General features: G+C 44.8%; 2 protein-coding genes across 6 annotated transcripts in view; both read right to left on the bottom strand.

The window, feature by feature from the left end:
* Window positions 1-20150: 20150 nt before the first annotated feature.
* LOC126049553 (monocarboxylate transporter 2-like) lies at window positions 20151-47629 on the bottom strand. Its single transcript, XM_049826081.1, has 4 exons — window positions 47398-47629; window positions 30859-31002; window positions 25149-26024; window positions 20151-22358 (listed from the first exon to the last, which is right to left on the bottom strand). Exons 1-4 carry the CDS (start codon window positions 47612-47614, stop codon window positions 22066-22068), a joined length of 1530 nt encoding a protein of 509 aa, XP_049682038.1. The 5' UTR covers window positions 47615-47629; the 3' UTR covers window positions 20151-22065.
* A 22769-nt stretch (window positions 47630-70398) lies between these two features.
* KBTBD8 (kelch repeat and BTB domain containing 8) overlaps window positions 70399-72089 on the bottom strand; it is a 10672-nt gene continuing 8981 nt past the window's right edge. For all 5 annotated transcript variants that reach the window (XM_049826076.1, XM_049826075.1, XM_049826077.1 and 2 more), the window contains exon 4: window positions 70399-72089. This exon is cut by the window's right edge and continues 1992 nt beyond it. The gene's annotated coding sequence lies outside the window, so the exon portion shown is untranslated.

Raw genomic sequence — 72089 nt, 5'->3', positions numbered from 1 at the left:
ATATACAGGTGTCTAGTTTAGCCCTACAAGGAGGAATAACTAAAGTTCAGCCCCTCATTTATTTGTGTGTGCCTGGGAGAAAATTGCTTCTCTGTCACAGTAGCAGCTGTTGAATTGGAGGGAAAGAGGATTAATAGAAAGTGGTACCCAAGAAATTTGAAGAGGATGGACAAAACCATGCAGCATTCAAGGGGAAATGATTCAGAATCGATCCACAGTCTCAAGCTTTGGGGCTGCAGGGAAGAGCAGTTGGAAGAAGCTGGTAAATAGTTAATACATTTTCCCTCTGAGGGGCTGACAATATCACTGACAGGATAACAGCAGCGTGACGGGAGCTTTGCCATACGTGAGCGCGGTGGCTCATCGCAGCACGGCACGCTGCTTGCCATGTGCCAGACGGGACATCTGCTCTGGTTGGAGAGGAGGCAGAAACTTCTTGCTCCCATCCTTTGTGCTTGGGTTTCCTTTAGGTAAGATCTGCCTTCCCCCAGTTCCTCCAGGGCCTGAGGAAACTACAGGGAAAACAGAGCGAGGCACATCTGGAGCGATGCAGCAGCTGGGAAATGTCTAATGCTGCAGGGGACAGTGGTATCGTGCGGATGGCTGTGACCTTTTCAGTATTCCAGATTTTGATTGATTGGCCATTTCCCCTCTTAGGCTGTAAACAGGGGAGCAGTGAAATAGGTGGCCAAAATAAACATGGAGTTACGTAGGCTAATGCAAATTTATATTGAATTTATGAGAGATAAAATTTTGCTATCTCGTTCCACCCATAAAAATTATAAAGAGAAAAGAAAGTGACATAAAAATCAATCCATTTCCATGACAAAGCTCATTATGAGAAGAGAAAATATAGTGCCATATTAACTTGTTCTCATTACTGTTCTAAGATTTATCATGTCAGGTGCAATGTGCAATGGAGGAAAGGAAAACCTTCCTTGCCCTTACCTGAAAAAAATCAAACAGACAAAATAAGCCAAATTGTCCTCATCATGTTCAGTGAGCATATATTTTCAAGCCTCACAAGGGGCACGATTAACTCGAAAGGCATGACTTTGAGGAGCCCTTCCAGGCTGGATGCTCTGGGGCAGGGCAGGTAGCCCTGCCCCGGCTGTCGCTATCAAACCAGCTCTTCCCTCGGCGTCGGTGAAAACTGGCACTCTGGGAGGAAGATGCTACTTGAGGGCTTCACAAGATGAAGGGAACCACTTTGAGTCTCTAACATCATACCTCTTCTAAAGGGTGGCAGGAAGTGCGTCACAGCTATTAAAATGCATGAAGTTTTTTAATACTTAGGAAGAAATAACATTAATGCAGATAATGTGTTTCCTTTTTTGTGCTACTGCATTTATTCCGAGATGCTTGCCGAATGTAGCGGTTATCTGTTTTCTAGCAATTTACTGTAAATGTAGAAGTAGGGAAACTATAGATGGCCATGGATATCTCAAGGGTGCAAATTATTTGGCTTGCAAATATACTAGAAAAGTTTTAATTGGAGGAGCTGCTTGGCAAAGCACAGAGCTTTGTAGCTTCAGCTAAAATCTTGGCCCTGCTCCCATCAACATAGTCGGAGTCGGGTCAGATCTTGATTGAAACAGCCGTGAAATGATATGTAAACAAGGTTCTTCACACTGCAAAAACCAGCCCAGATTCCCACACAGGACTAACAGGGTAGCCCAAGTGCCCCTTCAACCAGCTGACTCCAAATACAGCACGGACCAAGATCCTCTGGATTGCTTATCAGTGGTGGATGAGTTAGGACTGGTCCTTCCAATGTGTTTCCAGTAGCCTGTCAGGAGATGGCCGTCTTCCTTCTGGAGGAGCAGGACCATGGGGATGAGCAGCTGAGCTGGAAAGGCTGATGCACACTGTGTCTCTGAACTTCAGCTGAACTTGTCCACCTACTGGTGTGGCATGAGGCATCTGTGCAAATAGCGTGGAAAGCTCGGGTGGATAAGCCCCCCTTGTCTCAATAGCCCAGCAAAGAAGTCATCTGCTCCAGCCAACAGGCAGAGCAAGGGGCTGCTGTAGATGTAATGTGGAGTGTCTTGTAACACCACCTAGCTGGGGGGGAGCAGGATTTGGAGTAGGAAACAGCTGATGGAAAAATAAGAGCAGACCCGAGCTGCTCAGAGCCAGGAAAGGGAATGAATTGCCATGCTCAGGCCAGCCCCAAGGTCAGTTATCTTGTCTGACTGCTGTATTTTACCTGCAGTTCTCATTCTCAACTCGGCTTAAGCAGAGCAACAAGTCCTAGGAGAGAAGTCCAAACCTGTCTTTGCAGGTGGACTCATTGCTGCATTTGTAATGCAAGTCCACAGCCCTGGCTCTGAGGGGCCATTCGAGACTCGAGTCTCAGCCTCGCATGCATTGCTCCTCGTGTACTGCTGAACAGATGCAGTTCATTTTGGAGCTGACATCTGGTGCTGTCAGAGTACATAACTGGTGCTGATTTGCAATGCAAGCTGAATACTCTGACCTTTTCCATGCATTCATAAGAGATGATAGTCTGTATGCGCTATATAGATAAACTAGTCGGTGTGTGGTATGCGCGTTTGCAAGGATGACAAGGAAAAAGTAAATACACAAAATGAAGCCTGCCAAATTTGGCCAACATAAAACCTCACCGGTCGGCTGAAGAAATGATGACAGATAAATGGAGGGTAAAATGTCCTGATAAATGCCGGCATTTCCTCAAATCAGGATTACAAATGCTGTTTCTCAGTTCAATCAGCCTCCTCCTTACCCATGCAATTAATGTTCCCAAGCCTCTCACCTGACCTGCAGAGGATAGCACAGAAATACTGTGATGCCTTAACAGGATGGTTGCCTTCATCCTTCCAAAATCTGGGAGGGCAATATGAGGTATCACTGAGGCTGGGACAAAGAGAACCATGTCAGGAATATCCGTGCTTCACAGCATAAAATGAATTGTGACCTATCCATGAAACCTAACCTAGCCCTGACTCGAGTGGGAACTTTTATATCGGGCAATGCAACACCCTGTAGAAAGGGTAGCTCCAGTCTGGAAGTAAGGTCTCAGGACAGGCTAGGCTTGCTTTCCCGTACGTGGCTCTGGGATTTATACTGTTGTATGGCTGGAATTGCTTGAGGTCTTTGCTCTACCCATTTTGTCTCTGCTTTGTGGTCTAGTCTTTGAATATCTCGGTCTCTCATGCATTCACCCCCGCATGTCAGATTGGGACCTGGGGAATGCAGAGAGAGGCTCTTTAGGGAGAGCCTTTGCTTTACTTGGCCGTTAGCATCCAACTGTCATGCACCCCAAAGCCTGTTGGCATGGGGAGATGTAGGGTCACACAGCGGAGACCCTTAGCTAATCGAGAAGGGCACTTCGTGTGCTTGTGAAGTGTGAAATGAAGAAGGGATAGTCAGAGCGAGGGGGAGAGAGGCCAGGACCCTCCTCTGTGGACCCTCACGAAGTCACACCCCGCTGGGAAGGAGACGTGCATCCCCAGCTGTGCTTTGAACTTGCCCTGCGTTTTGAATTGCATCGAGTGGTGGAAACCTGAGTGATTGCGGGGCTTGGCTGTAATGGCAGAGTAGCTTCGATAGTGTCAGTGCAGATAAAAGTGAGATACAAATGTTTATCTGCCAAGAAGCTTGGCCACTAAGTGACATATTTAAGGGAGAATTGAACAGAGCTATCCAAAGCCAAAAGTTAGAGCATCCTTCCTCCATATAAAACCAGGGTCCCATACCTGTCTAAAGACCAACGCATGCCCGATGGAGGGCAAGACTTCACGCTGCCAAGAGAGAGTTGCCTGGGTCTTTGAGCCTGGAAGAGCCACAGTACGCTGACCCCTGGCTTAGTAAATTATAGGATTTCCCTTGGCTCCACCAAAGGTTTGCCCCATTACAGAGATTAAGAATCTAGCTCAAAATCTTCCAGACACCTCTAGGATAGAGGGAAACAATTTTCTTGATTTTCTGAAGGCATCATGGGGACAGTCACAAAGGGGCATCCTGGGTTCCCAAATTCGTGGTAGAGGAGGGACTGCAGCTCTCCCTGGGGCCGGTCTCCCGTGTAAGCTCAAGGGGTGAAACACCTCCCTGGGCTTCACAGGTTACAGAAAAGGTTTCACAGCCTCTACCTCTCCCGCCGTGTCCTCTGCAGAGCTGGCTTTCGGCAATGAGCAGCCTAACGGATTATTGCAACGGCCTTGAGATCTGTGTGTAAAAGTCAGAAGTAAAAAAATTTCTCCTTACAAAATTTGCTCAGAAAAGTTGAATTTTAAATGAGTAGTTCCTTCAGCAGTGGGACTAATAAAAGCTGATTCCTTACAGGTCTGTACTCTGTAGTTTGATTTTTCTGGTAGTCAGGAAGGGGCAGACTCCAGATGAATATTTTCCTGGGTTTGGGGTACTGATAACATCTTTCCCCATGTGGACTCTTGCATGGCTGAGTAAGGATGAGGTCTGATTGCAGTCTTTCCACCACCGGGGACAGCAGCCATGTTTTCATGACAGCCAGAGGATCTCATTTGCTTTTGAAACTGCTGTTCCCTTTCAAATTTGGTGCTGAAAGCCCCACGGATTCAGAAATTACTCGGGGAGAACAGACACAGACACATAGAGGTACATGGAGTATGATTGTGTGAACCTCACTTGCTTGGGAAAATAGGCTAAAAAAAAATAAAATGCAGAACCCTTGTTATTATCACAGCTGAACAGTCCTTTCTGACATATTCTATTAAGTCGCTTCTGTTTCACTCAGGTTTTGCATTACTGGCTCTCCTTTCCACGAATGACCTTTTCCATGCCAGGCTTTGTAAAACTATTGCCATTCTTCATTTAGAAATTTGCTAAAGTGTGTTTGCAGAAATGGTGGGGTTTTTTCTGATGAATCATTCCTTTTTGGGGAAAGGAACAAAGAATTATGCTGCTGACCTTTCTTTATATTTAACAGAATCTTTTTGCAAGTTGAAAATCTTACCACTGACTCTAAGTAGGAACAGTTTTTCCTATCCTGTGTCAGTGTGTTTATTCGACCATTTCTTAAGTACATCAGTAATGGTATTTATAGCACAACGTGTTTTGTGAGGAAACCTCACTTTCTCCTTCCACATAAAACATAATTGAGAAAACGAGAGAATATTATTAAAACATGTACGGAGAGAAGGATAGGTTAATAGAGTGAAGCACTTAGTGTCCTATATTTTGATGAGCGAGAACAAAACCTATCATTAAGCCATATTTCAGTTGGTTTGCAGCTTTTGGGGTGTATTCAGGCTTCCTATCTCGTGCACAGCGCAACCATGTCCCCACAGAGCACGAGGGAGCAGGGCTCTGATGGCCAGCGGTGATGAATTAATTGAATGTCTTGCCGCTGTATTGCATTGCGCCCTGACAGGTCCCCACACCAGCACGGCCCTACGAGAGAACAGGAGGTAAACGAGATTTAGCTTGACCTCCCCAGCTGTATGAAAGGTTTGTTTGATGGCTGCATGTACACAAAATACTCATTCCGTGCAGTCTTATTGCCTGCTCTGGTATGTTACTTATTACTTAGGTCATGAGGACTTTGTTGGTGTAGAATTTTATTTGCTGCATGAAAAAGTTACTAAACATTCACCTTTACCACTAAACTAGTTATTCCAGCTGCTCTGTCGCTTATCCGAGATGTGTTACCCTTGCAATGTAGTACCTAAGCCTTGGTAATATATAACATCACCTGGTGCCCTGAGCAGTGACGCTCATTAGTGATTTGTGATCCCATGGTATGTGCTGAAGGTAGATGAATGAAATCGCGCAACTCCAAAGAGCTCATCCAGCAGCTCCTGTTCAACCCAAGCACATCCCCTTTGTGCGCCTGTCGGGGTCTACGAGAGCAAAGCTATGGGCTGGTGACTTCGTTCGTTCTGAGATGTCATGTTATAGAGCTAGCAAGGAGCTCATGCCCAGTTACAATTTGCTTTCTCCTTTAAAACCTGTCTCCTGGAAGTCTCCCCAGTTACATCTTGTGTCACGATCGTGTCAGCCATCTCAGGGATTCACTGCTCCTGCTAGCTGTGTGCGGGGTTTGGAAAGATCACTGGTTGTCCCCATAAATCACCACTTTCCATTCTGTCTGGCTGTATCCATAATGGGTTTTCATTCTCTCAGCATCTGGCTCGTGTCTCACAGCACTGAGCAGACCTCTGAGCTGGGGGACCCTGTGGTATCGGGTTCAGCTATTCAACCTAATATTCTGCTGTTAAATGTGTTTAGGAGAGGAATACCTTGTGCTGCAGCCCCTTCCCATGCCACGATTCCCACCGATTGCCAGGGCTGACTTGCAAAGCTGCCATTGTTGGTGCTACAATTAACCGAGGACTTTTTCTCAGCCAAGGAGCGGAGAAGTGGCACCGAGAAGTCCCATTAACTTCAGCAGCATATAGGTGCACAGAAGGACCGGTTCGGCCTGGGCTGCCAAGCCTCCCAGCTGATTCGAAACAAATCTCTTTTGTTCTCCCTCTTTGTTTGATGCAGTAAATAAAAATGAGTCCCCCCAAGGACCAGAGCATTTAGGCTTAGTGTATTTTTGTTTGTTCAGAGCGTATCAGTCTGTTGTTCTTCCTGGCTAATCAGATAGAGCGGAAGCTAAAACAATCTCAATTTGTTGTTCCATTTTATTCTATACATAATCACTGCTTCTCGTCTGCCTCTAAATAGCTGCATAAATACACATTAAATGCAGTGACATCTCTTTTGGGACTCACTCCAGTGTTTCCTTGTTATTTTCTCTCTTTGAAAGAGATTAGGTTCTCAGATATGCCATGTTTCTTCTAAAAACCTCTGTACTGTGCACATGCAGGAATGGATATTATAACGCCGGCCCCATTCTTGTCCCCTGCAGACATAAGGGGTTTGATGACACTAAATGACTGCATGAGAATAATATGTGCCTACGTACCACGTGTGAAAACAGAAAAAAGTTCTCAGTCTGGGTATCCATGAAGGTTATCTGACACTTCTTGCCCTGTTCCCTCTTCTCTCAGCTTTCTCTCCTCCCACTCTGTCTCTGACTCTCAAGCTCCCGTCCCAGCTTACTTTGGATCACTTTGGGTTGGTGGTTTGTGGTTCCTGCAGAATGGCTGTCTTCTCTTTTGGTCTGGTTTCTACCACCCAGGAGACATGTGCTGTCACTTTTGGCTTTTCAAAGAGCCTCCCTGCTCATCACAAGTCTAATGTGTGGATATTAGCACTTCAGGCTTTCAAGATTGAGGTAGATACAGGTGTCAATCTGAATTTCTGGCTTGCTGATAACTGTTCTTCTGGTACAAAAAGAGACATTTGAAGCCATATACACTAACTGCCAGCTCTAGAAAACCATGAGCAATAAAATCTCTGCAGAATTCATAAATTAATTTTGGCCATCTTCCTGTGCTTTCTGAATTTGTTTCTCAGAGATGGGCAGGAGGAGGAAAGTTCCAAGTGACTTTCAAATTCACCCATTCAGGTAGTTGCACAGCATCGTTCCCAGAGCAGCAGTGACCTCAGGCAGGCACGTTCCTTAGGGGCTCCCACATCTGGCCAGCCTAGAGCAGGAAGAGACTGAGCCCACATCTGTCCTCAGCATAAAACACAATCACATTGTTCATTTTAGCTTCCATTTTCAGTTTGTTCATTTTAGCTGGAAAATCAGGAGAGCAGCTTTGTCAGTTTAAGCCAACCCATAGGTAGGCTTTTGCAGGGTGGCATAATGAGAACTGCTATATATTTTTCCAGAAGAGACTGTAGTTAACTAAAAATATTTATTGCAGGTTAACTATTTCACTCTAATAGTGAGGCATGCACCCAAAACATGTATATCATCGGAGATGCACATACGAACATAAATACGTGCACACACAGGCATGCACGTTAACGCTGGTGCTCTTCATTTAGGAAGACAATGCCAGCTATTTGGTAAAGCACTGGGACAAATCCTGAGGGTGAACACAGTTTTGCCCGAGACAAACTCACAACTGAGGTCCTATAACACAAATGAAGTTGAAGCCCAGTTCGTGGTATTTTGTATCCTTTTGCATTCCACGTTTCCTACATCTACGTGACAATTTGTCACGGCTGGTTATGTCGGCACATCATGTTCAATATATTTCCGAGGTGCAAAATGAGAGATGATGAGAGAAGTTCTGAAAGATCTGAAACAGAGAAACTCTGAGCTTAATTGCAGCATTAAGCCTGAGCGTGGCACTAAGCAGGAGCTGGAAGAGCTCAGCTCCAGGGGAAGCATCTGCCGAGTCGCTCTGTATGAAGGGCCGCTGCCCGCTGCTTTGCCACTTTGGTTATCGAGCAGTGTGATATCGCTGCCCCCAGTATCCCCAGTGCGTAACTGAAGTGGTGTGGGCACGGGACAGGATGGAAGATGGGAGCCCACCAGCCCTGCCCTGAGTATATAGGGTAGTGCTGGGCTTGTCATGCTGCCCGCTGCCTCCAATCTCAGAAAGGGGAGTGGGAATACCCTTGTAGAAAAGCAAAATATCCTTTTCCTTTGTCTGTTTTCATCCCCCCCCTCCCAGATTTGCATTTATCTAAGAAAGGAAAATGTCAGGCATTAGCGCTAACACAGTCATCTGGCAGCAGATAGGAGTCGGGGGGGGCGGGGGGAGAACAAAGCTCTAAAAGTTTATAACATAGTATAAAAAAGCAGCTAAACCAAAGCAAACAGCCTGAGGAAAGAGAGGGAGTTCTGCATTTCTGCTGCAGAGAAATGCACAAATTTTCTCTGCAAGAAAATGTATCTATTGTGCTGTCGCCTAATTAATGACACTCAAGTTGAAAGTGAGGAGGAAAAGCACAGGGAAATCTGAAAACGCGCTGGAAAGAACATGTACATTCAAAAGAAAGAAAAAAAAAAAAAAAAGTCGGATGTGAAAAGCCAAAGGTCGGGCAAGGACTGAGCAAGCCAAAGGCAACTAAAGAGTTTTTAGTGCAGTGCCCAAGAGCAGGGCAAGGCTGATCTCTAGCGGCTGCGGGCAAAGCAGCTGCTGGCGGCTGCTGCTTAAATGTTCCCACACCTCTGCTTTTTGGGAGGGGAGGGGTAGCTTTCAGAGGTGTCGCTCGCAGCACCTCGACCCAGAACAGGGTGAAAATTTGTCCAGATTTTTTTTTTCCCCACCTTTTAGTAATACACCAGAATGTTTTTTCTCTTGCAAAGAAGCTGTTTCTGTAGCAGCACTACCATGTGTCTCTTGGAGCAGACCTCTTTCTCCAGTATTAGGCGTCGTGACAAGAATTGTCTGGATAAAAAAGGAAAACATTGATTTTTAGATCTTTCTAGAATTTTTTAGATTCTGGTTCAAAACAATTGTTTCTTTTTTATTCTCTGTTGAATACTTGGTTTCTTTTTACTTTCTCTGTGGTGTCCAATCTTGTTCCTGCTATGACTGATGGAAGGAGAAAAGGTGGAAAAAGGAGAGGTAAAAGCCAGACGTGTAGTATTTTTCGTTTGTGTGAAATAGTTTCCTTCCTAGTTCTAACAAAAAAATAGAAAAAGCAGTGGCCTTTCGTGCATAATATTTGCAGTGCTATTAACAAGAGAAACAAAAAGACATTATTTCTTTGGAAGAAAAAAGGATGGTTCCTCTCCAATAGGAAAATGCAACTCCTTACTAAGCAACGTGCACGCTAATGCCGTCAGCCAGACAGCAAAGCAGTTCTTGCTCACATGTGCACCAGTCAATTAGCGCCTGGTTCATGTTTTCTGGTTTCTCAGTCAGAGTCTCTGAAAGGGCAATTGGGAAAATCAGACGCCTTTTAGTCACTACTCACAGGAACCAGGAGGAAAGAAGGAATCCAAAACACATTTCAGAACAGCCAGAAATGATGAGCACTGTGTACTTTGGAGGACTATATAATATTGGATTTGTCAGGCAAGTCATGTCCCTCTGGGTTGTGCTGCACCACCTAAACCCACTAATTTGTTCTTAAGCTGCAAGACGAATAGTGACAATACTACTGCTTTTTCAGTCACTGTATGTATTTGTGTTCTACATGATGCTGACAAGACACTGAAACAGAAACCACGCAGTCAGAGCATCACTTACGTGATTATATATGCTCACACATCCTTAATGTAAGGGCTTTCTTTTATTAGCTGATAAAACACACAGCACTGCTGTATATTTCTGTATGTTCCATTAGCAGTTGTTGCTTAATAACATTTGCTGATGAACATTGCACAAGTCTAGGGAGAAAAGCCTACAAACTTCAGGAAATTATTTCATCCATCGCTGTTCTTTGAAGCAGGCCATTTTTTTTCCAGCTAAAATATTACCTTTCCTTAATTAAAGAAGATATGATTAAGAATACTTCCAATTGATCTAGCACAGTTCATTCAAGGGTGCTTTGCCTATCACATCCTTCCCACCCCGAGCTGTTTTCATTCTGCCCGTACAGCAGCTAACACCCTGTGATCTATTCCCTGGCTGGGTGTCTCACAACAACAGCTAATAATACCATCACCAAAACCACAATCACTTCAGGGAAAGACAGAAACACCTAATCAGCCCATAACCACAATGTAGTGGGAAAGAGCCAAGCTGAGGCATGTGGGAGTTTATAGAAAGGGCAGGTTTGGTTTTTTTCTTTAAGTGTCCAACACTGGTCTAATTGTCCTCCCACTAAAGCCACTAGTAAGATCCCCTTTTTTAGGTGAGCGCAATCCCTCTGATGTTCCTCACATTTGAAGATCTTGGGAATTAGCGTGTCTTAGGGCATCTCTCACTTGGTAATGGAGCTTGGCCAGGGATAGTGTCTTGCTCCGTGCTCCTCACTGACCTCTGTGCTGCCGTAGTCGATGTCCATATTTTGGCTGGAGATAGACCTATACTCCTCAGATTGTGCTTTAAGCCCAGGGAATATTTTTTTTTTTTTCCCCCTACCTCTTGCTGAAATCTTTCCCTTTTGGCAAAAGCAGGGCTGTTCCCTGCAGCAATGCCTCAGCAGTGACAAGTGCTTATGGGAAGAAGGAGACCTTCCTCCTCAAGAGAGGGGTGACAAGTCCCATCCATCCCTAAGCCAGGGCAGGTCTCAGCCTTTCCATCTGATGCCTGTGTCCCGAAATTTCCTTAATGTCTATAATGAAAGGATTTACTACAGGGCTTTGGGGGGGTTAATGTCAATTTGGTGTTAAAGGGAGGAAGGTGTGCAGGTCTCGCAAAACGTAGTAGTTCATGCCACGAGTTGGTCAGGGCTGGAGGCTATTCCAGGAGGGCACGGCAAATAGTCACGCTCATGCCAGCATAAACTGGGAGCACAAACCTGTGCAGAGGAAGCTCCCCAATTTTGGCACCTTTCCTGCAGTTCCTTGGAAAGCGGTTAGGGTTTTGTTGGGGCAGACGCTTTCCCAGGCTCCTGCCATAGGGGCACTCTGAAAAATCAGGTATTCAGGGCTCACACCCCAGCATTTCAAAGCAACCCCGAATGCTTTCTGCTAGCTTCAGAGCCATTTTTCTACATTTTGCTGCTGGCTCTCCTTCTCACGGCTCCGGCAGCCAGCACTGAAAGCATTTGTTGCCCTGTGATGAGGAGCTGCATGACAGCCAACGGGCAATAAAAGTCCTGCAGCAACCCGCTGCCGTCTGTACGGATCCTTAGGCTGATTCATGCCTCTCTCTCCAGCAGCACGGGCCTGACACATCCTGCTCTTTCTGGCGTTAAGGAGAAGCCAGTCAACAGCTTTGCGCTTGGAGGAAGCAGCCTGTAGAAAATGCCTCTCGCTGAGCCTTGCCGAGGAATCCTCCTCGTTTGGCCATGCTGGCAACGAGTGGTCCCGGCTACAGAGGCCACGAGTCCATTCGGTGGGCTGTCCTGCACAGGCGGGTGTAAGGGAATGAAAAAATTGCCCTACTTCGACGCTGTTTGAGGCTCTTCCATAGGAGGAGTGATGTTTCCCATGCAGGGTTTCCTTCCCCGCTCCCTGGCAGCGCAGGCAGGACAGGCTCTGCTCCAGCTTGAAAGGGGCACCAAAGGGAGTGGTGGCTCTTTCTCCTCTGACCCCCATCCATGTAAGGCTACTGTACTCCCTCATTTGGAGGTCACAGTGATGGAAGACACACTTAAAAACCTTCATACTTATTTATATACATATTTATATAGCTGCTACAAGAGCATTGAAGTATTCTTTTTTATGGGCTTCTGCTTTTCTAGGTTTTCCAGCTCATATTAAAGTCATAATGTCCTGACCTGCATTTTAAAGTAGGGTCTCTGGGAAGTGCAGATCATGATCTGTAGGTAAGTGTACGATTTCCTATCAGCCTGACAGTCCCAAGTGGTGCTTTGCTTCTCCAGGAGTGTAGAGACACTGGGAGGGTAGGAACCATCAGCCCAGCTGAGTGTGGGGCTCATGGATGTGCAGAAAAGCCACAGCTGCTGAAATGATAATGGCTAATAGAGAAGGACCCAGTGATACCTGAGTAACCCCAGGATGCTTTTAAGCCACTAGGAAGCCCTAGAAACAGCCTGCACAAGTATACATACGACCGTCACATGCATGTGGTATCTGTTCTCTGCATGCAATGTGTGCACAGATAAGCATGTGTGCAGAGCAGAGTGCCTGGACACATCTGCACATCTGGATGTTCTTCACATTGGCCAGAATTTTCCTTCCGACCAGATGCTGGGGGCCTGGGCTCGTGGCTTAAAATAGCATTGGAGTAACAGCCATGAGCTGGTGCAGTTCGTGTCCCTGGTGCTACCTCCAGCTGTCCAGCAGCTTTGTCCCCTTCTGCAAAGCCCCTTTGAACTTAGACTCACATTTCTGTTCACATTATGCAAAATAGGAGCACCTCCAGGAGCAGAGGCCTGCTGCTCTCATCAGTGCTTGCAAACTGTGCGTGTCAAGGGGAAAGCCCTGCTCAGCTTGTGTGCTCGCTGTCATTTCTCACAGGTAATGGTTCCTGCTAAATCAGCCCCAAAACATTTCTCCAAACAGTGCTTAACTGCTTACCTGCTTAGAAGTAAACCACATTTAGCTGCCTTTAACACTTTTCCATCTCTATTTTTATGCATTAAGATCAATTTCATGAAGTTTCCTAGGTAAGATGATTGCCATCAGCAGGAAGAATGTAGTAAATTAATTATAGATGTATGTTAAATTACTTTCATTACCACCCTCAGTTCTGGGAGAGAGTCATGTGAGCAGGATGACTGATGAAACAGTGTTTTTACATATTCCCCCGGTAATGGATATTTTTACTTGGCTGCCAGTGTTGTTTCTTAGCTCAGAGAAACTGGAATTACACATTTCAGAAAATGGAGGTTCAGTCTAAAATTAACCTCCAGACATTGCCAGACAACAGTAGCTAAGACAGACTTGCTGGAATACAAGCTGTCTCTTTGGGGTCTTCTACTGGCAGCCCTCAGTGATTTACAAAGGTAAACTTTGGGAGGATTTGTCCTCTTAACATCAAGCACATCCAAATACAAGGGGAGGGAGTCACTTGCATTTGGGGTGTTGTTTCTACGCACTGTCAGAGACGTAACAGACACGACAAAAGTCAACATGAATGGAAAGTTATTTTCCATATTCACCTTATAATAACCTTGGTGCAGGGTATTTTCTAGGGATTAATGACCAGGCCAGTTTAATGGCTCTCTGCTGAACTTCAGGCTATCAACTTTTCACAGCCTATCATTAATCCCTGGAAAATATCTAGGTTCATGATAGATACGAGTGAAAAATAATACACAGTGTGAAGGTAAGTATATTGCTAGTGTTTCATCATGTACTGGCCCTAATTGCTAACTTCAGATGCACTTCAGAATACAAGTAAATTAGCTACAGCTTAGTTACACTGTAATTACAAAACTGCTTCACTGCACATCTATTTATGTAGTGTATAATTACTATCTTCTCTGGCTGAAAGCTGAAATCATGATATTATTGTCCCTCATACTGGAATGTACTACACAGTAATGTATTTTGAAGGATATCTGTAACAGGCAAGTCAGAGGACAAATTAATTCAATGTATTTCTAGGCACTGCACTCACAATCTTTTTTGTTTAAAAAAAAAAAAAAAAAAAAAAAACCAAAAGAGCAATGATTTGCTAACAAAAAGGAAAAGAAAAAAAGATAAACCCAAACAATCAGGCTATTTTACAAAGCATTGAGCTTAGTGAGAAGGACACCGGCCTTCTGGATATTTGGGACTTTCTAAGCCAGTCCATTGATGGAGGTCTCCAAATGGAGGTTTATCTTTAGAGGGGTGATGGTTCCTCCTTGTAGACCTCTGTCTAAATATCATAATACAGATGACATGTTTGCACTCCATGCAGGAGAAGCCCCACATAGCTGTAGCTCATCCTTTGAGCAGCAGAGAAGTTTTACTTCTCGTCTTAATTAATCAGCACAGTTATCTTTATTAACTTCTTGGATGAGATATGAGGACCCGTTAACCTTTCCCATATGAACCCACTAGCTCTGTTGTCTGACAGACTTCCTGGAGAACACAACATCTCATGAAGGAGCACGTGTGCTCAAAAAACATCTTTCCACATAAATACTCACAATGTTAGGGTTAAGTTGACTTTTGGGAGTAGTGCTAAGAGATCTCAAAAAAAAGGAAGTCCAAAGAAATAAGAAATATGAATCATCCTACCTCATGTCCCAGGTCATGAGCTGTGAACAGACTTTACTACCTGGGTTGTCCTGCCTGGAAGAGTGGAAAGGAGAGCCCAGCTATGGAGAGCAAGTTGCGCTGCCTCCTCAGCCCCTGGCTGCGGTCTGGGGTCGGAGTCAGAGCTGGAAGGAGCTCCCTTCTGGTTTCACATTGCGACTGGCACCTGGCTAGGATCTACCCAGCACCATCAAAGATGCTTTGAGGATCCTTCCTGCCACCAGATTTGAGTGACTCACAGTCTTTTTAACACATCAATCCTGACATCACCAGGGAATGCAGCCCTCGTGTGCAAAGCTTTAGCTTGTGGATTTTTCCTCCGGTGTGTTGGAGTGAAGCTGGGACGTGGGTTCATGCATGTGCATGCAAGGTAGGGACTACCTCGGAAGTCTGCAGCACATCAGAGAGATTTCCTTCCCCACGCTGCCTCTGCAGGAGTAGGCCTGCTGTGGTTTCCATTAGACTTGTAGAAGTGCCAACACACACACACACACCCCCCGCCATAGTCTGCTGGGAGAATAATTAGACAATAATTGGCAAGTTTGCACAACAAGCACTTATTATACATCGTATTAATGGGTGATAGGTAGAGTCTGTGTTTTTTCCACTTAATAATGCATGGATCCTCCTAGATATCCTAAGGATCTCTCTCTGGAGTTGTGTTTTGTGATCAGATGGCATAACTAATGGCCAGGGCTGATTACATACTGATTAAAAACTACTTAAGAATCTCATCTGTCCAGGAAGGGAATGCCAAGCCCTGCAGTACGAGGGAAGTGCTTGTCCTTATTTCATTTCGGTTACACCAGTTCATCTGTTGCTAGCAGCAGGCACTGAACGACTCTGCTTTGCACATCAAAGGGAATCCAGGACACATGAGGAATCTGATGTGGCTGAGTTTAGCCAGAATTAGACCTTGAAGCTGACATCTTTGGTGAATGGGTATCTTCGCCTCCTCAGAAGCTGATTTGACCAGGAGAGCATAGAAGCCCATTCTTGTGTGGTGCCTATCTGAAACTACAGTGTTCCCACAGAAGGTGGGAATTTCCTCATGTGACACATTTTGGTGGGACACCTTTGTACTGAGCAGACAGAAGTCTAAAAAACTCTGGAGAGCCTATGGGAAGCCTGTTTCTCTATGTTTTTCTTCCCATGGATTTAGTCTGGTGTGAAAAATGACAAATTCATGGGCTGGGGAGTTGGTAGTGAAAAATGGACCATTCAGAGATGATCACGGTGGGATGACAGGCAGTACCAGCTGAGGTGTTTGCACCATTAGGACTATGGGTTAGTTTGAAGTAGATCCAGACTTTGGCTCCTACAGGCAAAGTGCAGGATTCTGTCCTGTGTGTGTACTGAGGGACACCCCCATCCTTTCCAGCATAAGATACTTCTTAGCTGCCTTCGTAGTAATAGACATATTTCCTTCTTATCCCTCCTAAAATCTGCTAGGCATGTATGCCTTCATAGGCAAGACATAAAGCAGAGCTGCATTCACCAAAAAGCTTTAAACTATATGCTGGCCTGCTGGGACTGCCCCTAGCCTTTCCCACAGCATTGGCTGGGAAAAACTAATTCAGCTAAATGCAAGCTTCTGGTGTGATTTTAATAAGCCTTTGCAGAGAAGCAGTTTCTGCAGTGCTGAACATGCAGTCTCTGAAGAGAGGGTCCTTCGCTGTGTTCAGTTTACAAAAGATAGCCGACCGGGACAGCCTTGGACACTTGGCCAAATATCTGTCACTGAATTACCTGTGAATTCAGAGAAATCAAAATGTAAATGCATCTTTCGAACACTGGGAGGGACTGTTATATTTGGAGGGTACAAACCTCAGTGTCTGTGCTAGACTCCCCCCGAATTGCCCTGTCCCTGCTGCAAGAGGCATGGTGTTGCTCCTCTTTCCCTGCCTGGCTCGTGCTGTAACAGGTTTCTTGGGCTGTCCAGCAAAATTGCATCTTGAATTTCTGACTAAAAGATGATCTACAACTCTTAAATGACTTTGTAGTGTTTCAAGAATGTTGGCATAGGGGAAAATCTGCTTTTAAAAAGTATAGAAACAGCACGCTATGGCAGCGTTTGGTGTAAAGTTACTGTGTCTGAATAAGGTAGTTTAAAAAGAGAAAAGAAAGGGAAGTCATTAAAGGAAGTATTTTCAGTCCAAATTCATCAATAATACTAAAGTTGAAGAGATGTAGACTATGTTTTGGAAAGTAGTAACATATAAACAAACAAATAAATACTAAAAAAAATAATAATACTATCTTTAAATAGCATCCAAATTAATGCCTTTTTGGAGGAAGAGGACATACATACAATTTTTCCCTTGCCTAAATATCCTCTCTAACTCTTTGATTGATGGGCTAAGGGCTTGGGTATCTCAAGCCATGTAGGACTGAGTTTGCCTAAGCCTGCGCTGTTGAACATGTGGAGATTCACCCTCTGCAGACACACTGAAGTTGCAGGCACAAATGTCATAGCAGGGTCACACCTTGAGAGGTTGTATGTTTTTTAAAAGGGAATTATGTGATGCCGTTACCTGTGATAGCAGGGTCTTGACCGTGGTGACATAGACAATCCCGTTTACCTATATATGGTCATTTTTTTGGTGTCAGAATGTAAATGAGCCTCTCTCCAAATACAAACAGAAGCATAGCAATACTTTAGCGAGTGCCAAAGCAGACGGCAAATCAACTCTTCGCTTCTGAGCTGCACTGCCTTTATGAGAAGCTTTGCTGACAGTTATGAATGTCACTCATCATAGCACCCTCACACGGTTCTGATAAGCCTAAATAGTACTATTTTATAGTCAATGTCACTGTCGCCACAGAGGGCACGAAAGTCGTCTTTTAAATTCATTCCTCAGTGTAATCTGAATGCCCCTGCATTGTCTACTAGGTGTTTTCTGAACGCAGCCAAATAAATTTGGCGTCAGCTGCCACAGGAACTGTCCTTCTGAATAATGTCTTGTGTTGTCTAAAATGATTGCATATTTCAAACGTATAGGTTGGCACTTCATTTTTCTGTTTGCTTGCTTGCTTGCTTGTTTTTAACACAGTTACTACCAAGTTACCTCTACTCATTCGTGGTTCTAGACTTCTCTGGTCTCCTCATGTCTTTTGCTATTTCTGGACATGGTTCATTCTTTTTATTAAAAGGAGGACAATTATATTTTGCTCTATTGCTGTACATATTGCCAGTGAACATCCTTCCCCTTTGCAGCCATGAGGTCCTCTGTGTGCCAAATGTGGAGGACTGCCCAGAGCAGCGTAAATACACACCAGTGGTGGTTACAAGACTGAAAACCGTAGCCTCCTGCGCTCCCTTAATGAGACAGCCTGGTTTTACACTCTTGTTCCTTAAGTGCTGGGTAGGGGCGTCCTCTTGGCTGCCACCCCACTGAAAGTTTTCATTTACAGTGTAAAATAAAAAGCGCTAAAGCTCTTCCTTGTGATGAGCTCAAACCTACAGCCAACCTTGCAGAGCTGTGTCCCCCAGCCTTGCTCATCAGCCCTGGTCTCAGGCAGTCCGTGTTGCTTCTTTCCCAGGCCAAGACAACACTATGTGTGGCAAAGCAGCATGTGGCACAATGCGTGATGGCAGAAAATGTTCCCTTCCAGTAGCAGGACACTGCACCACATGGCACAGTCACTGCATTATCATTCTGTTAAAAAAAGGAGGTAGGAAGGTGTACAAATTCTGCCACTTCAGTGTAAGTAAGTGTTGAAATATTTGAATTTCTCCTCCATGCCTTTAAATTTGGAAACCTAAATATAGGGAGGGAAAAAGTGAGGGGAACTATAAATAAGAAATGAGTATGTGGGACAGATCTAAATCCAATCCACAGTACTTGTTGCACCTCCCCATCAAACATCACTCTCGCCTCACCAGCAGAACGCGGCTGCAGGGAGTACTGTGTTGCTGCCTGGTCTGTTGGGTTCTTTTCTGGTTGTTGGGAATGATGGTTCAGCATCAAAATCAGGCTCTTGTAGAAATTCATGCAACCCTGGAAACAATGGGCAATTGCTTCTAATAAGGTCACAAGCTAATGAAATATAAAAGACGTCTAATAACTGCACTCCAGTGAAAGTGTTAGCAATCATCCTTGCACGTCTGATATCTCAAATATGCCCCTTGTGCCTAGTACATATGTTTACGGTACAACACTCAGACCTCTTGACTTTCCTACACAGGTGCTTTCCAGACTTAAGCATGCATGTAAATACGAATATTGCGTTCAATTTGCCACGCAAATCACTAAATTAGATGCACAGGCAGCTTCTACTCCTTCACAAGAGGTTTTTCTAATAGATATTTCATATTGCACCAGTCATTTTTAATAACTGAAAATGTTCTTAGGAAAGTTAGTTTGAGAGTTTTCCAAACCTGGATTACAGCTTGAGCCTGCAAGGCGTTGAATTCATGGGATTTGATTCAGTGAAGCATTTCTAGGGCTGCTCATGTGCTTAAAAGTACACAGTTACTTGGCATTGCTTTGCTGCATTGATTAGTGAGATGTTGTGATCAGCAGTTTGAACCTACAGTGGGGCAAGAGGCAGGGTAACAGGGAAAAGGCAGGCCACCCACCACTGAAAACCAGCCGTAATCGCCAAAATTGTATTAAAATAGTCTGGCTTCCTACGTGATAGAAATAGTGCTGTAATCTTAAAGATGGTATATGTTTCTATGACAGGAGGTTGAGTAGGTTAAATGAAGTAGCTGCTTAATGTTAGAAGACTTTAGAAGCCATAAAGAACTACTTATCCAATGTAGCACTTTTTGCCCTCAGGGACAGGTTAACAAAGGTGTCCCTTTTCCAGAGGATTTTCACAGATAGCTGAACAGAAAGCCTTTTTATTGAAAATGTTATCTGTGTTAACAAAGTTTTATGATCGAAAAAGCTTGTTTTGGGTTTCTGCTAGATAAAGAGCCTTAGCATCATCTCCTGCAGTAAGGACAGCTGGGAGTCTGGGTCATTGTTCCTCAAATTAATTGATATGACCTGGTGGGAAGGTATGAAAATCACCTTGTCAGATCCTCGCCAGATCATTCTCTGCTGCTTTCAGACCCATGGGCCCACACAGCTGGAGATGTGAGTCAGTCTGGCCCAGATCACTGAAAATGTCAAAGAAACTCTGCGGCAAGGAGTTTGTGGTGGTGGTCCTGGAATAAAAGGCTACGACCAAGAGTTGTATTACCATGTGCATGTAGCCAGGACTGGAAACCCTCTGAGGATAAATTCCTTACTGAATACAAAAGCAGCATTACCCTACAGATCACAACGGGCAAATGTAAACTCATTTCATTTTTTAAAAAGAGTTTCATTAAGTATAGGAAAGCTTCCAGAAGGCATATTGGAAAATGTTCAGAACCATCTATCAAGGCCTTTTTTACTGAAATACCATAGATATATTTAACAGCAACAAAGGGTGTTAAAAACACAGCAACAAAAGCCTAAGCATATTGAACAGATTTGTTTTTTCAGAGAAAATACAAGATACTACATAAAGATAAAATTTAAGTCCTACTGAATTCAATGACCAAAGACCTTTATTTATTAGTGGAACAAAAGATTTCACAGAAAAGGTTTTGCACAAGAAGAGTGGTCTAAGTTTAAGAGTATACTGTATTTATGAAAGTATTTTTACAAGCCATTCTTCATAGTGTTTACACAAGTGATAATTGAATACAGTTCTTCAGTGACAAAGTCATGAAAAAATACTATCAGATCATGTAAGGGTACCATTGAAGCAAAAAAAAAAAAAGGAGACCTAGCCTTTGGACTGGTGTTAGCTTCAGCTTTGAGCGATCTGCATGAAAAGTCCTTGGTTTTATCTAGTCACTTGGAGCTAAAGCCACAAAAGGCTGATGATTCAACTACATGGTGCCATGCTCAGCATCCATGGCTCTTGGGCAACAGCTGCTTATTATAAAATACAACAGTGCTTGCTGTTAAAGTCCAGATCTTCCTAGCTCAAAATTATCACCACTGGGTGAGAGCCTCCTGTGTAGCCTCAGCTCCAGCTCTGCATCACTGACCTGGGGAAACTTCATTTCATGCAACAGGATGCCATGAAGCCACCAGATATTGCAGTGCTAGCAACAGGGAGGTGCCCAACCGGGCCCAAACAAGGAGGAGGCAGCTATATTGGGATTCCCTCCAAGATGGATGCAACTTAACCAGGTTAAAAAAATAAGGCACAAGGCCGCAGCTCTACGACAGAGTTTAAAATCATTAATCCTGAGTAGTAGGAAGCACAAAGTAAGCAGGCTGCACTGCAGAGACAGCGGTGGTTTAATGCATGAATATCTGTGGTATTTCCTATTTTCTAGCAGGGGGATACCTGCTCTCAGCAGGGCTTTCAGGTACCTAACTCAGGGCAGTGAATCCCATTTCGGCTCTGGCATGCCTAAGCTTTATTCACTGATGCAATGATGCCCATAGCTCCTCTGTGCTTCAGCTCTTCATTTGTACAATTAATTAATAGTAACAATACTTACTGCTTCACCAGGGTGTTGTAAAGAAAAAGCATGCTAAAAATGGTAAAGCACTCAGATATTGGATAATAAGGACTTTGTAACCTCCTAGGGAAAATTTTAAAGAATTGGCACTGTTCGAATGTAGATCAAAGTTTAAGCCTTTTAAGACTAAATTTCCGCCCCGCACAGACAAAGGCTCTGGAAGAAGGACTCCTGTAGCATGTCGGCCTTGTGCTGGCCCCGTGTGTAATGTCACCTTTCTCAAGGCACTTTGCTAAAGGCAGAGGTCCCTGAGAAAGTGTTCGGTAGAGCCATGATGAACTGCCCCAAGTCAGTTCCTTCCTCGCATGCTCCGGCCACGAGGACGGGCTGCCTTGCTGCCACTTCATGCACGGGCACGTACTGCCCTTGTTCTCTTCAAGCAGCTCTCTCGTGTTGTGTTTAAGATGAGTGTAGGGTCTATTTTACATTTCCATGAGACAGAGGTGCAGCTGCCAGTGGAAGGCAGCACCAAATCCCTGGGATAAGTCTGACGCTGCAGTCAAGGAGAGGCAAAGAGTTTTGACTGCACGGTGAGAAGATCCATCCACTGCAGTACTCAATGCAAAGCCCGTTTGGGCTGCTGGAAGGGCTCTGCATTGACTCTGACGGCCATTGGCCTTTCCACTGAGTAGAGCTGTAGTACAGGGAATAAAAGTAGGGTGTCAGTTACACCCTTACTCAGCCCCTCTGGGAAATGTCTAAAGAAAAATGTTGCAGGACCTTTGGTATGCAAATGGATACTGCACTGTGTCCAAGCACTTTATAAAATACTAGACTTGTTATGGTTCTAGTCTTCTCCTACAACAAAGAAGAGGATGCACATGGCAGCGCATAGAGCAAAATTTAAAAACCTAGTGTGATTTCACAGCTGGTGTCCACTTAAGCAACCCAGAAGTAATTTCCCATTCAGCCCATGAGAACAGGTTTAAAGTTCATTTGTGCCATTCACTTCCTTCTTTAGTCCTTCTTGTTCCTCTCTCAGAGGTTCCAGCTCAGGCCCATCCTGTGCGGTTTCTTTGCTCCAGTTATTTCTGCCTTCATTTTCTGTCCTTACAGATTTAAGATCCTCTTCTTTTGCCTTTCTTTCCTTCTCCTCCTTGGCAAGCATACGATAATTATAATAATTCATGATGAACAGGAAGGTTCCTGCCAGGACCATCACAGCTCCACATTTAATGAACATATATTTATAGTCCCCAAAGGTATCAATAAGAGTCCCTGTAAAATATACATTAAAAAAAAAAAAAAGGGCGAAACTTAGAGATGAAGACAAGAATATTGTGTTTTCACATCCTAAATATAAAGGGACTTGGCTTTAGGATAAAATACTACATTCTCTGGACTACTGATCTCTTCCACAAATACTCTGATCCTGCAAATACTACACACATGTTCCACTACATAGCCTGTGGGTAGTTAACGTTGATATAGGTAACTCTACCAATAATTTGTACAGTTAAATAGAAGGAGGCAGAGAACCTACATTGCAAAGACAGGACTTTTCAGGCACACCTTTTTCCATATAGAAACTAAGTCCTCTGATCACAGAGTCTGCTGACAGTCTTCCAGTGATCACCTACAAGGATGTCCATTTGACTTGGTAGTCCTCAAAAGCAGCAGCTTTCAGGAGGACATTTGTGAGATGGCACCGGCCACTGGGTCTCATCTCAGACTCTTGACAAAGACCTTCCAATTTATTCTACCACGGGTCGTTCACCAGGATTAGAGGAGACTCAGCTTTTGGTCACAGCTGCCCTTTCTGCATATATATTCATGATCTAAAGATGAAAGGGCACTGCGTGGAACTGGAAAACATTAGTTCCAGGGAAAGCAAAGATGATGCTGTCAATGTCAGATAATTTCAATGCCAAGACAAATGTGACAGGTTCCTCTCAAAGGTTAATGCCTCTGCTACGGAGTTACAGAGTAATTGAAGGGAGATGGCTTAATTGAAATGTCAGTGTTCTCCATTATGTCAAAATGTAACACAAATCTTATTGGGATTATGATCCTGGCATTAATTCCCATTTACTGGCGCAACACAGACCATTCTTAACATCCCAAATCCTAATTAAAGTAAGACGCACTCCTAACCTGGCCTTCACAGTACAGATAGGCCTCCTTGAAACTGGCCCATCATCCATTAGCTCTCTGACTTTTTGGCATATGTCCTCCTCCTTAAAAAGAGGGATCTTTAATTACTTCCTGACTGACTCCTAATGTTGAAAAGCTGATGATTAATTACCCCACTGCATTACACTAACAGGGGATTTTATGGCCACCAGATAAGATTTCTTGATCACAAAAATAAAAATTTTTAACTGGTTTTGGTCAACGGTTCTTCCTGAATCTAGGTGTCTTGGTACACCATTTTCAATGCACTGTGATTTTCATGTTACTGGTGAAACATCAACTAAATGCTAATTGCAACAGTTTTTCCTTTTCTGCTAATCAGGATGACCTAGAGGTCTCCTAAATAGGTTTCAATGAGAGTTTTAATGAGTAGAGTATTGGAAAATTCAACAGTAGGATAGTCTTGCCTCTTTTCCTTTGAGAATAAGATAAAGTCATAAAACACACTGGGAACAATTTACTTAGTTCATTAAAGCAGAACCCTGCAGTAGGTTATTAAAATGCCAAAGAACCAATAAATTTGCTGCTTATTAAAATGGTGGGGAAAGCCCTACAAAACTAATATTATTGATCATTTTATAGAACTGTTTTAGCCTCATTAGCAGTCTCTGGTCATTAACTTAATCCTCCACACAGAAAATTATGTAATTCAGAAAACGGTCATTTTAAAATTGTATTTTCTTTTGTTTGTCATTAATTAAATAATGACTCTCTAAGACAGCAAGAGGATACAGCTGCTTCTGTCACACTGTCTGAGCTACGTGATAATATGAAGAATTAAAAGGCTCTGCAAGATGTGTCATACAATTAGCCAGATATCAGTTTTGAATCCAGGAAATGGGTTTGAACTGCCTTCTTCCTGTGCATTCTTTACTTACTATGATAATGTCATCTCAAAAGAATTAGCAGAGTTTAACTTTTATACATCCAAATACAGATAGCACACACAACCTAATTAAACATTTTAGCATACCTAAAGGTTACCAGTTTCCAAACCAGTTATTCAAGCTTGCATACTGGTGAAATGCAAATTGCAGGACAGGGCACATACATAGGATGGTACCTATACACTGAGAGGATGTCACCTGTAAAGTCATTTAATTCATAGCCAACTCAGGTTTGGTAAGGACTGTACTTGAGCCAAATGCCAGACTCAAATACGGTATCTTCCAGACATGGTGTGTTCCTTGTAGAAAAAGAAGTGAGCATGTGCTATAGAGGGAAAGAAGCGAAGGCTGTTAAAATCACAGGAGATCAGTGCGCCCACTTATCTTCAGATGACTGTAAGCCCTGCTGGAGGTTCAATATTGTCAGCATGGACCTTTGAGGGTCTTTGCCTTTTGATATTTCATACCATGCCATCCAAAATAAACCTATTTTTATTTTTGGCACAGCCTTAAATCTGTCAGATGCACTAAGATGATTGAAATCCGTAAGTGGAAATACTCAGAGCCTTAGAGACAAATAGCAAGGCTTAGGTTTGAGTCAACAATAGGATTTCATAGAACTGTTGTGTTTTATTGTGCTTAAATTGTGGTGGCCTCCACCCTTTTGCAACAGGAGGAGTCTCCAGGAAGAATTGTCTGAAGCGCAAGGTTCTTGGTGTTGCAGGAAGTTTTGTTCTGCAAGTTCAGTTCGAGTGTTTGAAGGGATCAGGGACTAAAAGATCACTCTCCAAAATGTTGACTTCAACTGGAGGACTACAGAGAAAGGAGTAAAGAGGAAATACTGGAGGAGATACCTAGGACCTGCCTTCCCTGGCCAATTACTAGTGGAAAAACGGTGGGTGGGACGCACTTCTTACAAACTGTGCTTGCAAGAGACTAAATATAAGTGACAACTTATATTGGAAGTTGAGGAAGAAAATACACTCACCTCCAATAGGTGGTCCCAGCAATATCGTGCAGCACTCCGCAATGGTGACGAGGCCAACAGCACTTGTGAACCGAGCAGCTCCCACGAGGTCCATGAGCGTTTCAAAGAGCATGGCACAAACCATGCCGAAGGCCAAGCCGAAAAAGATGGAGTAGACGACGAGCCCCGTGTAGCCAGAAGCCAGTGGGCACAGAAGGTGGCAGGTGCCGTTGAAAGCAATGGAGAAGCTGAAAAAGTATTGAATCCGCGGCCTCACCCACTTGCTATTTGCGATGATGCCAGTGGTAGGTCGGGCAATCATATCCACGATAGCAAGGATCGAAAGGAGGAAAGCAGATGAATATTCATCAATGCCGATGTGCTTTGCATAGGGTGCCAGAAAAACAATGGGGGCAAAAAACCCCAGGAACATCAGCACGTTTCCGATCAGGTAAATCAAGAACCCTCTGTGCTTAAAGAGAGAAAAATCGAGGTACTGATTGATTTTTTCACAACAGTCCTTTCCTCCTTCCTCTTCCATTTTGTTCTCCATGGGCACATTTGTGGGACTGCTCATTTCCATGGCCTCTTCAGTGACCTCTTTTTTGAGAGCATCCTTCCCTTCCTCAGTCACCTGGGGTTTGACTGAAGCTGGGGCTGCCCTGATGGGTCTAAAGAGAGCTCCTGCTACACAGCAGTTTAATAAAATTGCCCCAAGAATTAAAAAGCTGCCCCTCCAGCCAAAATTGTCAAAAAGGAACTGGTTGAGAGGAGCCAGGGTGCACAGCATCACGGGGCTCCCTGCCATAGCAAGGCCATTCGCGATGGGTCTTCTCTTCAAAAAGTATTTCCCTATGATTATCACTGATGGCTGGAGGTTGAGAGCAAGGCCAAAGCCTGGAACAGAGAAAAGTAGTTGAGATACACAAAGGAAAATTTGAGACCCATTTATCCGCAGCTCATTGTTTAAGGCAAATTCACGGACAGTTGGTCCACTGGTGGATCTTCAACATGATAGCCTGGATGTAAACTTTGCTCAAGATATCCCTGAGCTTCTGGCTGCCACATTTGGGTAACCAGACCCCCACAAAGACACTTTCTGTCAGAGAACGCCCCTTCCTCTTGCACTGCAGATCTCTCGGGTGGCAAACCTAGCACAAAGAATTTGCTTCAGAATAAATTGAAACTATACCCTCAGTGAATGTTGGCTGGTTTTGCCCAGACACAACAGCCTTGTTGGAGGAGAGGATGGATCTATTAAAAAAAAAAAAAAAAAAAAAAAAAAGAGAACTCTCAGTTTGAAGAAGGTTGTTCTGGCTTGGATAGTGCTCTAACCACCAAAGCGCATCCTTCTCAAGTGCAGCTGGGTCTGGCATCCCCTTCCATGGGCAGCGGGCACCCAACACTGCTGCCGCGCAACAGACCTGCACAGAAAATAACCTCACCCTTCTCAGCCGCTAGTAATTTGGTGGGGTGAACAATTCAGGTCTGATGCAAAAGAATAAGAGGTCTGCAAGTACACAGCAAAACAGCTACTGAGGATGCTAATTAAACAGGACCCTAGGGTGTTTCTTTTAATTAAAATTTGTTTTTATTGCATTTAGATATATAAATGGTATTATAAATCTGCATTGCTAATTCAGTTAGCCAGCTTCTCTTGCACAGTTGAAATCTGAAGGCAAAGATAGCAAATGCTGTGATGGTCTCAACTTTCTGTGGTTCTGTTTGAGAGCACTAGCATATAATACTCTCTTCTTTCCAAACATTTCTATGATGTGCCGTATTTCCTTAAAAATTTAAATTTTCAGAACTCCATCAAAATAACATTTAAAAATCATGCCACATATTTTCCACCCTATCATCCAGGAAAGCATAAGCCACATTAGAACAAAGCAGAAATGTAATCCTTGAAGTGATTATATCAGAGAACATGAATCCTGAAAATAGGGTCATGCAGATTTTTTCTTGTTCATTAGTCTATATAATTAGTTTGTTTAACTGTGCAGTACATAATTAGGCATATTGCTTTACAGAAGAGAATTTAGAAAGGTCAAGGTCCTCAAAATTAATTAAGGAACACTATCATTAGTCGCTGATAGAGTAGAATCCAATTGATGCAGCAGAATTCAACTGATGTTGGATAGCTTCAGTTTGAAGGGGTTTACAAAATTATGATTTTTGCCAAGTCTGAGATATTTTTTTTTTAATTACTTGGAAGTTTAGAACATTAAAAATAAATTGAAATGGCAACATATTAAAATTAATCTTGATATGAAACATTCTCAGCATGAACTTTTCTAGATAGTCCACATATTTGGTAGGGCATGTCTTTGGGAAGTACAGCCTGCTCATAATGCATAAGGGGCCAAATTCATCCCCAAGAGAGGGCTGACCTGAGAACTACAGAGGCAAAACACAGCCTTGGTTAGAGAATACCCTTGACAGTGCTCAGATATACAATTCATCTTCTTTTACCTGAGAAAATGCAACGCAGTGGATTAGAGTTTGCTTTAACTCTGTATTTCCCAGGCTGGTAGGTAAGGGCAGAAATTGAACCATTTCCACAAAATCATTTTTGATAGGGACCTACCACATGTCATGCGGAGAAGGAAAATCAGACTGGATGCCAGCTACCCACTTAAACAATAATCAACTCAAATTTTTTTATTATGTGAACATTAATTTGCCAGTCAGACAAATCTAATTCAATATTACCTCATGCTCTTCCCATTAATTAAATTTGGAGAGTTTCAAATTGACTGACTGGAATTTCAATTTACCTTAAGCTTTTGGCTGACTTTAGTTGGAAATATTTATATCCATTTTTTTCCAGTTTTCAGAAAATACAGCAGCTTTTCCATGGCTGAAATTGTTACTCAAATAACCACATTTTCTCCCCAGGGATAGGACAGAGAGGCCTATCGGTGGTGTTGCATGAACAGAAGCAAGCCCGTGCCAGAAGGAGCATCCCTCCCTAGATTAAATACATCATCTCCCTCATATTAGAAGGAAATAAGTGGCGCTACAGGAATGAGCTGTGTAGCTATTGATCTTGCTCTTACTTTATTAGCAAGGGAAGGCCCCACCAGGTATTTCAATGCTCAGATTTTTATAGCTGAGGCAAAGACTCTAGTCTCATTAGTCAACATGCTTCACCCTCGATCCCATTTTATTTCGTGGCAGTCTAATTGGTACAGATTGAACTAAACCGACCAGTCATTATTGCCTTGTACGTAGCTTCGAAATTTGCTGCTTCTACCTCAGACCTGAAGAAGAGGTTGCATGCCTAACCCCCTATTTAATGCATCCAGGCTGGCATCTGTCCAGGTCGACAGCACTATGGGGAAACAAGTGAGGAAGAGAACACGGGGTTTACAGCGTATGCAGAGCGCCTCGTGCAGCCCACAGCTCGGTGCCATCAAGGACAGAGCTGCTTCAGAGCTGCCTCTGACAGCGGAGCCCCGTCCCTGCTCTGCATGCAAATGGAAAAAGACATAATCAAGAAAGCAATTGAGATTGCCATATCTAATTCCTTCACCGTAAACAGATACTTCCCGCTCTGCTCCTCTGAAAAGATTTCTATTAATATGCCAAAGGCACAGGACGGTAGCAGAGACCTCCTACTACCATCTTGTTTTTATCTCCGTTCCTGCAAATTGCATGAATGTAGTCTTTTACATCAGTCTGTTTCCTTCTCAGGCTAGTAGGAAGGAGGCTAGAAAGAGTGTGATGTTTACAGGTTGCTTTACAGTCACTGCAAATCACCTTTAAAGAAGTCTCTCACCTTGTACAGCAATGCTGTCTCACCTGCACGATGAGCAGGCAGCTTCATAATTGCCCTTGAACACTTCCATGTTAGGCCTGAGCAGTGAAAGCACTTCAAGCGTAATTAGAGGCATCAAGCATGTTAGCGGGATTACAAGCCTCTTCCCTTCTCTGTCAAATTAATATTCCTTCCCCAGCACACACACCATGCCTGGAAATGATGAGTTATTAGCTAAGACCTCATCCATACAGCTGCCCTCATTCAGCAAGCAGGAGGAAAAGATGTCCACAACAAAAAATGTGCTTTGCTGTGAGGAGACATCACAGAATTAAAGGCGAGGAGATAGGGGGGCCGTTTGCCCCTGTACCCTGTTGCTGGCACGGGGGTTACCTGTGTGCATTGAGCACAGCTCGTACTATCAGCTCTCTGGGGAGGGCAGCGGACCAGGTTTGCCGTTATTATTCAGGGACCAAAAAAGAGCAGGGTCTTCATAAATCCATTGGGGGTTAGGCACAAAATTCCCTCCTGGCACGTTTTTAGACAAGTACCTTTGAAAATAGGAGTTGGTGCCTTCCTACAGCACTCTTCCTTGCCTCAGCCCTTCTGCTCACCAAAACGCATCTATTTTTAGCAAAGGATTTATGGTTTCTATGTGCTAATCCAGTGTTAGCCAATTTGCTAGAGGACGTTTGTTTAGCAGGGAATGATGCAAGCTCATGCATCAATAAATACTGAATTTATCCATGGGAGAACTTGCTTATCTTTATTTCTCATTGCTTTGTTTCTGGAATCTCTTTCAAGGAATCTGCAAGAGTCATTCATTCAGCAGTAACAGTTTCATCTAACTACAGTGACTCTCCTTAGAAAGAGTAAGGTTTAAGAGAGGAAATCCTACATGGAGATTTATTCACTACTGTACAGATTTAATAAAGCAGTATTGGTGTAGGAGAACAGGGTGACAAACTTGCTGTCCCAATTTACTTTGCTAGTGGCTGGTTTTATTGATTTTAAATGTTGAGTTCGCACTCCTCATATTCAGAAAGCAGCAACACTTAATGCGGCTGCAGAGAGATAGGGAACATTCATTAAAACATACACCTTGCAACCTCAAAAGCCAATTTTGAGCTCATTGTGTCATGTTTTCAGGCAGGTGTCCTAGCTGCACTGGAAGAAACATTGGCTGTACCGTAGCCAAAATAATCAATGAAAAATGCTTACAATTAAGTATCTGTACTCACACAGGTGGAGAGCTCACTCCAATCCGTCTACCCTTAAAAGCAACAACCCAGCAACTGCAGGCTTTAAAGATGCTGGGCTGAGCCTATGCCTTCTCCTGTTTGAGTTTCCAGTATGGAAATTCATATTTCAATACAGACAATTCAAATTGTAACTTCAATAAGGAAATATAGTTTTATATTTTTCTCACTAGGTAGAACATTGCATATTTTCAATCAACCCCAGCAGTTATTATTTTCAGGTAAAGGACCTCCCAACCTCACCAGCAGTCACAGGGCAAGTAAACTAAAGCAAACCCCTGAAATCTCATTTCATACAGAGAGAAGATAATGCACAGTAATATAGGAACACAGGTGCTTTCTTCCTAGTCACACTTGTATCTGGAAGGGCTTGCCTTGCCCAGGGGAGAGCGCAGTCAACCTGCATTCGCTTCAGCAGGAGCTGAGGGCACTGATGGCCATCCTCACCGTCGCCTCTGGCCGAGAGCGCTCATCTGCAAAGGGCACATCCCCTGCTAAGATCCCGCACCCGATGCTCAGCCAGGAGCGCAGCGCTTAAGCGAAGGATACGCTCTTTGCTAAAGTTCATCTGGAGCAGTTAATAAGCGAGGAGGGGCCTTGTCTCACCGGCTTTTTATCTCACCAGGTTCCCGCTGCGTTTGGCTGAGGTGCCCAAGTGTGGACACCCCAAGTGAACCTCAAGCGCGGGTGGAAAGGAGATGCTTCTTACCTGTAATGAAGCCCACGCAGATGTAGAGCTGCAGGATGCTGGTGCAGAAAGCGGCTGAGACCATCCCAATGCCACACAGCAGGCCTCCGAATATAACCACCGGTCGGCTGCCGTAGCGGTTTACTAAAATACTGCTAATGGGACCTGGGGAAAGAGCGCAAAATGGTCCTTGAGGTAGGTATCGCCTGACAGAGGGCATGTTCGACCCAAAACAGGTAAAACTCTGCACTATCGGTGCCCCTGACGGCTTCTAGGGTGACTTCAGGAAGAAAATGGGAAAAGAGAGAAAGATGATCCGCGTTGCGTGGAGACGGCAGCATGTCCCATGCCACGCGGTGGCTGCGTACTCCGTGACAGCTCCTGTCCCCAGGACTTTAAAGTGTCATCAGAGAAGGCAAACGGCAATAACAAATCAGGTGAACACATGATCCAAGCATAGGAGCTTCTTGATTTATTATGATGCTAAACCATACATGCAAAGCACTGGTTCATATTATGAGGCTGATACCATGAATACTGTTGCATTTTTAATGCCTCTATTTAATGCAGTTCCAATGCTGCTGACCAGGACTGAAGCTTCAGCAGAACATTTGTTAATTAAATCTTGATAGCGGTCTATGTAGGTAGAAACAGTTTGGGATGATGGATTAGCTGGAGCACAAATGAACCAGTTTGGTCTTGCATTTATGTAAAGAGGTGGTTCAGGAAAGTGCAAAATTATGAAAGAGGGCAATGGCTTAACAAAGACTCTGCACGCTGAAAGGAAGCACTTAAATCCGAGGAAGTGGAACATGCTTTGGGCGGAGGAGGAAAGAAAGGAGGTCTTGTGTACAGTAGTCTCAACCAGCTGCAGGACCAGTAAAAATCAGAATCACAGAATAATATATGTCAGAGGGACTTTGAAAGTCTCAGGACCAACCTCCCGCTCAAAGCAGAGCCAACTCTGAAGTTAGCTCAGGCTGAGAAGTCAGAACGAGAGAAAGCAAACTGGGCAGGAAAGAGTGGTCCAGAAGTCAAGCCGTGAGGTGTAAGAAAAAGATTCCGTATTACTCAAAAACCCTGAACCAAAATGCAGCAGAAATGATGCTGGAAATGAGAAAGGAGGATACAGGCAGCATTTAGTAGCTTATTTTACCTGACTCTTTCTGGTGCTCCTCAGCACACAGCAATGGTGTTTCGGAGCCCAGCATGCCGGTTTGCCTTCACTCCTGCTGTGACAAGCAGCCCACACTGTCCACATACAGATTACTGGAAACGGGTGTTATAAGCTTACAGACATCTATGAAGTGTTTGACTGTGGGATCTGCCTCACCGCAGAGCCATTTGGTAGGATATTTACCTTTGCTTAAATAGTCTCAGCCAGAAACAGTGCCACAGCTCTTTGCAGACCCTGCAAACCACAGCACACTTGAGCAGAAAAGCTGGACCCCAACCCCCAATATCCCCTCAGCACGGGCTGACAGCATCTGAACAATTTTTCAGCTCTTATAATGTGCAAGAATAAAAACCAGTAGGTATGACTCATTTAATCTAGGGAATGAAGCCCATTGTTGCATCTGTAACATGTAAAATACTTTCCACTAGCTGTCTAAGGTCAAAACACTCATAAATGAAATACACACAAGCACAGACTTAACAGCATCCCTGTAACTGTGTGATCTGTGAGATGGTCCCATCAAATCTACCATTCAGTTAAAATATCCTAAGTGTATAATTACATGGAGAGTTTTTTTCTCCTAATCCTGTAATTGGATTCACATGCATGCATCCTTTTGCTGCACAGAACACTACAGAATTCAATGAGAAGTTCTGGGGAAAGAGATACATATGACAGATCAGCACAGGAGGAAAGGGACCCCTTTCTCACGGAATTTCCCCTGGTCAGTGCTTGGACTTGCATCATGCTTGAGCTGGTCTTCGTGAGTCCTGTAATTCAAAAGATCAAGCCAGTGTTCCTCAGAACGGCACCAACATATTCATCTGCAGCCTAAGGGCACGTAACTCTTCCATTTTTCAATTTTCCACATGTCCGCATTTCTCCAGAATCAATCTAATTACTCAACTAAGAAAATGTGGTTTCAATTACCCTTTCCTACTGGAAGAGGGCTTTCACATTAGCCCTAAAAGTATAGGATGTCGTATCATGGAGCACAGCATTTAAAGCCCACAAGATTCCTGCTAAGGCCCCTCTCCTGCTCTGACTCAGGGCAGCTCCCAGGGAGAGAAGCCCCTGCTATGAGAAGTAAGACAAAAAGCTCACATATGTCCCACTCTTGCAGCATCCACCCTGGGAGAAGGGAAATAGGGATCCACGTCCCTCTCACTCCAGTCCATAAGCTGTTGTATTGGCTTCACCCATCAGTAAGGATGGGTTTGGACCATGACAGCAGATGATGGACTGGAAGGGGCTGAGGGTGGGACACATTCTGCTCCGTTTCCCAGCCATGGGGACAACCTGGGATAGAGGCTGGAATAGATGAAAGCAAAAGTTCATATCCCAACCACTGGCTTTACAAATGACCCTGGGGCACCCTCTGTGAATGTGCATCATCATCCTCATGAACGTGCATCGTCCTCAACCACATCACAACTTCCCAGCGATCACTTATTAAGCCATGGGACCGCAACTGCTCCCTGTTCTTGTCTTGTGCAATGCTTTACAGCAGGTCTGCATGACCTTCAGCAAACAGCCTTCATCTGCTGTAACCAGCATTATCAGTTTTAAAGGGGGATAATCAGTCCCGCTTATTTGCCAGTCCTGGTGGGAGAGCTGTGATCGCAAAGGCATTATCTGCCTAGGCTGGGCCAAGCTCATAGGGAACTGTGACAAACTCTCAGAAGCAACATAAGCCTTTCTCCTTCACAGACCGAAACCTTAAGTCCAGGCCCTGTAAGCCTACTTTGCTAAAGAAGCCGATGTACAGGATCACAGCACACAGCTGGGAGTGACAGCATTTGATCTCCCTGACCAGCCTCACCCACATAGGACTGAGGGTCGGAGACCTGTAAGGTGCTAAATGCAGCTGGTGAGAAGAGAAAGCAGGAGCAGAACATCTAGACTAAACCTTTCCAGCCACTGGAGAATCCACAGAGAAGGCCATGACGAGCACTCAACCTGCAGAGAAAGCATCAGCTAGACCTACATTTTACGAGACACCAGAGAATCCAACGCAAGACCTCAAACAGTTGGGAAACTAAACTCCCCTGAGCTGCTGCTCATAGACCGAAGGTTTTGTAATAGTCCTGAGCAGACCTTTCAAAAGCACTGAAGCAAATGCAAAATCACATCCCCAAAATTACTTCCACTTAAGTCATTTGGATCTACAGAAACGTCCATAGGCTTTAATGGAGCAGCCTTTCAAAAGCTGTCCCATCTCTCGGCAGAAACTGGTGCACGCAATATGTCACTTAGCTGTGCACACTTCAGCACGCAAACCCTGCCAATTTGGGCAGGCGCACGAAGCACAGACACGTACACCTTCACCCTGCCCAGATGTCTTCGGTGATCAGCATCACACCCAACGAATCTAAGTGCATCTCTCCTGCCCTGCCCTGCCACATGCCACCTGTAGCGTATTTCTCACAGAGGGCTGATGATTAGCCATCAAACATTGGATAACTTTAACAACGGTGTTGTGGGGATCTTCAGAAAACATCAAATAGCTCAAGTCAGGGCAGAGGAATTAAGAAGAGGGAACAACAAAGCCAGAACCGCAGTTGTGGGAAATAGGAAACACGATTACTGCATTGCTTGCAGCTATTGCAAAAATTAAAAGTGTGACAGCCCCTGGAAACACGGTGGAATTGAAAAGCAGGACCTGTCATTTACCAGTTATTCAGGTAGCATGAAAAGAATAAAGATGCTGTATATTACCACACAGAAACCATTTACAGTAACGGTGTGTGCAGCTTAGATCCCAAGGCACCTTTACTTGCTAATACCTGCCTGGTCAAATGTACAGGAACCACAGGCTCCCTGTCCTGGCATCCAAACGAAATCATTCTTCCTTCCTGCGAGCCAAAGACGGGAGAAGCTAACAGGAGTTAGGGTGATTTTTGCCTCTTCATTTACAGAGTCAGGTAAAGACAGAGCAAGAGAAACAGCTGGCAAAGCTCACAGAAAGCCACCTGGCTTGACAGGTAAAGAAGAAGCAGCCAGATGAATGCTATCTATGTCCCTGAAAAGTCACTGCAAGGAGCAAAACCCATCTCAGGTGCTGAGCGTGTCCCCAGTGCTCAGGGACCGGAGCAGCCAGGCTAGTGTCACCCACCCAGCGCTGTCCCCACAACCCCACCACCATGGCAGCACTGCAACTTCTAACGAGGAAATGAGAAGTAAAATTTAATCACCCCTTCGCACCCCAATACATAACAAGGACAAGGCTGCCGACACGGGGCTGGGAGCAGGCAGTGCTTCGCTGCGGGGAGGGATGGCATTTCCACCCACCCAGCCTTAGGAAACAAGGCAGCCGCTTCCACAACCCAGCAAGTGGCTTCCTCCCTCCTAATGAACTTCCAGCCACGGCCATCATTTATCATCCACCGCAAGGGGATGACACGAGACAGCAGAGGACACGGGGGATGCTGAGCTTCATCCTGCCGCTGGCTTCGCGCAGAGCCATGCCCGGGGCTCTGCACCTCCCCTGGCTCGCAGGGCACTGCTGGGGGACACGCTCTCCAGCGGAGCTACCATCGTCCCCCGGGTAAAAGCAAGGAAAGCCTGCTCAGAAACGCCTTGCTTTACACCCCAAGCCCTTGCAGAGCAGGGCCCACGCAAAGGGGGTTCTGCCTGCAATAAAACTGCAGTCTGGAGAGTAACGGTTTGCACCAAATATCCCCAAAGGATGCTGCTGGGGTCATGGCACTCCTGAAGACTGATGTAATGTAAAGCACTACCCTCAGCCTATATAAATCATGCTGGTTTAGTGCCTGTCCTGTATAAAGCCTCTCTTTTCTCATACCTGTGGCAGATTTCCATTCGTTGTTAGCTGGTACATGAAAGGCCATGTCAGAGAAGCTGATCTTGGTGGCAAGCAAAACACAGGAACTCGCCGGTGGGAAATACAACAAACCCTAACTCATTTGTTAGCTTGTCCAATTACTTTTCACCTTGAGTTTTGTGTTTGCAGAAGTGAAAAGGACCCTGAAGAGGAGATTGTAAAACCATAAAGAAAATGCAAAATACCCTGGACTCTCCTCTCTTCTCCTCCACAAAGCCAGGCCATCTTGTCATTTATTCTTTTAGAGCTGCTGAACTATGATCCAGAGAGGATCATAATGCAGCGTTGGCATTTAACAAGAAATATCAATCCAGACTGGCTTAAACTCTTGCAAGTATGACAGTGCTCAAAAAATAGACACCTGAATTGCCTTTCTGTTTTCCTTAATAAGCCTAATGAATTTTTTATGAGCTGCAAAACTTCCCGTGTTGGTGTAAAACACCAATGTTTTTTAACAAGGACTAAAATATTCTTCTCTCCCATACCTCTGACCATATATAGAGAGAGATCTCCCTTATTTGTAAAGTTTGGTTTGTCTTTTTTTTTTAATTTAACCTAGTACTAACAGAAACACTTTTCCCCTTTTTCGGTAGAACCTGGCTTAGATGAATTTCTGCTGAAATATTTCTGTGCAGGGCTCTCAGAGAAGCAACTAAGAGCAGAGACTCTGAAAGGCTGACCCCGTAACCCAGAGGCCTCCATGCAACGTGAGTTTTTTTCCAGGTTTCACAAGACTGACCTTCTGACAGTGTAAAGTGGCACAGAGCCATTGCAAACATGTCTGCTGGTAAGACCATTTGATGGCCATGCAGATGATAAAACAGCAACACTTTAAAACAGTCCACTGCACGGACCCCAGTGCTGGCAGTTTTGGGACCACCAGTGTCCCCATCGCTGGGGCTGCAACGTGCAGCTCAGCTTTTCCCACTTTTCCGCAGTGACAAGCGGCTCTAAAGAGCTGTTACTGTACAGGGACATTGGTCAGCACCAAAAGAACTGCCCAGATAGTTAATATTTTCCAAAGTGCTGTGAAAACACAGATAATACTGAGGAACTCAGCGCGACACGACTGGCGTTGACTATGTGGAGTCACTGGGGACGAAAGGAGGAGCGGAGCATACTCAGCTGGGAGGAAAGGGGGGGAAATCATTTATACTAATAAAACAAAGTCTATTATTACACTAGTAGTAAAACAACGACAGGAGCAGGCCTGCAATTTCCTCGGTAATAATCTCATTCCCTCGGTGGAATAACAACACTGCCTTTGGCCTCGTAATTTATCCACCAGGGTACCAGCCCATTGTAACACAGCAACCTCCTCATTACCCCGCAAATGAAAGCAAGTGCCCCCGCATTATTAACACGCTGCCAGAATCCACCAGCCTCCCGAGGCGGAGGGGATCAGCATCAGCAATCAGCACCCGGTAACGATGCACAGCCCGAAAGGGAGGTGGCCTGAGAAAACACCGGGCACAGTCGCAAAGGCAGGGGGAAAGGGATGGGGGCGGTTAAAACCTGCAGCCTTTCAGTCTTTGGCCTTGCTAGAAGAGAAGTCCAAGGTCCAGGACCTGGATGGCTCGTGCTCTTAAGCGTTTGTCACCTTGGGCTTGGAGAACTGCCGCTCACCAGCTGACCCACGGTAACTGAGCCCTGCACGTGCCTCTTCCAGATCTCCGGAGAAGATTTGGTGGTACCTGGTAATAATACAGCGTATTAGTAGTCTCATCTGCTTGGTTCAGATGGTTTAGCTTGCACCTGCGATGGCTGAGGAGCCCACGCACAACTGGCGCTCCCTCAGGCAGCGCTGCTGGAGACGGGACGGCCGCGCACGCCGGTGCTGGGGGACAAGCAGCAGCGAGCAAACACCCCAGGTAACAGCCATGGTATCAAACCCCCCTCTGCCAGACCCCAAAGGGCGGCTTCCAAAGACCTGTCCACCCCTAAACTGCCCTGATGCCTTCTGTTAGTATTACTTTGCGCGCAACCAATCATTTTTACATAAGGAGGCTGAAGCATATGCAATAGCAGCTCCGACAGCTAACCAGCCACCAGAAGCTGCCTTTCTTTCGTCCCCGTAGGTGAGGAAAATGGTCTGTACATTGCAGGAAGCAACGGCTGCAGTTTCAGCACAACCCCTGTAAGATGTATAAGCGAAGTGTGGGAGAGACTGCCTGGACGCGCGTTACTCCATCATCAAACTGGTCAGTCCAAGCTCTGTGGTGCTGGGTCTCCGGGGCAGGATTGGCACCGTATCGAGCTGAGAAGGCAGTGGGTATAATGATCTGCTGCAGAAACCAAGCTGGGGCAGCCCTCCCTCCCCTGCACCCACCCGGCACGTCCTTGGGAAGCCAGGGACACTGACCTCCCATCAGAAATACATGCATTTGCCACCACAGCATCCTGCTGTTAAAAAAAAAAAGGAGAAAAACAAAGCAGACGAGGCCCAAGCTTCAGAAAGACAAAGCGTCCTCTTCCTTATCCAGCAATCTTATCTGATCAGTGCTTCGGCATTTCAATTTCCAGATTATAGAGCTGACATGCGCTGCTCCTGCGGCTCACGGAGGAGCCACAGGCCAACAGCTCCAAAACTGGGGCTGGAGCCAAGGTCCTTCGTGTCACTTCATATTTAGGCAATTAAATAACTGCTCCTGCAAGGGGATGGCGTCGCAGGTGCCGAGCACACAGCTGCCTGCACTCAGTGGTTTCCCCAGGCTGCTGGTTTGGATCTCACCCACACGGCAGATCACAGCCGCTGACCTTCAGAAGGTCATGACTTCATGTTTTTTGAATTTCTTTCCCATGATTTTTTTAGCTAACCTTTTGCTTTGGCAGGACCGCAGACTTCTATCCCTTCCGTCATTTGAAGCCCAGCTGCAGAACATGAGTCCCCTACATGGCTGAAACACCTAGTGCCTGAGATCAGCAGCCCTTCGTTACCAGTCTTAACACACCGCTCTACAAGCAAATCAGTCCCTACCTGGCCATGCTTTCCAAAGGGCTTTGCCCACCTCCTGGAAGCCCGACATAATTTGACCAAGAGACCTGTTAGGCTGCAGAGCCGTCCAGGGACAGAAAAGGCTGCAATGCTGTGGGACAGGTTGGCATCAATGCTTTCGTGCTCCTTCCTACGGCAGCACGCAAAACGTATGCTGTACTGACCGAGGAAAGAAGCTTTCACGTGTTTGAACCTCACCTGTGGAAGTGGATCGTAACTTACTCCGGGACTTAACACCTGCCTGCGAAGCATTAACAACTCCCCAACCAAAACTCTTCGCTTTCTTCTTCCTAGTTCTTACTAATCTCAGGTTTTATTAAGTCTATCACATCTCTATTACTGCTGCCTGGTGACCTTGCTAGCTCCAATGAAGGGCAAAATGATAAAGCTTTGTGGCCAAGTCCACGAACACAGAAATATTTCACCTGAACCTATAGTGCTATTATCGCTCTTAAGTAGAACAAGGCTATTTAAAAAAATAAAAAATATAAGCACATACATGGTGACCTTGCACGGCTTGTGTGCTCTCTGAGAGGCAGGAGAAGTATATGAATCTGCAGCGCCATCCATTACAGAAATCAAATCATTCCTCATCCGGCTTTCTTAACAAAATCCACCATCATAATGGCGCTGCTACCCCAGGGATTGCCCCAGTGTGGCAAGACGTCTCGTTTCAATGACACGGGGAGGCTGATTGACTCTTGGTGGGACTCCAAGAGGTGGTGACAATAAGCAAAAGGAGAAAGTCCAGCACGAGGCAGCTGAGTCGCGGGTATGCAGGGAGCACCTGCCTGGGCTTGGGCAACGATGGCAGGATGCTGAATATCCACTGTGGATAAACAGAGATATTCTTTTGGTTTCAGCCTACGCAAAATATCCAGGTGGAAAAGCACACGCCTAGGGAAATCCTAGCAAAAGCTCTACCTGAGAAATTTTTTTTTGTTGAACCAATGCTGTAAGCATGTAAGTAGAGACCTGACGCATGATACATTACTGCAAATATCACCCGTCCTCCTCTCCCTCCCTTCGCTCGTAACCCTCGCTCAGCGCTAAGGGCTGATGAGGAGGTGCTCGTGTCATTTCAGACACCCTCGGGTAGCTGAGGCATCCCACGGGGTGGTCAGATACAACACAGGACCCACAGGACACAGGTGCTGGATTTCCTGGAAAAACCAGCAAGCAGCCGGCTGCGCACGGCAGATCCGCACTGCATCCATACGGGCTGAGCACCTCCGAATGCAAACCATGCCCAGGTACTGAGCCTTTTATTTCTCCACTAAGTCCACATTCTAGAAAGCGATGGGAAACCCGCAGAGCAACCACCCAGGCGTAACACACAAGGATAACCTCTGCTTTTTAGGAGCGAAGCCACTTGTGTGGGAACTCACAGGTTTGGGGCTCTGGGTTTCTTAAAGAACAAGAAAAAGCCCCAGCACATGCTGCGGCAGCTCATTTCTTAGCAGTGGGGGATGAAAACAGCAGCCACAGCATGCGAGCACAGTATCTGCTAAAGGACTCATGCCTTGGAGAGATTATTTCTTAAACCAGATGACAGCCCCGTAGGATGCTCCCAGACAGGCAACCTGCTCTCATGCAAACAGCTTTCTTCCCTGCAGCGAGGGGGATGCCCAGCCATTTCCACGCACAGAAAATCCACTCCAAAATGCTGGGCAATGCACAACACACAATTTTGCCAGGCAGCCCCGACACCGAGCTTTTAGCAGGAAACACGGTAAAGCCTCCACCAGTCAAGGCACATCTGGCCCAGCACTTGTGTTCCATCATGCAACGTCTGAGCCAAAACTGGCTTGCAGAGAGCTTGCATGTCCTGAATCCAGGCCTGGGTCTTGCTGCTTGTCCTTAAAAAAACCCCCACACCTCCCTTCCCATGCCTCAGTTTCCCCTTTTAGTGCTGTGGTACTTCACAACTATTTGCAAGCCCTGGGGATGGGTGGAGAGCCCTGGGTGAGGTGTTCTGGAGGCAGAGAAGGTTTTGATGGAGTTTGGACCAGACCAGGTGAGAACATTGGCAGTTTTGATTAAGTTAAGAACTGCAGAATCAAACTCATTATTAATATAGCTTTATGCCACTGCATGTTGTAAGGTGCTTTCTAAACCTGTCACTGCAATTTATCATGCTAGCACTGTAATAAAATACAGCTATAAAATTTTGGATTAAATGTTCAAGGTCAATGGTCGACTTTCAACTTCCCAGTCTCTTCCGTGCTGCTTTAGCAGATGCTCTATTAAGCAGTTACAAGCTCTGGGAGAAAGTTTCTTTGGAGAAAAGACTCAGTTGTGGAGCATCTCCAGAATTAAATCTTCAGACATTTCATCCAATTACAAAGCAATAAATAATAAATAACAAGTAATAAACACTGACTGACTTGAGGATAAGGCTTTTACTTCAGAAACGCTCTCATTTTTCTTGTTTGCAAAAGGTGGCTCTCTGCTTCTGTCTTTGCAAAATAGACACAACATGATTCCCTAATTTAAATAGAAATTTGGATATGTGAGAACAGCAGCCTGGAGATTTTGGGGAGAGTATTACAGCAGTGCATAGCAAAACTGAGACCAAGACTCCACTGCACTATATACTGAAAAAAAACAATGTATGGTCCTGATGCAACTTAGCTTTTTATGTATTAAGGGGCAACAGAATCAGCACATATTTACATCTACAAACTGCACACAAACATGCACAAGGCTTAGCTGCACACCAATTGCAAAAGAAAGAGTGAAATTCTTCAAAATGAGGGAAGAAAAGAGGTCAGATGTCTCCTGCTCCAGCCCCAGCTATTCAAGCTTATCAGCTGAAATGAGGCTGTGTCAGGATCTGATCTCTGAGTTTCACTCAGATGACTTCTGTTGTTTCATTACAACGATGAAAAGAGCATTTTGGCCACAGACACACCATTAAAAAAAACCTGAAAATGCAGATACTGTCCTACGTTAAATTATTCTCTCTATTCTGGCATATGTGCCAGAAAGCTGGCTCGTTGTTCAAGCTCTAACAGTTGGCTATAATAAAAGACATTACTTCTTCCCACAACCCTTACCTCTCTTATAGACCTAGAGGAGACTGTAACAGCTACAAGAACATTGCTGCTGTTAAATTAGCGGCATCAGTATTTCTTATTTTTAGAATGTTTGGCTGCTTCCCCCTCTGCTGAATAGGGCAACTAAATTACTAGCAAATTAATACTGCTTATCTTTTCTTTCCTGGGAGTTCAGCTGCCTCCTGCTTCCCCTGGGTCCTGGTTATCTCTGGGGACTCATCTGTGGCCTAGCTTGAAATGTGTCACCCTTAAAAATGGGAGAAGTGCAGCTCAGTTTGGTATTGTGAACACGACATGGGCACACGGCCCAAGTCAGGAGGCGTGAAAGCCAAAGGCTTTTGGTTTTGCCGTTGTATTTTTTAATACACAGTTCTTCCTGAACAAACCTCATCCCTGTACATGAGGCAAGACCTTGGGAACCTTGGTCTTGTGCTGGCCTAGCAAAGTCCAAGGAGGCAGTTTGCAAAAGGAAACCCTGCCGAGGGCATGCAGCAGCACGACGGGTGCCTTGTGATGCTCCACGTTTTGACAGTGTTGGCGTGTCCTCGCCACCCCCAGAGCCTGGTAGCTGAGAGCTGAGGTGCAGCTGAAAGCACCTTTAGGGAAGGATGATGGCATCTTGCCTGGTCCCTTATGGACAGATCCTGGTTCCTTTTCTTTCCATCCATCAAAGACTCTGCTCTGTAATACTTTTCTCATTTGGGGTAAGGAATGAGGTCTTCACCCGTGACAAAAAAAAAAAAAAAAAAAGAAAAAGAAACTTTGCAAGACAGAAATCCCTCTTTATCAGATTGATAGGGTTGCACCCTGCAGGATTTGGTCAGAGAAAAGCAGTGTTCCCCAGTGCTCCTCACTCACAAACCTCTCAGTTTTCCCTCCGCAACTGGAAACGTGGAATTGCTGAACATGGACACTGGCAAGAACTACAAGTACCCTATCATAAAGTCCAGGCTATCTACTTTACTGCACACTAATCTGTTTTACTACTTGTATTATAGTGACAGGATTGTTTTCTGCAACCTAGTTCAGATTAAGAAACTGGGGGATAAGACACATTAAAACTTCTGCAATATATATTGCCAGAGCCTTGGCTGGTCTAAAATGGCTTCCTAGGGGAATTAAGCAAAAAGTGAAGGGCAGAAACAGTGTCAGCTGCTGATTTTCAGTTTTAGTCTGAAAAACTGGAACTGCTCTGGCGCTACAAGCCAAAGCCTCGGGTGGTCACTGTAAATCTGCATCCATTCTGTCCAAGTCAACAGAGCTACTCCAGTGGAGATTTGGGTTAGTTCATGCGAGTATTTTCAGAAAATACACTTCATTTGCATTATTTACAAAATGCAGACATAAGCTCTGTTACACAGTAAGCAGCAGAGCCTGTAAACAAGTCCCCACACCAACGAGCGTGCCACAGAGTTGAGGGACTGTCTCCCGAGGATGTTTGCAAACCAAAGCTGTTGTCACTGAGAGCATCAGAACCTCCACACCCTGCCAAGGCGCCGGAGCGAGCCGAGCCGGCCGACCGGGTTGCTCCTCGTGGGGCACATCCACGGGGCCGGAGTCCTGGCTCCGAGAGCCACGGCACAGCCCGGAGACGTGGCTGAACACCAAGGAGGGGACAGCAACTCTACGGCCTTTCCCTGAAGCCAACTGAGCAAACGGCAGAACCTGTGCGCTCTTGAGCAAAGCTTTTGGATCTGCGCGGCCACATTCCAAATCACGGCCGTCTACTGCTGCTGGAGCAGGGGGTGGAGGTGAGGCATGGTTGGGGCTTTCCTTTCGTGGCTGTGAAGCCCACACCTGACACCAGCAAATGCAACATTTGGCCCCTCCAGCCCCCCAGGACACGGGCCTGATGCTCGGTGCCCCCAACATGGTGCCCACGCGGCTGTAGACTGCACCCCCTGCCCCTCCACGCAGGCTGTGACAGTTCTGCCTCACCACTGATTTGGGAAAGGGAGGGAAGGAACGGACAAGCCATGGCAATAATTACCCAGTTTAGCAACTCTACTGGTTACTCAGGACTATGTTGAAAGCTTACTTTGGCATTTTTAGAAAATTTTATTTTTTTTTCCAGAAGATTAGCAAAAATCCAGTGTTAAACTATTTTCTAGTTTTTCAGCAAAGTAAATCAAGCTTTGCCACACGGGCATCCTAACAACTCTAACAGGCACCGCAGCAGAGCAAGACTTTGGCAGCTCACAGGAACCAGCACCCTGTTCCTTTAATGAGAATTTCCAAATCACTGAAGTCACTCATAAGTCAAACCTGCTCTGGCATTAAATGCCCAGTCAATCAAATTAGATGTATTAAATACGCTCTTGGGCGCGTGTGTTTCCTTTGCACCATGTTCTGCAAACTCCCACCGCAGCCCTGTCTGCAGCCACTGAGCAAATCGGCGTCTCAGCCTGGATTGCTGCAGAGAGAGGGATGATCAAACAGGCATAAATCTTATTTGAGAGGAGAGCAGAGGAGGGGAGGACTATTAAATGGACATAACTGAGCAACTGCAAGGCAAGTGGGAAGGTGCAAAGGTACAATCACCTGCAATTAAGTCTAACAGTTGTATCATCCCCCATATTACCGTATAATAGCATAAGGGAGGGTAAAGTTAAAGCTCCTTGCAAAAAGGCAGAAGACGCTCAGTTAATTGGGATTAAAGTCCACTACAGCATCCCAGGTACAGAGCACATGGCACTGGCTTGAATACTTGGAGAGAAAGAGAAGAAAGTGTGTTGGAAAGCCTGCAGACAGGAGAAGGCAAGGGCCATCAGAGCAGCATTTCACCTGCTCCAGCACCAGCTCGTCGGCCGTGACCTGCACCTGGAAAGGCTCAAGCCCCCCCATTTTACACCCCTGTGAGTAACTTCAGGCACTGCCAGGTGCAGGGTTAATCTGCAGAGCATGGTCTTCGCTCCGTCATGGTCAGGCACGAAGCATCTCTTCCATACCAGAGAGTGGGGGGACACATTTTTGTTGGAAGACAAAGCAGAGCTGGCAACAACCCAGAGGCAGTCAGGGAGCCCCCAACCTACAGGTAACTAGTTTGGCACGTTTATTGAAGTGTTACAGGACAGGCAATGAGATGCTTCGGCACATGGCAGTCTGCAGAAGGGACGTGATTTTTGGGGCCGCTCCATCAAGGTCTCCCCCTCACTCCATGGCAGAGCAGGGTTTCCCACTGCTTCACTGCGGATGATGGTTGTTGAAATCGTAATATCATCATCCTGGTGCAAAGAGCCGCAGTTAACATCTACCCGAGACTGAGTGCAATGGAAGATACAGCATTTCCCCAGAAAGAAGACTTGCACTGTATGATGCCCTGAGCTACCGGGAATACAGAGAGAAATGTGTTAGGGACCCAGCCACCAGGGACAGCAGGGGTCCCTGCTCTTCGTGGGACACATTTAGCACACTCACCTCTATTAAAACCCCAACTGCAGCCTTCCCAACAAGTGATGTCCTAATTTTAGCACCAGATCACAATTTATAGCAGCCTCCACTCATTCGCATAGTCTTGGTACCAAATATTAGCCATCTCTCTTTGATTTCCAAACTATGCAGCTTCCTAGACTCTCATCTGTAGGCAACTGAACACACCAAAGGCATGGGCTGCCTACTTTTCCTTTTTTTCCCACCTGACTGCTTCAGAGACATTCCACATAATTTACCCCAGCCCTTTAAAACAGCATTTAAGTAGCATCTAAATGACAAGCAGTCCTTTCGCCTGCCTCCCCACGGCAGTGTTTCCCTCGCCCACTGCAACCCACTTGCTCCTGTTCAGCCTACACAGAGCTCGGCTGTTTCCTTTTCACTGTAGACTGCTTAATTGTATTGCTGGGGCTGAGGCAAAAGTGCTTTTCTCTGCATTTAATAACAAGCCGCAGTGGAAAACTATCCCAAAGCCACAGTGCTCCCCAGGGCTTGGGCTCAGCATCCCAGGAGGGAGGCCAAGAGGGTGGCCTGGGACAACAGCACTGGCTTAAGCAGAGGATTTCTCTTTCTAAATTGCTGCTTGGGTTTTGCCCTCGAAGTGCTCCATTTGTGGGTTCTCAGATGGGAACCCAGCCCTTGCAGAGTTGCTCTCCCTGGGACCAAGCCTTTGCAGTGGGTTACAATAGAGTGGATTATGATAGGCTCCGATTCAAGCATTGCTTCCACTTTCCAAACTTTTACAAAGCATCTTTACTTTCATTACCAGCTGGGCTCTCCAAAAAGCACTACAGTGCGTTATTAAGGGAAAAAAAAATATATCCCTTTTTTAAAACAAAGAATATTTTCAGAATTGCTTTAATAGCCAGGGTAAATATTGATGAAGTTTCCTGCAATTACAGAGCATGGTTCCTGTCTACCTCCCATTGCAGATTTAATCAAAGGCAGCCCAAGTTTTTCATTGAGTCATGAAAATGGTATCAAAATCATAAAAAAAAGCAAAGTTATATGCACTGCTTTGCAACTGATAAGAATGATTGGCGATTTCATTGCTGTAATTATAAGCTGCCACAATAAACAAGCAGCTACTTCGTTTATTGTTCTCTACACTCACCTTTGGCTGAAACCCAGACCCAGCTATTTCACACCAGCATATTCTCAGGGCTTTTTCACCGATGCCCACGGAAAACTTTCGTAGGTAATCTTCTGATTTCAGGGTAGGGGACCACCCCTGCTACCCTCAGCAACACACCAGGTCCGGACCATGCTCCTACTTCACAGCCTCTGGGTGCAAAGTTACCAACTTGTGTCAAAGCAAGGCAGGAGGATCCCAGTGCCTCCTCAAAACAGCTCGCCTGTCCCCTCTCCACTCGGATACAAGGAGCAGGGATGGTGCTGCCTGCCTTTAGGGGGAACGGAGGGGCTGGGTGACAGGGCCAAGGCCACATTTTGTTTGTGGTGTCAGAGAAATCGCCCAACACAGCCCATGGCTGGCAGCGTGGCCGGGGAGGGGGATGCAGCAGTGGGACACATCACGCAGCTCAGCCTCTCGTGCGCAGAGGGTACCGCACCCCTTTATAAATGCTTCTGCGTAACACCGTGCCCGTAATAGTGAAATGAACCCTATTACAAAAAGCAGCAAAGGTCCTGCAAACCCAGCTAGAGATAAAGGGGATGTCAGCACAAAACTGGTCACAGACCACATTTTCAAAGGCATTTGGAGGCCCTCAGATGCCCAAAAGGCACCCCAAGGTGTCAAAAGATGCCCACACCAACTGAACATATTGACAAATTCGGAAGGCACGAGGCCTGTTTGAAAATCCCAGCCAACACCAATTTACATCTGAAAACCTGCTCCTTAGCCCCTCCAGGCTCCACATATGTCTTGTTTCCCTAAACGACACTGGAAACACGATCAGAAAATAAACCTGTTGACAGTGCCCGTGCAGATGGCCACTGCCGCTTTCCCTGTACGCTGGCCCAAAACGGAGATTTCTGATTTATTTTTGCTTTTTACAACACAGCGCGCCGCAGGGGCTGGTGCAGGTTTACTCACCTGCACCGTACGTCGTGGCCAACGTGATGGAGGAAACCCACGCGATCTCGCCATAGGACGTGCCAAAGAAATCCTGGATTTCTTTGAAGAAGATAGCTATGCCTTTGGGGAAGGCGTACGCGAAGCCGATCGAAACGAAAGCGCCGACGACCACCACCCAACCCCAACCGCCGTCCGGTGGACCGGGGGCTCGCCCCACATTAGCGGGGGGGGACATGGCCGAGCTGGGCAAGCGGCTGCCCAGTGTTCCTTGGGAAACCCTGAAACACAAAGTGCAAAGGTGCAGGGTCAGCCCCGGAGATGCTGCTCCCCCCAGACCCCCAGTCCGCTGCGACAGCATCGCCCCGACGCAGCTTCGATCTAGTTATTTCTAAGGTCGCGCCCCACCCCTGCCGTTTTGCATTGCCGTTTAATGCAAAGAATATCAATTATATGTAATAACCCCTCCTGGCATCCGTACTGGGACAGAGGGGAGAACAGGACGGTGCCAAAAATACCCCGTGGAATTGGGTATAAGATAAGAAACGGCTGCTCCGACCTGGTTCACGGCCCCACTCGTGCGTGCCCGGCCCCCCTCCGAAAGGCTGGAGCCCCTGGACACGCGTGGGACACCCACCCACACCCCCCCCCCGGGCAGCAGCAGCACCCACCTGCGGGACCGCGGTGCCCCCACGGCCGCCGGGACGGGACGGGATGGGAGAAGCGGGACCGGGGCGGGGGGAGCCGCCCGCACCGCCCCACGCGGGACCGGCCCGCCCCGGCGGACGGGGACACAGACCAAACCTCCTCCTCCGGCTTTTCCCTGCCTTTCTGCTTTGCCCTTTTTTTCCCTTCCTTGGTTTTCCTGGACGCCCCCCCCAACCCGTCCCCCCAAGCCGAGGCGCTGCGGGAGGCAGGAGCAGCACCCAGCTGCCCCGCGGGTGTTAATTAAACCATCCTCGGTTATTTAAATGGCAATTATTTTTTTGTCCCTCCCCCGTGTTTCCACCAGCATCCCGGCTGTTTTCTCCCCATTACAAAGTTACAGGCTGCTCTCCTGTCCCAGTACCACTCCACCATTGCAGACTCGCCCAGCTCTCCACCCGCCGTTTACGTTCACCAATTTGCTGTATATTCGAGTTTTTACATTGAAGTCCATCTGGGGAAACGTTAGCAGTGTTTGCTCTCGCTGGGAAGTTGCAGTTTCGCTACCAGACACGCATCTTGCTCAACCTTGCTTCCCCCTGGCTTTAGTAACAGTCCCACAGGTCTTGGAAGAATTCAGCCTCATGCCCTCCTAGCCAAAATTTTGGGGAAATTCATACGGACGTGGCAGCTGTTGCCTCCAGCCTCCCGGGAGAGGGAGATCTTCTTCCCTCCATGTGTAACCATGAAGACTGGGGCATGATCCGGGCAGATTTTATGAATCATTTTGGCAAAAGACATTTTGCCTGCAAATCAATTGCCCTACCTGCACTGCATATGTGCCCCTAAGCAGAGCTTCCATTCCCCCTTGGCTTCTCTGTATGCTGAGGCTCAGACCAACTCTTCCCTAATCTCCTATAAAGCTGTAGTCAGCCTGTTTTCAAAAAAAGACAACCTAACGCTCAAAAACCAAGTCACCCTAGTTAGGTGTGTGGAAATCGGCTGGTTTTAAAATATGCATTTAAACACTGCTGCTGATCACGTTTTTCTTTCCTCTTCTTTTTGAGCCAAACACCACCCGTGTAGCGATGTCGCAGGGGGCAGTGGGCTTCCCTGTCCCGCTCTGCCTGAGACAGGAGGTCCCTGCCTGCCCGCACTCCCCGCGTGGGAATGCTGGGAGCCCTTCCCAGATAGTCTGGGAAAGAGCAAATCCCTGCACTCGCAAAGGGCTCTGTAAGGTTTTGCCGTTGTCCCGTCTCACACCCTTCTGGGTCTGTACACAGCTCTTCCCTCCCCAAGGAACGGGGAGACAAAGCTTGCTGCTATGGGCTGGCGTTTCTTCTCTAATTTTGAATTAACAACATGATTTTAACAGCGGTACCACTTTCGGTTCAGGTGCAAATACGTCAGTCTCCTCCCTCTTTCCACCCTCCCTCCAACGCTCCCAAAACAGACCCTGTGTTACTGTAAATCCCATATTTCTACATATGCAATTAAGCAATAATGGAGGGGGGGGGGGGGGGGGGGGGGAAATCAGTGCCTTGCTCAGTAATTTTCCTGGTACAGTTAATCTAGAGCTTTAACAACGCATCTGTAAGATGTTTTATTACTACTGTTTCTTTCTTCCTATAAAACTGAGTAAACTTAAAACCACCAGAAGACCTTTACTCTCAGGTGCAGGGTCACAGCGTGACGACCTGGAGAGTTTGTTTTGGTAAAGCCCAGACCCACTTTATGGGCCGTAAGGATACCTGCTTTTACTGCATCGCTTGTACGATGTACAGTTCTGCATGCACGAGGGCGCAGGGTGCAGGGGCGGGCGGTCTGCCATCGCAGGAGACAATTAAAGTCTTTTCTGTATGAAAATCTCATCTGCAGCTGAACAAGGGGCTGGCCAAGGGGACACGGCTGTTTTCCGCTGTTTTCCTGCAGAGGGATGAGGGTTTGGATTAGTGGAGTTTTTCTAGTAAATGGGAATGAAGTTTGTTTCAGCAGCTGGTTTCTGTGTTCTGCCAAAAATAAAAAAAATTGGAGCAAATCTAAATAAAGGCACCCGAGGTTGAACTTGGGCACATCCTTAGCAGCAGTGCGGGAGGTGGGGAGGGCAGATGGAAATCCCTGGGAGCAGAGGGATGAAGCAGCAGGTACAGCTCCAGCCATGACCTCAGCTGGAAGACGGGAGTTTCCTTTTGCAGAAATCCTAAATTTGGTGTCACGTTAAAGACAGTCCTCCGCAGCAAACCCTGGCATGACACCTTCTGGGTAAATGTTCACACAAACTGGTGGCAAACTCAGAACTGGAGCAGGAAGGCAGTTGCAGCAGGAGGTATTGGGGGCAAACAAATGATTTCTAAAGATGTCTGAAAACAATTAGTCTTTGCCCTTGTGTTGCTGTTCTGAAGAGATGCTCACAAGCAAAGCGTGACAGCCTGTGGGCAGAGGGTGGGACTGACAGTAGAAATCCTGGGCTCACTAGGTCAAAAAGGACTTCCGAGCAATTTGGGGAGACGTGGGCTCATCTCACTGCAGCTTTCTCCGTGAGTGTTCCCCCTCCATTTCAGGAGCACAGGTTTCCCGCGGGGCCGGGCTCTGCTTACTCATCCGCAGCCAGCAGACGCTTCCTGGAGGGCAGGTTTTTTAATTTGCTGGCAAGCGGCAGCAAAATTGATTAAAATTGCAAAATACCTTTTCAAATGAGTCATTTCCCTATCGCAGTCCTCCATGTAAATAAGTGACTGCAATTGTATTCCCAGTGCTCCAGGAGCAAGGCAGAATCTGAAACTCTTCCTCTCTCCCCAGAAGGGCCCATTTTCCAATTTTTCCAAAGCTTTCCATGACAGTTCCCATAGATATTTTAAGCCATGATTTTTAAATCAAATGAACTAACATCCTTCACTTACTGAAGCCCAAGGTTTGATGGACAATATTTAAAAGACAAGGTCACAAAAAAATTGACTAGTGTTGACAACTTGAGTGTTTTTTTCCTTTCCTGAAAAAAAAAAAAAGGAAAAAAAACTAGGCTCCTCTAAGAATGGAAACCATTTCTATTTATTCTCAGTAGACCACTTTGCTATTTGGAAAGAATTTTGTTCGAAGCCTTTTACGCAAGGCATTTTATTGCAGCCAAAGGTAGGAGCTACAACTCTATAAACCCAACAGTGTTTTTCCTTCATTGAGTCTTTGAAAGTCAATTAAAGGCTTTAGAAATTGCTTCCACATTAAAAAAAAAAAAAAAAAAAAAAAAAATCCATACCTAGCTCTGCTGCATGAAAACAGCACCGGGTAAGCGAGCACCTAAAGAGCTAACTGCACTTCTTTAAAGCGTCTGTGATTCTCACTTCCATTTCTCAAAACTATTCCACTGTCATTTTCCATTTGCTCATAAAAAGCATCAGCAATGAAACCCAATCCATAACCATGGTTAAAATGGAGCTTCTGAATTAATGAATGAGATTATAAGCCACAATTGTCCGCAAAACCAAAGGGCTGGCCCCGCTGGCCCAGGACGCGATACCGTTACTTTCCTCAGTGCAATCCATCTTAGGGGAAAGATACCCAGTCCTCTGAAAATAGGCGCACACATTTATGTTCCTAATAATATTCTTAACTTTTTTCAAGGGATCAATCTGTACTAATACAGATTATTACTTGGGAAAGGGTTTGAATTCAGCAAAATTCTTGGCTCTGGACCCCAACCAGGTGCAATCACAAAATGTAAGCCTGGGGACAGATCAATAGTTCCCTGCCCGGCAAATGCAGAATTACCCTTATGCCCCCACGCTCTCCTCACCACTGAGCGTGACCAGGCTGATACAACACATTCCTCAGTGTTTAGCCACAAAACCTCCAGCATTCAGGGATTTACCACTAGTATTTTCATGCCTGAGGTTTTAATTAAAGGGAACCTAACTCTGCCCGGCGGCTGCTGGGGCACCAAAGAGCAGGAGGGATGCGGGCAGCACCCATGTGTGCTCCAAATGGGGCATGTGGGTCGAGCATGGTCGATCCGCATGCCTTGACATCCCCATGGCTGTTTTGGGGGGACCTTTAATTTCCATGGAGCCTCCTTGGTGCGGAGCCAAGGGACGTCTGTGCTGGCACCGCTCAGAACCACCCAGGACACCGGCAGAGCCTCGTGGCTCTGCTTTCCACCAAGTAACGTTTTACAAGGGGGTCAAGGAGACGTCAAAACAAAAAGTAATGAAATGTCAAACTTGCTTTTTTGCTGAACCCCAGTATTAATAGCGTGGAGGGCTGGTAGGCAGATTCATATGACATGAAATAACTCTCTCTGGAGCCAGCAGACCTCTTAGATGGCTCCAGCCCTGTGTCTGTGCCGTCAAACCAGCCAGGTGCATGAAGCATCGCTGCTGGTTGTGCTGGTTTCCTGGAGATGATAAAATAAACCGAGCAGTGATATCATTTCTTCTGTTTTTCCCCTGTTGCAGGAGTTTAATCAGCAGCCCAAACCAAAACATTTGTGTTGGTAAAAAGATGGCTACAATTAATCTAAATCTAATAACTGGAATGTTTTCACTGGGGAATTCAAACAAATTATTCCTTTGCTATTGCATCTTCGTCTCATTTACATTTTAATCCCAGTGGAGTCTTCCTCTGTTATATTTGGAAAATGACTGCATAGAAAGGGAAAAACAACATGGTTGAAGTACTCAAAGATGCATCAAGAATTGAGCTATTAACTTTTATGGCAGAAGACTGGCTATGCCAAGCCCTGAATGATTGAAAATTAGGACAAATATTGGGGGGTTTTTCAAACACCACTGAATGCAGAGCCAAGCGGCATTTCAGATTGTGCACACAAACGTGGGCAAACAAACAGCTGGGGCATAAGGTTGTGTTGAAGGTGTAATTACACATTAGCCAGAGCAGAGCAGGCCACTCTTTCATTTGTACCAAAAGTAAAGGGGACTTTTTACATCTTCTTCTGCTTTTTTTACATCTTCTGCCGCTTTCAGCCAACTTAGAGTCACTGCATAATCCCAGTTTTACCTAAAATAATTATTTTCATGGGATCCTGTGCATCCCCTCACTTAGGAAGGTGTGAAACGATGGTAACGTACTAGAAAGGCAGCAACCACCTAAATCCTTGGAGTTGTTTCCAAGGGCATGAGCCCCTGGGTCTCCTGTGGCTTCTGATGGAAATGTTCTTGTGAGTTTCCTTACTCCTTTCAGTGAAAAGAAACCAGGTTAGCAAAGATCTGCAACTCATACTGTCAAAACTCATCCAATGAATTGTGGCTGCAGGGTCCAAATGCATCCAGCCCCTCTAGAAGCACCTTCTCCAAGGAATGGCCTTAAGCAGTTGTGACACAGCTGGGGCCAGAAGACCATTCCATCTCCAAGGCTGACCTGCCACAAATAAACTCTCAAATAGTTGTCAACAGGACAGAAAGAGGATCACCTGCCTCAGGGCTGCCTGAATAATGCTTCAACAAGGTGGAGAGCTTTAGATCTCATTAAAACCTCCTGATGTTCCAGAGAGGAGAGACATTACAGGGCCACCAAGAAGAGCAATTCCCACTCCACAGCAGAAAAAAGCTGGAACTGCACAACATTGGCTGAGCCTGAAATCAGGATCAGTGCCTTAGGGAGAGGGGGACCTCACACAGGTTTGCAAGTAGTCTCTGGGACACTGTTGTTTGCAGATCATAGTACTCTGAGCTGTTATATGATGCAGGTATTTTCCCCCAAAATTAACCCCACCTCACATGAGTTTTAAGGTATTAGAGGGATGGTGCATTAAAGCTGCAGAAGACCATCATAAAAAGGCAGCTGGGGCTTTGTTGGGGTTCCCCCCCGCCCCCCAAAATAAAACTGTTGTGACAAGTGATTGTAACTCCACGAGGGCTTCTCTTCTTGATGCGAGTTTTCCCAAGAAATCTTCCTCCAGGACTCTAGCATTCTGGGAGCAGGTACTGCTGTTTGCTGCATATACGTTGGGTACCTTTGATTTGCTTCAAGGACAAGGATGCCCGGAGCAGAAGCCAATCTCAGCTGCCACCATGCAGCTTTCATCACCAGTGAGGCTGCTAGTCACTGCAAAAGAGTGGGTGGGAAACAGGATCAAGTCGGCAGCCACTCTGCACGCAACCAGCTCCTCTTCACAGGGTGGAGGAAACCCAGCAAGCTCCTTCATTCCCTTTTAAATTCAGTTAGATGCTGGGATATAGAAACGAGAAACAGAATCAAACACGGGAAGAGATTAGTTCTGCATCATGCGGTGTGGATAGCTGTGTATAACATCACCCGAGGCTGAGCAGCCCTCTGTGCCCTTAACGCAGGGTGATGCAATACACAATATTACTGTAGGTAAACTCAGCCGGGCTCCTGTGCCTGCATTTTCTGTGTTGCTTTGCCCTTCTGACTGACCGTTGTCCAGCAGATCAAGCACGATGCTTTAGTATTAACTTTCAAGGTCTTACACAGATTGTTCTTTAGGAGCTTGTTGAACTTTTGACACTGTACATCCATGTTACCCCACAAGATCAAAAAGAGGAGACTTTTGGTCCAAGTGTAGTATTTGTTCAAGCTTGCTGTAATCCCGGGTTTACAGACTGACCTTCCCAAGAGCCCCCTATGTGCTACAGAAATGACTTTTTTTAAGACAGGCTTCAAAGATCCACCCATTACCTAGGTCATGTTTATAGGGGATTCCATCACTTAACATTCCTAGAGACCTTTGTGAAACGGACTGTTTTCAGACAGAGAATTAATTTCTAAAATTTCATTTTCAGTTGTCAGCCCCCTTTCCTAAATACCATGCTCAGAGCTGAAATTGTCCAGGCCTCTGGCACTATATATCAGCAGATCAAACTTTGCTGTTGTAAGATGAAATCCTGGCTCCACTAAAGGTGATGGCAAGGTGCCTGCTGACTTCAGCACAGCCAAAGTTTCACCCAGAAATGATATTCAATGTTACTGTTTGTTGAAGCTTTTTTTTTTTTTTTTTTTTAATTACTCTAGTACAAAGAAACACACTCGGTCCTAAAAGACTACTTTGTAAACAGCTAGCTGTAGCATTTCTGAATATTGTAAAACTAAAGTTAGTGTTTAAAGGCATAATTCTCCCTGAAGGGATCCCCCGCCTGCCCTCAATCCCTCTGGGTAGGCTTTGCTGGTGCTTTCCTCCTCTCTCAAAGGCAGCGTGCAGCTTCACTGGATGTCACAGAATTGTTCTAGGTTTATGCTGGTATAGCTGAAAGGAAGATCAAACTGAGTGTTCAATTACTTATGCACTCAAAGATATTTATTCCCTGAGATGAAACTCCTAAATCTGTTATTATTGCCATTCCTTCTTTTATTACTATTAACATGCTGCTGCTTTCAGATCTGTGGAGATGTCAGCACCATTTACTGGAAACAACAACTGAAAGATGAGAACATGACAGGGAAATGTTTAGAATTATTAATCATTCGCACAAACAGAGGAGATAATTGATCTTCCTTAATTCTAGAAGAGTCTGTAATCATTACACAGGGATTCTTCCTAAGACTTTTTTTTTTTTCCCCAAGATCTTTTTCTTTCATACTTTTTGTTTTGTTTTAACCCAGATGCTACAATGATTTAAAAACCGAGTGAGGTGAAGAGCAACAGCTACTGCACCACAGGACAGACCCCCAGAGAGAAAAGGTGCTTTTGCAGCAATGAACACAGGTGTTTGTGAATACGCCAGGAAAGGTGGGACAGGACCCCCTGCCAGCACTCAGTTCTTAGCCCACAGTCTGTGTAAAGGTAAATGCAATGCTGAAAAGTCATCTTGCTTCACAGCCTCTCGTATTTTCCTGCTTACGCTGACACCCTCCCGTTGTTACATGCGACACCTGGGAAAGTCAGGCGCTTGCACACGCGGCTGTAGTTTATAATGATAGCTCTGCAGCAATAAGATTCCATAAAAGTCTGTATTTAAAGATGGGAAGGATCAATGATGAAAACCACAGGGTTTATACTGCAGCAGCTTCTTCCCCCCTCCCCAAGATCACTGACAGCGCTTCCCTTGCTGTATTCTTCCCCTGTATCTTCATCCATCCCTAGCTCAGGGAAAGTGTAAAATGAAAAACCAGAAACCTCAACCAGTCTGAGACACGTCTAACGTTCGGTGCTCAGTTTCAGACATCTGATTTTCAGACAGCCCTGAACAGCCACCCTGAGGAAAGGAGCCCTCTAACAGCCCCCGCAGCCTGAGTCTCTCTTCAGTCTCACTCAGACTCCTTTAGCCCTTCTTAGCTCCTGACATGAAACTACCAGAACCAAACAGTGGCCAGAGGATGCACATCATTGTTTCAAGGGGAAATAGGTGCTCAGTATCGCTGCTGATTTAACAACCCTGAAGGTGAACCTTTCCATCCATCTGCAGCAGAGACCGTAGCCCAAAAGCCCAACGAAACCTCCTCGCTGCCCGGCCGATCGACTCCAGCCAGACCTGAAAAGGCTCTTTCTGCAAGCGGGGAAGCAACTCATCCCTCACACCTCTCTGGCCACGTACCTCCCGAACCCCGAGCGTTCCAGTCAGCCCCAGTGGGTTAGAGACATCGGTACCTGCCCGCGGGGAACGGGCTGAGACCAGCTCCTGGCTCCGTGGCAGTAGGAGCCTTCAGCCTCCCTTGACAAGGGCTGGATTTGAATCAGTAAGTAAAAAGTCGCTTGTTCCCGTGCCAGCTTTCCAAGGCACGCGGTCATCTTGGGAATCGCATCACTTCTGTACGCAGGGTGTACCCTGACGTTTGTAGCGTGTGACCCAGGAAGCCTCCAAACCACACCGTCCTGAAGGCAAGAGGGTACCGAGAAGATCCCTCCACCTATGACTTGTTTGGAATAGTCTTTCCCAAAGTCTGTGTCGCTGACCTTGTTTGAGAAAGAATACAGGTTTAGGTAGATGTGAGTCGGTGGGGGTATTCTTGTGTTCTTAAGTGTTAATCCTTTTACATTTCACCCTTGCAAAACAAGCTAAGAAGAACCAAGAGTCTGCAAAGAAGCCAGCAACAAGCTCCAGCAGCTGCACCTCACAGGCATCAGCAACCTAAAAGCAAGATGGTCTTCTACTAACCATTAACAGCAAGATACACACCAGCTCCTCACATCTAAGTGGCAGACTGATACTTGGCATCAGTATCTGTGGCAAGCATCCCTCTGAGAATATCCACTTGGAGGATTGTGAGGACAAGCAGTACCTTCCCACAACCTTTGCACAACGGCAACTTTTGCAGCCCAGGTGCAAGTACTCAGTGAACATTTTAACTTGAAGTAACCAGTGGACATATTTGTCCTTTCAGTAAGATTCTGCAGAGAGAAATCTAAACCATCATCCCTTAATAAATGACTTACAGCAAGATTTTAGCAAGAGAATTAGGGAACATTTAAAACCATATTTACATACTATCTCAAGATTTACATGCATGTGTGCCGTGCCTGTTCATCAGCAAAACTTCAGGTTTTGAGTTTCCAGCATCTTCTCTACAACCGTGAGTGCAAGAAATACGTTTTTTGTTTCAAAAAGAAAGCCAAGAACATGAATAGAACAAAAGACACAATACTAAATATCCGGAAATAACTATCCGAGACTCAAATAATTCCACTACGGCCAAGCCTCCACCCACACATCACAAGATTTCTGATGAAATAACAAGAATTGGTGACATCATATATGCTGTCAATAAAATACTCGGCAGTACCAGTTTCCTCTGTTTTGCCAATATACATCATCAGAAAACAGTACCAAACTTGCAGTTAGATCTTTCCAAGAATTTTCTCAAAGAAACGCATTCTCCCCTCCCCTTTTGTTGTAGAAATCAGACCTCCTCTTCTCTAAAGAAAGATACAGTCTTGCTTCACTTACCTCCTCCATAGGTGGTAGCACACATGATGGATGTTATCCAGGCAATCTGGCTGTAGGAGATGCTGTAAACAGCCTGGAGCTCTTTAAAGTAGATTGTGAAAGCTTTAGGAAAGGTATATGCAAACCCAACTGAGACGGAGGCTCCAAACACCACTGCCCACCCCCATCCACCATCAGGGGGTACGTAGCCCAGGTCTGAAGGGACTGGAGGAGACATGGTCAATCCAGATTTCAGAGCAAAAACCACTTCCCGGTGTCCTGCAGAGCAAAAGATACATGTGTTTTACAGAATCTGCATTTCGTGTAATCAGGCATAATTTTAAAATGTAGTATAATAATTTAGAGGTACATAGGATCACCCACTCTTGAAGCCTTGATCTTTTGCTGGCTATTAAGAGTTTTATTGTTCAATTCTAACACAACCAAAATCACCCTTCCCTCTCCAACAACCCTATCCAGCCCTTCCACCTGTATTTTAAATACACACCCTCAAAATACTCCTACGACTTCTGTGTTCAGGGATGGACCTCATTCAGAACTGAAGTTAATGCCTCCGTGTTCTCTTCCACATCCAGCCAGTAGCTCGGTGTCTCACCTCGGGAGATGGCTTCTGTAGGTTGTCCCTGTCACAGTTGCTCAGCCCGTCCCTCCAGAGAGAAGCAGATGCTACAGTTGTACTGTTTTTTGGGTAAACGCTTCATTGTGTACTTTTCAGATGTGGGTGGGAAACCTTATGATTTCCCATTATCCCTGCTTAAAAGAATAATTCCCACTACGTGAGCAGCAGGTGATCGGCCCCACAGTGTGTCCAGCTCCCCCGTTCTGCAGGGGGACGAGGCTTTTTTGGCCGCTTGCTTCCCCCGAGCCAACTGTGAGCAACTGCTTGCAAAGTGGCTGAAGTTTCTCCCTACTTACGGGCAGCAATTCCTCTTGTGCCTGGCGCCTGCCAGGTTAGCAGATTATGCTCAGGAGCAGCAAAAATCAAAGAGGCCATTCACGCATTTGCATTCTTCCCATTTTCCCTGGCCATTAAAATAAAAGAAGGGTAAAAAAAAACAAACCAAAACAAAAAAAAACCCCACAAACGTAAAACATACATGCTTCTCAGAAGTTAATCCACAAGTCTCCTTTCAAGGTCAAGACATTAAACCAGAGGGGAGAGGAGTAGGTCCCATAGCAAAAGGTACCAAGTAGATGCACCTGCATCTTTGTGGATAAAAGGTGGTTTATTGCCTTTATATATTCCAAACTCAGAAGCAAGTGAACCTGATAGGAAAGGGCATCATCAGAGCTAATGGGAAGGGGCAGGCCCAGATATCAGCTGGACACATTTTGCTGAACATCAGACGTAGTAGTCAGCTAACTGGGGAGAGAGTGACCTTTGCTTATCTTGCAAAAAAATTAAAAAAAAACCCACCTTAGGAAAAGTATAGTGTAATTTGCATCTATTTGAGAGTCCATTGCCTCTCCAGAGATGCAGTTTGGATTCAAACTGTAAGTAGGAGGACACTACTGGAACAGTAGAGAAAAAACTATTATTTTAAGCTAGTGATGTGCTTACAGATATACTCCTGAATTAATGCTATCTTTCATCTACTTTTAGCGTTATCACTTAACAGCTGTAATATGGGGCCCTTACGCTACAGGCTTCAAGCTCCCCCTATGTTTGGACAACTGTTGCACATGCAGTAGGCAGAGACATGTTATCTCCTCTCCAACCACAGCAGCAAGCTGGGGCACCCCCAGATTGTGACTTGAACTTGCAGCATTAAGACAAGTGGCTGAAAGACAGTTCAAGAACACTGTATAAATATAATGAGAGCTGGTTCATAAACTCTCAACCTGCCGTAAGCATTTATTCCCTGCTCCTCCCATGAAGACATTGTCCCAGAGCCTCCTACTTCTTGTTAATCACTTACCATCTAACTCAACTTTATCCGCTTCTGTTTTATAATGGCTTTGTGCTGATGGTGTTATACAGCTCAAAGGCTTTCTTCTCTTCCCTGGTGTTATCCCCTGATGGTTTTACTGAGAGCAGTCATATCCCTTTCAGCCTTTACTTCACCCAGGTGAAAAAGCTGTATTTTTCCTCTCTCCTTAACAAGGACCATGGGAACAGAGAACCCACCTTCCTCTGGTTACCCGTATCCACACTGCCCATCATTTTAGTGGCAGCTGAAAGTTGCAGAAAGGAAAATAGCCCCAACCAAGGAGAATACCACATTGCTTTTGGACGAGATTTCCAGGCACATCAGGAAATACAGAGATGAGTTTAGGAATCCCTTTGCAAAATAGTCTTCATCGGACCTTCATTGAAAGTTCTCAATCCACCCCCCAAAAGATAATTGTTGCTTTTCTTCTATTGTTAAATTTTCTTCGCTCTTTTTTGCTAGAGACTGAGACTGTTCAGCTTCATTTACATTTTATTTAAGGAAATTTATGTAAATCCATGCCCAGTGTTGCAAAGGCATCACTGCTGGTTCTGGAGGCCCTCAAAGGGTGAGAGGTTACACTGGAGAAGGATCACCACACGTCAGTCTCATTTTTACCCTCATCCCTTGGCATCCACTACGAGCCACTGTGGGCGAAAAGGACTTGTGGTCAGATCCAGTCTACAGCACATGGAGATCGCACTGCACGTGTGGCTACAAGCGTTGCTCCACTGAGACCCACGGGAGGATTCGTTGCCATTTACAGCCCTGGATCTTCACTGGAAGACAAGAGGAAGGTCTGGTGGAAGAAGTCCTTGTGCTTAATCGGCCTTTAAATTAAAGCCGGTTTATTCCATTGCTTGTCCAGGATTAGCACAGGTACATCTGCACAGACAAGTCCAAGCAGGCATGACTACTGCTCACGTTTCGAGGTGGCCACATGCCTGCAAGCCTGGGACAGGAGCTGTGCAGCCATAAGAGCCGTGCTGTGCTCTGGGTAGCAAACCTGTCTGGTGTGCACAGAAACGGGCAGGTAGAGAAACCCGCGTCAGTCTGTACCCTCACTCGAAAGCACTCTTTAAATGGGCCAAGAGCTGCTGCACTCTTCACTTAGTTGCTCCGAGGGTCACCTGGCAAATGCACACGTAAGAACTACTCAACTCAACATAAAGGAAAACCCATACAGCCCTAGACCTCTGTCCAAGGCAGATGAGCAAAACCTGATTGTAAATGGAGGAAACAGTCCAAAATGCTAATATTTAATAAATCCAGCCTTTAAGAACTCTAATTTCTACCTGGGTAACATCCACGGTGGCAAGTTGTTGGGTTTCCTGAGATTTCATTGCTATACCAGGAGAGGTCCAACTAAGAAGTCTTTTACAACAACATAATAATAAATAATAATGAAAATGTCCTGTTACAATATGAGGGATGCTATCTTATAATTTCAGCAGCAAGGAAGATTGTACTTGCAAAGTTTCTCCTGTTCTGATATTAAGTAATAAAATGGTCTGATAGAAATTTGTGGAACATTATTTTTCCATTACAGGCATCCAAAATATATATGGATCAAGTTATTCTCACGCAGAATCTTTATCCCCTATCATCTAAGTTTTTCCATAGAAAAAAATAATTGTCTTTTAGCATTATATTAACTATACTTCCTTACTGTAGGGTGGGATTTTAAAAGAAAATCCAAGTTAAAGAGTAATACCGGTGATGTTGAAATGACTGTCCATTGACAGGATGTTTAAGAGCTTTTATTACTTATCAAATATGCATTTCATTGCGTTGTTTCCATTTATGGTTATTCTACCCAATTTAGGCCATTCAAATATTATGGAGAATACCAAGCTCCCCAAAATATTGACATATCCTAGAGATTCTGAAATTAGACAACATAAAATTGATTAAGGGGTGAGCATAGTGAGGACACATTTCCTTATTTAACATTATGTTTGGTATTCACAATCTACCAAAGTTTAGGATATGCAAAAATTCTCAGGCCCCTCAAATTAAAATCTTTTTTGGCAGTCCTTTAAAAAGGTTGAGACTGAACTTTAAATATATTTTCAGGGATTAACGAGAAAGGTTATTTTTATTACCACCGATTCATTCTGCTTGTAAAACTGTGACTAATTGTACACCACCTTTAAAAGTCTCACATTATGAATATATTTGTTCATTTCATTTAATTTTCTGTTTAACGGGAGATTTATTGAGAAGACATTAGCATAAAATCAGATTATGGTATCAGCTTCATTGTCCAGCTTTTCTATATCAAGGCTAATTCTTACATAACACAAAAAAATCAAAGAGAGGAACTGAACTTAAATGAAAATGTAGTGTACACTAAAAAATAAAAATCACATCAGTTGACTCTTACTTCCCTGACTGTAAAACAAGGCTTCCAGAGGCTGACTTGGAGGAACTGAACTTTAGGGATTGTTTTAACAGAGTTTAGTAGCCTGGGCAATGAACAGACAGTAACGCGATACATTTACATTCTCCCCTCATTTCTCCTGTGGCACTCCCATGGTTTGTGGGGACACTGGCACTAACAAGGGCCCAGGACCATTCTCTCATGGGGCTAATATTACCCCTTCCATTACCACTCTCTTAGCCATGCCTTTGTCACTTTAAAGTTTCTCTGTACCAGCCCCCCATCTTCTACGGGTTTGCTCTTAACTTCCATGTGGCACCATAGCAGTTCCTTCTCCACTGTCCACTTCAAGGAAATCTTCTATGTTTGGATTTTCCTTTTTAATAACTGTTCTCTAAACTGTTTGATGTCCTCTGGGAAGCCCTTGTTTTGTTATGTCAATGCCCATTTACCTCCAGGACCATGCTGGATTTTTCCCCTCAATATTGTTCAAGCTCTGCCACACCACTGAAGTAAAACTCCAGACCTATAATTTTCTGGGACGTATTTAAATGAATGGAAACATTACATTTCATTTGTTGTTCTCCAGTTGCATTGTGCATGGAATTTAATTTGTCAGCTCTTTGAGATAATCACATCTCACCCCATCCTTGACAGGTTTTATCTTTGCTTTACCCAGAGAGCATTGAAACCTCCCCCCCTTTATTCACTTGTTATTGTTGCAGAGGAAAATCATGAGAGTCGCCTTTGTATAGCCATGGTCTGACTCAAATTCACTTGTAGGCTCTCATTTTACCCCTATTTCCTTTTTGTGAAGTTATACATGTCTGGACTTCCCGATTCTCCATCCACCATTCCCTATAGGCTTCCTACTTTATTCCTGTTACTTTTTTAGAGTTAAGTTATTCGTTGGTCACATCTGGATCTTCTTTATCCACTATTCTTCCCACCTCTTTAGGAAACTGGCTGTGGCTATTATCAACAACTTCAGGATACAGAAATTCCAGGTCTCTTGCACAGTCATCACCCTTATGTCTCAATCTAGTTGATATTACCGTCTTCTTTCCTTAATTTATTGAACTTTTGTCCTTTGGAACCAGCGTATACAATCACAGTCCTCCATTCTGTAAGCCAAATCAACTGGGGACCATTCTTGGACTATACAATTATTTTCTACAACATTTGTTCTATTTGGTTGGAGGTTTTTTTGTTGTTAAATGAGTGCGCTATGACAAATCAAAACCAAGCCTAATGCAGCTTCACCTGTTAATCCAGGGACTCCCTGGTACCAAGTTTCCCTCAACCCAAGCAAGCCACCACGCACCAGACATACGAACTCACTAACCGCCATTCAGTGGGACTGCTCTCCCTTCAGCAGAGGTGGGTACCACTCAGACTCCCCTCGTTGTAGCACTCCGGTTGCTGGCTGCCCTGGCAGCGACCTACTCAGCTTTTAAAGCCATGTGCTGAACTCTTCCCCCACCCCAGATGCAGCTGAGATCAAAGGTTGAGATCAGAGGCTGTATCCTCAGATGCAAGACCTTTCTGTAACTCGCAACACCCTTTGCCACCCGACCCCTCAAATTATATCGAAAGGCAACCACATCCCACATTAACTAACCTTTCACGAATAGGGATGGTCCTTTGCCCACCAGGGACAAATTCAAGGCAAACTCCCCATTTGCAGTGCTCAGAGTGCTGGCCTCTGTCAGATCTCTGTGGATGTTAATAAATTATTTGTCAGATATCCATTTTCCTTCCTCTCTCTCTTCCCTGTACATATTAACTTATTCTTTCTTCACGACACATTTCTGCAGGCTCTGCTCCCACTGTCCTCTGGGGGAACTGGCATACAGAAAGCGCCTATCTTTGCCCATCCTGCTATAGCAATTTTAACCTGACTGAAATTCTTTTGCATGACCTCTAGGTCACCTAAAATCCTGCATCAGACTTAGTTTGTTCACTCAAGAACAAATGAAGAGATTCACAGGCCATGGAAACACTTATCAAGGGGTGAATTTCACCCTGGAGTGAGGGAAGGGGGTACAGAAACTTCCTGAATTTCTTGCCAGCAGCTGAGCAGTTGACTTGGACTAGTGAGAGAACAATGTCCACAACACAAGTCCGTGCTTTGCAGAAGTTTATGTAACCCAAATTCAGTAAGAATGTTTCTACAAGACTTACGTTGCAAATCCCCATTTGGGGGATTTAAAACATTCCCCTGCCGTGTTTATAATCCAGATGCTGCAATGCACTACTTTAGCACAAGAAAAAAATAAACGGAAAAAAGCTGACTGTAGGTGGGCCGGGGTAATGTTCTCATCCAATCTGAGTAGGAAACTCAACAGAAAGGTAAACACAGACAAAGAGAAAAATGATTCATCCAAGCTAACTTTGCAAGTCAGCATCTACTGTAACCTGTATTTCCTGCCTTGTAGCCAGTCACATGCAGTCATCCATGCTATTTCATATTGTCCCAGCAAAAATATCTTCCTTGCAAGGACACAATGAATGCTTAAAACCATGCCCTAGCTCCCAGTTTACATTAATAAGAAAGGCTGCCACCAGTGCTATCGTAACCAGCTCAGATGTTCTCACAAATACAGGCCACAAACCACACAATAGTAACAGCATGCTAAAAAAGTCTCCAGTGGTCAAAAGACAGCAAGGCAAATTCTTGGGAGAAATCCATTGAGGGATAGATACATACAAAGATGCCATCTCTGGCATTGCAGATTGCAAATTGCTGGAGACTGGGGAATATTGACAGCTAGCTCCATTCTTGTCTCTCCAGGTATCCAGCATTAATTCACTGTCAGGCAGAGAATACCAATTGGACATACCTTGGTCGGATCAATCTTACGGTTCGGCTCTTTCTACCTCACTGGTCATGGCTTCTACCAGTTATTCTATCTAAAAATGTTTTACAACCAGAAATATAACAACCATATCTGGAGTTTTTCTGTCTTCTAAAAGAAATAAATCCTTAAATGAGAATTCATTACAGATTGTTCGAGATGCATGTGGTCCTCTGTGCTCTGTCCCATAGGAGGTCATCAGATGCTGCCTATTGAAGAGGCTGCAATCACACCAGACCTGGAGTTCATGGGAATCATTTCTTTCAACACTACACCTTTAGGAATGTTACTGTAAAAACTTAATGGCATTGCAAAAGGTGAAATTCCTTTAGACTTTTAGAATTAAGTAGCTTCTACACTGCTAGTCTTTTTCTTCCAAAAAAATGTTCTTTCTCCTTTGCTTGCAGACACTTGCTAGTTCCCTTGGCTCTGAGCCATTTTAGACTGATGCTTTCCTATATCAAAACAAGAATTTGCCTTTGTGAAATTATATTGTCCCTCCTTCCACCTCTGTGTTAATAGCAATTGCCTAAATTACAACAGTTTTCTGCTGATAGTTATTGGGCTGTGACCATTTGCATGCACTTCAGATGCAACAGCAATTCAAACTATTGAGAATGCTTTTCAAAATCACTTTGGAAAACCTTGGTCACCTCCTTCGGTGGTCGAGATAGCCAAAAGCAGCAGAAACTCTCCTTTACTATTTCATTGGCCTATGAAAAATTGAAATTTGAGTGACTAATCAGATGGCTCTTTCTTCTCAACACTTGGTCTCCATATACTAGTTTTGATGTAAAATGTGGTACATGCTTATTTCTTTCATTTAAGAAAAACAAAATGCAAAATTGCAGAGTAAATACAATTTAAGCACTTCATTATTTTGGCTGTGGGAGGTTAATTTGATGTTTACCAAATATCCCTGCCCCGAACTTTTCAGAATGTTTGAAGAAATCTGTTACTGAAGGAATATGAACAGAATCAAACTGGAAGGGTATAAACTAATTCGAAATTTGTCTGCAAATATTTTTCTGCAGATGATGTATCGCATACCATCTTGACTTCAAATTAATTAGTCTAATGAAATTTAGAACTGAGCTTACAGATAATCAAAAACTATATATGTATCATTAAAAAGAGAGAATCAAAAGTTGGCACAAACCAAGCATACAGTTCATACCTCTTACATTTGACTGGATGTTGCCAGCTTTCTGTGACAGTAAAAGCTGCAGAACAGAGGTGATGTGCAGGTCTAAGAAGACAAGGGAAAACAGAGAGCATTCCTTTAAATGGATTTATCTGGTACTATTTTGGTTGATGTTTTACAGGTATGTTACCATTGCTAGTACTTACTGACACTTAAAGATCTATATAAGCACATACTGTCTTTTAACAGGTTAGACTCCACACTTTAAAGACAGTAACAGGCTGTCAGGGCACACAGCCTCCTGTCCTGTTAAGCTCTTGTGGCTGTGGGGCCAGGCTCTGTCCTAGTCCACAGCCACAGAAAGCGGTAGGACATAGGAGAAACCTGCGACCCGCTTCTGTAGAACGCATGCAGCAATGGTCCTTCCATGCTGGGAAGGCCTCACCGTCACTCGGGTACTATGAAGAGTAGGACATCATGCTTTACCTACTCACCTTTTGTTCCTATTCAGGCAAAGGTACACCTTCTTTACTCAAAGCTTATGACATGCAAGAAGCTTCCGTAGCCCTTCCAAAACAGTCAAACCCAGCCGCGTGTTCTCCAAGTGGGGATTTTTAGCAATTTTTCCATGAGGAAACACAGTATTTAGGGGTTTGTACATGTGCTCAGTCACTCTCACTATCTGCTACCACACACACCTCAACTTTTGAGATGGTGTCCGGTTTAAATTACATTTTGTGGAGGGTCAAAGCTTTCAGAGATGTAAAGAGTCTGTATAGGTTTTGTGTGCAATTAGTTGGCTAATAAGGAAAGAGATCCCACTGCCACCTCCCCTAAGGGAAAGCTGAAAAACACAGCCTCTGTTACGTTTCAGAAAATCCGCTATGGAGAGATACATTAGAAATCAGTTAGCTTTCTCACTCCTGAAACAACTTGTTAAACTGTAGCTTGATCACATAAACTGAGCTAAAGTTAATAAATAGCTGCCTTTTACAGTGGATATTTGCATTATTATTTGTGTGAAGTACAGAAACACATAAACCAACAGTGAGGCACATGGGACCTTAACTAGATGGTAAGAAAGGGGGAAGGTTCAAGCTTTGTCGGTCTAACTTTTCCCCCTTCCAGAGGCAGAGAGGGGAGTACATGTTGCAAAGAGATAAGGAGAAAACAACAGCTGGGTGGTTTTTTCTCCACCTATTGACTGCACACCAGTGCCCAACTGTGAGATACTCTCTTGCACACAGCACACATAGTATACTTGCTCATGGCTTTGGGTCTATGAAGAACCAGAGCATGGATTCATGAAAGTGGACTGCCATGGAACAAAGCTGGTGGATTATTTCATTTAAGTAATGCTACTTTATTTTTGGGGGTAGGGGTGGGTGTTCCATTCCTCCAGCAAATGCTTCCAAAATAACATGCCTTTCTTCTCAAAAGATGTCTGAAAGTAAAAACAACATGGCCAGAAAAGAATTCCACCCTTCTCGGGACAAAAACAGTCTCTCAAGTGCCCATCTATTTCTCTCTCCAAAAAATATGTCGCAATTTACTTTAGTGTCCAAAGAAGGAAAATCTTCTTTGAGGCTTAGAGTATAATCATTTGCCAAACTGTGGCAAAACTGTTCCCTTAGTTAGCTGTTAGCCCTCCTCATACCCGAAAAGGTTAACCTGCCCATGCAAAGTTATCTCAGCCGTTGCTGTGCATTATTTCACATTCTAATGCATGCCAAGCGTTAAGAGGATTTCACAAGAGCTACTAGGAAATTTGGGGCACAGGGGGCCAATTCATTTATCTATTTTTTTGCCATGAGAACAAATGAGAAATTAGAGAAACAGAGAACATGGTCGAACTACTCCTGTCCCAGTTTTGGCTCTGATCCCCCTTCCTGGCCATTACAAACCCAGAGTGCCTTCCAGATATGACTTTGATGACTTAGCTGAAAGTTTGCAGGTATCTCCATAAACATATTTTATAAACCAGATAACAGCTACTACTTAACTCATAGATACACTGACGTGTTTTTGAAAGAGCCATGAGCACTGCAGTGAAGCACAAGAACCATTCAGATGTATCTGAAGAGTGAGGCGCTCACTGAGGCCTCTGCTAAAACTGCTCGGTTCAGTTTCTTTTCCCCTCTGGTTAAAAAAAAAAAAGAAAAAGAAAAACCCCACAAACTTATAAGGAGATAATTCCAGTTAGCTTCTGAAACTTTAGCTTTGTCCAAACTGTGGACCCCAAGTTAATTTGATTTGTCCTCAGGAAGCCAGTGCAATTTGGTTATCTTTTTCTTGCAGTCTCTTGTTATTTTGCTTTGATATAACTTTTTCCCTTGGGGATCGCAGAGGGAGGTCTCTTTTTTGTTCTTGTCAGCTTCAGCTCTTTCTTGATTTCTTTAAGTCCCAACAGTTCATTACATACTAGCATGTTGCCATCACATGGCACTAGAGGATTTTCCCTTATAAGTCCTTAGAGTTTTGGACAGAGCAAAGGTGCTCCAAAGGAGACAGCAGACAGGGAGACTCAGGTTAGGATGCTTTTACCATTCAAGAATTTGGTAACTACAACTGCAACTCCATACTGGGGATGGACAATTTGGACTCTCACTCACCATTTTATTAGCAAACTCCAGAGACAGCACAGAAGTACAGCCAAATCTAGTTAAACCTGTCTGCCTAAGAGCAGCCATTAGTATTTCATGGCCCCAGCTGAGTCCTTGGATGTGGAAGCAAGTAGAGAATGCATAGAGTTTAGTGTGCATCGTTGATTTTTTCAGCCCACTAAAGTTAAACAGCAAGCCTACCTCATCTGTGCTGGCTTCATCGCTCTTTCTTCTAGGTCTTCAGGAGAATACATCCGTGGTTTATAACAGAGCAGCTGCAGATCTGGACACGAATGCAGGAAGGCAAGCAGTGCCTTTGCGCTGCTGGCTAACTTCTCCAGCAGGGAAAGCTGCAAACAGAAAAGATATCAAAATTATCCACTGCATGTTGTCCTAGGTTGGAGGAAGGGAGCTCAACTATATGAGGGACAATGCTGTGATCACACAAAATAAACCAGTGATAATACAAAGAAGCTGGGACCCCTGGGTGCTCTAACTGGAGAGCTGCAGGCTGCTATTCAGTCTGACTGGAGGGAGTGTACCATTCTGAACCAGTGACCAGGAGCATGGATCTGTCAGCACAAACTCACCCAAGGTTAGGATCATCATGCAGCAGCCTCCAGAAAGGTGGGTACCACACTGCGTAGCTCACGAGCAGTCTGCCACATCAGTCTGCTGCACAGACAGCCTAGGCAGCCAACCCAGTCTAACTTACTGATCGCATGTGGCAGAGTTCATCTGAAGATACACAAACACCACTAGCCCAGACTCCCAAATTGCTTCTGCTGTGACCAAACTGCCAGGTGAACACTCTTCAAATCACACCCAGACAAGTTTACAGGCAGGGGCTGAGGGGGTGAGAGGGTGGAAATAATGCCTGCAAGAACCTAATAGGAGCACCTTCCCAAACGAGAGAACTTCATGTTGTTTTCCTGGGCTGCAATGACTTAGCATCACCGCTACAGTCGTCAGACAGTCTCTGAAAGGGAACAAAGGTTCTCGAATAAAAAGCATAATTTACAAGCAGATGTGCTAAGCTCTATCACTACATCAGAAGCCATGTAAAATGCTGGTGTTTTGCCTAAGCAGCTAGGGGAGAGGAGGCCTCTCGTTCTCAGCTCTGCAGCAGGCTTCTCTCCATCCCCTTTACCACCTGGGAATTAACTTCCTTACTAAGTAAGGATGCTGGGAAACTCAGTAAGAAGCATTTCAGGGTTTTCCAATATAAAGTATTATCAGACTGGAAAGCCCAACTTGACATTCCTGCTGGGATGCCAGCTGCAGCCAAAGGCAGGGAGGAAGGGAAGGGAAAAGACGATGTCACCTGTGTGTAAGCAAATGAGAAGTTAGACCTGAATAGCCACAAGGAATGAGACAAAAAAAAGCAGAACAAAGCAACTTCCAACTTAAGCAACAGCACAGTACTGCCTAAAAAAAAAAAGTGACGTTACATATGGCTGAGACACACAAGCGCAGAAATAGAAGAACTGAACAAGCATCAAAAAGATATCTCATTGGGTTAATTTTCAGAAACTTACTAAAATGCATGCAAGAGATTGATCACAAAACCAGCTGAACTCCATTGTATTTCAACAATAGGTTTATTTTAAGAAACATAACATGACATTAAGTAAAAATGCAAAATTGTGCAATTATGGCAAAATGTTTAAAAATCCACACATTTGCCCTCATAGGACTACAGTACTTCTTACTAACATACCTGAGCACTGAATGTTGGATGCCACTTCTAAAACAGCCTTATGAACAGGGAGCTCTTCGATTTCTTGTAGAACATACATACACTGCATGTTTGGTGCACCAAAACTGCTTTTAGTTATTCTAAATTTTACTGATGGAATCAAGTGGAAATTACAAAATGTCTCCTTCTAAAGTAACTAATAATTTTGGAAAAAGAGATTTACACTCATGTAAGTCCTTACAATGCTAGAAATTCATTTAATAAAGGGAAAAATGAATGCAGAAAAGAAACACCACGTGGGGAAAAATGTACAGATTACTGTTTAAATATTATCAGTACCTTTGGTGCATTTTTTTTTTGTGTGTGTGTGTGCTGTGCAAGTTTACTTAAGCCTGACTCTAAAGCAAAACTTTACCAGGAATCTGACTTTCAGCAAAATGTAGAAGCATCTAAGAATTGGCAAAATGTCACAGCAACATTACTGTCTCAACAAACTCCTCATGCACAAGATTTAGTATATTCTACTCCCACGGCAAGTTCCAGGATTTAGCTTTTAACACATTACAGACTTGGATCACACCCTCAGTTTGAATGGTTAAACAGAATGGAGATCTTCGTACTTTAGTGCAGATAAACAAAATTAACAAACCTACTGCAGAATTAACCACAGCATATTGTACTTCTATACATCACATGACCAGTCAATTGCTAACTCAATTCTATTTCATAGTTTCAAGTAATATATTGAAATTTGTTCTACTAAATAAATATAGAAGATTGTCAAAAAGCAGCAAGAAGTCTTGTAAATACTCAACCAAGCTTAAAAAAAAAAAAAACACAAAAAAAACAAGAAAAAAGTTACATAACACTTTGCCAAAAAAAAAAAAATGGTTTTACACACAAATGCAACACTGTTAGGGAGGGTGCTTCAGAAAGCTTGCAGCTAGAGGCCTACAACAGCGCAAAGAGAGCTAGCCAAGGACTAAGGATAATTCTAAAAATGAAATTAGTTGTACTTTTTTTTAAAAAAAAACCAAACTCTTATTCTTGGCTATGGATATATATATATATATATAAAAAACAGTATCCAGAAGAAAACTAAACAAAGAACAACACACCTCAACACTGCTGGAAAATGCAGTTTTAGCAAGAACTGTCAACTTCAACTTCAGAAAAAAAATTCAGGCGCTCGCATTTTAAAGAAGCGGTTTGGTGAATCTCTGGAAGATGAGGTATGTAATGCAAAGAGGCTTTTTTTTTTTTCCTTTTCATTTCACAGTTTTTTTTGTTTGTTTTTGCCTTTTAAACATTTTGTGCAAGAATTAAGAAATAGAACCAGGTGAGTTTTTTCATGTATTAGAAAGATTCCATCTGGGAACAGTAAGACCACATAGTAAACAAACATTATCCAAATCCTCAGCCATGCCAGGGGGATAAACAATGAGCTAAATATTTGGCTTACTGAAATATCAGCTGTTAAGCCAGATAATGGTAAGCACTTACAGCCAGTGATGGCCACTGCCATTTCAAGTTAACTGTTTACTTAAGTCAATTTGAGAAAATAGGGAAGAGTAAGATAACATACTCACAGCTCTG

This window comes from Accipiter gentilis, chromosome 23 (genome assembly GCF_929443795.1).
Source record: "Accipiter gentilis chromosome 23, bAccGen1.1, whole genome shotgun sequence".
Classification (NCBI taxonomy): Eukaryota; Metazoa; Chordata; class Aves; order Accipitriformes; family Accipitridae; genus Astur; species Astur gentilis.
The sequence above is the reverse complement of the archived record's forward strand: the minus strand, read 5'-3'. Positions and strand labels throughout refer to the sequence as shown.

Excerpts from the sequence above, each read along its gene's own strand:
- LOC126049553 (XM_049826081.1), bottom strand. The coding sequence starts at position 47,614 with ATGTCCCCCCCCGCTAATGTGGGGCGAGCCCCCGGTCCACCGGACGGC. Across the intron at positions 26,025-30,858 it reads CTGCGTGGGCTTCATTACAG|GCTTTGGCCTTGCTCTCAAC; the intron begins GTAAGAAGCATC and ends TCTCTGTTCCAG. Across the intron at positions 22,359-25,148 it reads GCTGGGACCACCTATTGGAG|GGACTCTTATTGATACCTTT; the intron begins GTGAGTGTATTT and ends TATATTTTACAG.